Here is a 72,089-nt window from a genome sequence, read left to right as displayed (position 1 = left end):
TCATTAGGAGGGGGATTGGAGGAAATGTTCGGTGGGATTAGGATTAGACTAGGAGAGAGAATGAGTGGAGGGAATAAAAAATTAGAAGAATAATGTTAAGTGAGTTTAGGGAGTTTCTAGAAGAATTTATTAGGTTAATGATGAATTAAGAAGATGATTTGTAGGAATCATGTAGGTTAACTAATTAATTGAAATTAATTAGCTAAGAGGAAGATTTGTGAGGATTTGATTTTTTAGAAGAATAAAAAAAGGGATTGATTTATTAAATAAATCAATCACATGCTATAGTGACAATATTAATTATATTTAATTAATATTGAGGAGAATTTGAATTAACATAATTAATTAATTAATTATGTGAGGCATTAAAAATAATTAAAATAATTATTTTTAAGTGTACAATTATTAAAATTTAATTTTGTATATATGTGTGTGTGTGTGCCTAGTTAATAGAAAACACACATATACATACCTATATAGCTATATGCATATTATATACTTATATATATAAGTAAAGGCTATTTTTAATATTTTTCTCACATTAACAATATGTGTGGCTTAATAGACCATGCCATGATTAAGTGAGCTATGCTCCACGAATAAATCCTTATTATAGCATAACTACACCTTGGAACAAGATTATTAAGGCTCATATTGTGAGCCAATTGACTCATAGTTGATGTAAAGGATTTAAATCTCTTACCTGAACTTTGATTTAGATTTGATCACCGCCTTCAAGAAGAAAGAATAGAAATAAAGCATCGTGGGTAGAATTCAATGAAATAAAACTCAAATTACCTTGAAATAAATTGAAATGCATAGGCAAAACATTCAGGCCCTTCGTACTAAGAAATATTTTGTTCACTTTCTTGTACGAAGAGGCCATATCAGTAGGTCCAAAGGCAAAAAGGGCATTGATGATTCTGCCTTTTACAACCCCTCTTCCACTCCTCTCACTTGGTTATTTGATCTATATGTGCAAGAACTATCAAGGGCCAAGAGGAGGGTGGAGGTTTTAGAACACAAAGGTAAGGAAAGAAACCTCAAAATAAATTCTTTATCAATTGCAAACCAAACGCTGGCAGAAAGTAATAAGTTTTTAAAAGATCAATTAGCTTTGTTTTTAAAAGAGCAATTAGCATTGTTGCAAGAGGCTCTTTTGGTTGGTAAGAGTTAATGGCAAGACATGAAGGCTGCTTGGCAAGCCATGAAAGAATATGTATCGAAAAGTAAATATGTGTTGAGTTGTGAATCACCTCGGGATGCATGAAAATTAGTTGACCAAACTAACACTCATGAAGTGGAAGAAAGTGTAGGTAAGGCAGTAAAAGGAGGTAAGGAGGGAGGTGCTACCAATAAAAATACCAAATCTTGGTCACACGTTATTAGCAATTCCGATAGTAAAGTAGTAGAGGCAAACACTTGGGTTGACAACGTGCAAGACAAAGAAGCCAAAGAAAGGCAAGTTAGAGCAACAAACTTAATCATTCAAGGGGTGAAGGACTATGGGAGAAATGAACGCACCCTTGAGCTGGTTAGTGATTTATTAAAAGACAAGTTGAGTTGGTAAGGGTGATTATGCTAGGCATGGAGAGTGGGTAAGTTTAGTGTTGAAAGAGAAAGACCCATTAGAATCATCTTGTCAAACCTACGAGACAAGCAAGTCCTTCTAAGTAAGAAACAACTTCTAAGGGGCTCTCGCTTTTCTTTAGATGAAGATTTAACTAGCAGGCAACTAGAAGAGAGGAGGGTGGAAATGTCAATAGTTAGACCAACTAGAGATGAGGGCAAAAAAGCTTGGCTATACAAAGGCAAAGCAATTATTCCCTCTTTTGGGCCTCATTTCAAAGTAGAACAAGTTTGTAATAAGGAAGTGGCATCAAATTCTTTAGTAGAAAGCATACCAACAAATTCAATATGGGCTAATGAGGAGCTAGACTCATCTTTGAGCCTTACATGTCAACACAAATAGCAATCAAGTCCTACCCGGGGTTCCCTAAGTTTAGTTTGTTGGAATTGTAGAGGTTACCCGTGGAGACGTGGACCTGGGTTAGGGCCTATTGTGGAAGATCGTGACATTATTTGTCTCATTGAAACTCATGAGCATGAAGGGTGAAAGACATCTATGTTTGAGGGGTATTTGAAGATGTCAATGTGGAACAAGGTAGCAGGGGATGGTAAAGGTCATGGGGTATCATGATTTTAGTGAAGGAAAAAGAAGGTCGTTTGATTTAGCTAGAAAGAGAAGACACAAATAAGCAATTCATTTGGTTCAAAATTGCAGAAAATGGTAATCTCATGCGTATTGCAACATGCTACTTTGCTCCGCAAGTTTCAAAAACTTACAAGAATAGTGGCCTTGACCACAAGGATCCTTTTGCAACTTTAAAAAAGGATATAGCAGAATATTCTCAACTTGGCGAAGTTCTTTTGGTGGGGGATTTTAATGCTAGGACAACAAGTGAACAAGCCAACATTCCCTGTTTTGAAGAAGATTGCAATCCCATGTGGCTCATAGAAGAAAGTTTGCATCAGTGGACAAAGGTCTCAGAAGACAATAAAGGTTGGAATATTTTTGAGGACCAGTTGCTTACTTTATGTGGGTCTTTCAATTTAGTCATTTGCAATAGTTTGGCTAGATGGGAGAGGTCTGGCAATTTCACTTGTAATACCTATAATGGTGCAAGTGTAGTGGATTATACCATTTGCTCACATGGCTTGTGTGACAAAATGGAAGAAGTTTTGATTGGTGAAAAACTCTGGGGTTTAAATTCTGATCATAAACCAATTTATTTAAGCTTCTCTTGGACTGAAAAGGTGTAGCTTGGGAAGAATTTCACGTATATTCCACAATCTCCTCTAAAGGGTAGAATTTTGTTAACTCAAGAAAATTGTAACACCTTCCAAATAGCGCTTGAAAGACTTTTCAAGAAGGAGAACATTCCTATTCATGGGCCTCATAGTCATGAGCTTATAAATATAATCCATTGAGCACTTGCAGAATGTAAAAGAGATAAGAATATAAAAGCGCAAACAAATTTCTTTCTGGTCAATGCTTGGTTTGGTGAAGAATGCAAAAAGGAAAGGATAACTTTGAAGGAGACAAATAATAAACGTATTAATCTCAAAGTTTATAAGCAGATTTTAAGAAAGAAAAAAGTTGATTTCATGGTCATAAGGAGAGAAGAGTTAATCTTCGTTGGAAAAAGGAACCCCAAGATTTTTTGGAAGGAGCTTCAGTCGAAGAAGAAGCAAGTTGAAAACACTATTACTTCATCTCAGTGGCTCAATTATGCAAAGCAACTTTTTGAGCAGGATTCTTAGGTTGCCTCCCCCCCTTTGGTCAGCACCACCATTAAGCTTTTCATTGTTCAAGAGATCAAAATGGGTATCAAGAAGTTAGGTGTTGGTAAAGCAAAAGACTTAGTTGAACTTCAAGCGGAGTATCAAAAGTGGGGTACGAATATTCTTGCGCCTCACATCACAAAAAATTTCAATAGCACCATTCAACAAGGGTTCCCTTCTGATTGGACAACCAACTTAGCAATACCTTTTTTCAAGAGTGGTGATGTCAATAATCCCTCCAATTATAGAACCATTATGATAAATCCTTTGTTTGCAAAGTTATTTGGTAGCATGATAGAAAACATAATCAACAAGTGGGCAGAAAAAAGTGATAAACGAGCTAAAGGGCAAGCAGGTTTTAGACCTAAGCATTCCACAATCGATCATGGTATTACTCTAAGGCACATCATTGAAAAAGTTTGGGAGCAAAATGAGGAAGCTTTTTGTTGCTTTGTGGATTTCGAAAAAGCTTTTGACACAGTCCCTAGAGATAAACTTTGGCAAAGAATGGAGGAAATAGGCATTCCTATACATCTTAGGACAGTTGTTCATAGATTGTATGAGGAGGTTAAAGTCAAAATTTGTACTTCAGCCAACATCTTCGAAAGTTTTAGAAGTGATATAGGGGTCAAGCAAGGGTGCCCTTTGTCCCCTACACTCTTTCGTATATACATTGACAAATTTGAAGAATGGTTAAACCTTCAAGATGGGGATGGTGTTCAGTTGGGTGAGTTCGTGATAAGGCTCCTTTTGTATGCTAATGACATTATTTTGATTGCTAGGTCTGCTCTTGGCTTACAAGATAACTTACACTCTCTTGAGCAGTTCTATACAACAGTTGGTATGCAGGTCAACATTAGCAAGACGAAAGTGATGGTTTTCTCCAACAAAAGAAAAAATAACTAGTATAAGTTCTTCTTTGAAGGCAGTGTTTTGGAAGAAGTGGCAGACTAGAAGTACCTCAGAATTGATTTCAACAAAAATCTAAGTTGGAAAGGTTGCAGAAAGAAGAGAATGATGGGAGGTTGGAAAGAATTATATGCTTTCCAAATTAGGTGTAGAGAGGTAGATTTATGGGATTGGAAGACTACCTAAACTCTCTTTGGGCTTTTAGTGCTCCCAGTTGCACTTTATGGCTATGAAGTGTGGGCCAGCAACAGCTCTGATTTACAGTGGAAACAAATTGAGCAGATCCAAAAGCGGTTGATTACAAACAAGTTCAAACTCAAAAGCTCGGTCTCGTATGATATCATGTTGAGTGAAGTGGGGGTTGTGCCGATGGAGGCAATTGCTTTGGTGAGTCTCATTTGTTATTTGAAAAGAATTGAGCAAATGGATGAGGGTAGATGGCCTAAGGTCATCTTCAATGACACATTATACAAAAGAAAGAAGACTTGGATGCGACAAAATAGCAAATGGCTTAGAAAATGGGATATATACTTGAACATGTGCCCCACGAATAGCAAGGAGATAAAGGTGTGTGTTATAGATGAGTTCCACAAGCGCACTTGGGGTAAGGAGCTAGGGAGAAAGAAAAAGTATTATATTGAAGAGTTTAATCCCTTGTGTAACTATCATCAAAAAGTGTACATAGGGGCAAATTTATCGTGGAAAGCCAAAATCCTCATTGCTCAATTAAGAACTAAATCCCATCAGCTCTGATGCGAAACTGGGTGTTGGAAATGACCAAAAGGAAATTGGGAGGAAAGAGTGTGCATTTTTTGCACTTCGAGTAAGGTTGAAACAGAAAAACACTTCATTCTAGAATGTGACACTTTCAAGGACAGCATGGACAGTTATGAAACCACTCTTGGGTTAATTTATTCAATGAGACGTGTGTGGAGAGACTAGGGGCTCTCATCATTACATTGCACAAGAAAAGAGGTGTAATGCAGAAGTTGATTTCTGAAGGGGTCTATCCCATAGGCTATTCTTAGCCTCGTGGACATCTAAATAATTTCTTCTTCTTCTACAACTGTTTGATTAAAAATCAATAAGAAGGGAGTTTTGAAATCCACAGGGAGATACGGAGAACAAAGTCATTTTGCTAACCACATACTTTCTTTTAAAAAAAAGAATTTTCATTTTGGAATACCATATGCTCTGACAGTAATTAGAAGTTTATGCATTGTGGTCTTCAGTCTGGCAAGCTTAAGTCGTAACTGTCTGTTGTTCAACTAGTGGGCCACTCTAGGTTATGTACTTGTTAATCTTAATCTATGTTAAAGAGTTTTAAATATCATGCATTCAATTAAGAAAGAAAAGAAATAAGTTTCATTCTATAATATGAAAGCTTACATCTATGTTAGTCGGAAGCTGAAAGAGTAGGTTTGAAATAAAGGAATGGAAAATGTACTAAGCCATATGACATGCACACTAATTTATTGTTTATTAATGGAATGTAATTACGTCTATTAAAACCTTATAAGAATTTTAGAGTATTACTATCGTTGTCCTCATAAGAATAACACCAAAAATACTATGAAGTGAATTGAAATCTTTCCTTCCAACAAGAACATTATAGCTAACTAAGGACCTCGTATTTTAAGACACGAGTTGCCATTGTTAATGAAACTTAAGAATCTGAGATGATACCTGTGTTTATTATGGCTTGGTTTATAGTTCGACAATTAATGTTAGATATTAAGGGCCAATTATACCTGCTACTTTCCATGAGCAACAGTAACGAGACTGTTGTAAAACGTGAATTATTACATCTACTTCAATTTAAGATTGTTATAATTAGATAAGGAATGTGACACATTAAAATGAGGAATAGTGAATTTTGCATTACTATCAAACAAAGGAATTCATTCTTGTACTCATGGGTGAGCATGTTGCTAAGTCAAGAGCACAAGTATGAACTTAAAATTATAATAACCTAAGAAATTGTTAAATAGAAGTTATTCCATAAGAGTTACTTTCACCACAAGTTTGTTGTCCAACATGTGGAAGTTGAGTCTAAACATGAATGCCAACCAACTTGAGCCTCTTTAGAGTCAAAATGCAACTGTCACATGAGATATGCATGATGGCTTGGAAAACCTCCTTAGGTTTAAGTCTCACTGAGTAGGGTGATGAACAATGACTACATGCATTGGTGTGTTGCAACTATTAAATCCTTTGGCCAAGGTGATGCTACAAATTGTAAGCGTCAGTCAATTCTTTGATCAAGATATATAAACCAATCATAGGTCATACTAGTTAGGAGTAGCCTATGGTGTGTGATTGACTAGGGATTATGTAGGGTCAAGCACCAATCTCAGATGGCATTAGAACCAACATCTCTTACTTCCCTGCGAAGGGTTGAGCCTTTCCCATAGGAAATGAAACAGGGGACTAATAAGTCTATGGTTGGGAAAAAAAGTGCCCTAATGATATTTTCCCTCTCAACAATGTAAAGCTCATTTAAAGTTTAGAATGAGAATCAAGAAAATTGTAAACACTAAACCTCTCTTGAATACATGCTTATGTTGTACTTTGTTAAATCTTTGAAATTATGATAATGCAATTGCTTTACATCTTTTCTAGCGTACTATCTTTCTTTCAATTTAAAATAAAAAAAAAGTTAACTAGATTTTCATGCCTTTAAATTTTAGTTCAATATTTCATATTATTGCAAATGTTTAGTTGCTAGGTGATGCTTGTTACACTCAATGATGTGTGCCTTTGCTGATCTTGATTGATAATAGGGTAAGTATATTGTGAGCTACAAGTGACATGGATAGTGGATGAAGGGCTGTAAAGACCTAAGATGGATGGAAGGAATGAAGGCTTTGGTTGTGGGATATGAGGACCCAAAATGGATTTGGAGAATGGGGAATGTGCATGTTTGGACTTAGATGGATGGATGTGGGATTTTGTAGGGATGCCAACATCTTGAATTTGTGAGTTATGTAGCCAAGGCCATGATAATTTGAACTTTGTTTTTATATGAAGAGGTTCTAATATACCTTGTTCATGGATGCCTAACCCTTTGCCTTAATAATGCATGCTTTCAAAGATCTTTTTAGCAATGGAATAGGTATTTTTAAAACAATACATGAGTCCATTTCAAGGGGGATATGGTATGGAAGGAATGACAAGATCATGAAGTAGACCAAATCAGATAAAAGTGGATGAACCCATTTGATAAGGGGTTTGTGACTAGCTTGGGTAGGGGTGAAGGGATCTTGAGGAGGATTAGGGTCATGACATGGAGATGAAGGGATAATTTGATCTTGACTTGGAAGAGAATCATTAGATTTGATTTTAAGGGTGCTTTTCTCTTGATTTTGAATGGGATCATTGGATGAGATGGAAGGGATATTGTGATCTTGATTAGGAGGTGGATTATGAATGGGACTTCGAAGGACAATTTTCTCTTGAGATTGAAGGGGATCATCGAGTGGATGGAATAAAAAGGAATGAGAGGATCATCATAAGACTATTGAGAGATGGTAGCTTGGTCAAAAATTGGATGGGATGGAAGGGTTTGTTCTTGATCTTGATTTATGCTAAGACTTGTTTATTCTATCTTTGTATTACCCTCTTGACATGGGATATGAGTTTGTGTATGAATAGAGGATTCTTGGAAGGAGTCAACACTTTGGCTTGATAAGAATAGATTTTGAATGTGTTACTCTAGAGTAGGTTTGATTGGGAATGGAGCATAAGGTTCATTGGATCTAGGATTTCTGAATCGCATAACAGATTTGAATAAAGAAATGGACTAGCTTGGATTTCTATTGTAGATAGCCCTTGGGGGTAAACTTGAAAGATGTCATCATTGGATGTATTGCTTAATGGAGATGGTGTTTGTGAAAATTTAAGGGATGAAGGAATGGTATGAGATAAGGAGGCCACTTGAAAATTATTTTTTTTGTGGGAGGATGAGCCATTGCTAGACATAGGTATATGATTTTGATCTTGCTTAGAAAACATGTCTTGATCAACGTGTTTTTGTTCTGATGCTCTGAGAGCCTTTGTGAAAAGGTTTAATATGCGATTATTCTTTGGAGGAGCATGCGAATAGTTTTGAGGCTTTGACATTATTGTGTTTTGGTTTTGGGATTGGTTGAAATGGATTTGGTTTTGATTTGGGATTTGGTTTTGGTTTGGAGTTTGGTTGAATGGGGTTTGATTTAGGATTCAGTTGAAGTCGGTACTTGTTTGTGACATGTGAGGTGTAATGTTGGGTTGTTGGTGGAAAGGATCTTGAATTGCAAGTTTTGTGATTAGGATTGGGGTGATGAAAATGTGGAGATGGAATTATTTTGGGCCATGTGTAGGTTAGATTGATATGAAGGATAGGTTACTTGTGATAATAGGGTCTCATAAGAGAATGAAAATTGGCATGATTTTGATTCTCTTTCAATTGAAGGGATAGTTTCTCTAACTTCTCTCAACATTTTCTCTAACCAGTCTAAATATGGGTTAGGAGTAGACAAATTTTGGACAAAGATGATGATGCTTTGGATGTGACCTTGATACTTGGTTTTGACTGATTGTTTTGATTTTTGGGATTTTGTGGATTTTTTATTTTTTGAAAAGGTTGGGAATGAGCCTATGGTAATGCAACTATACTAACTTTTTGAAGATTTTTGAATTTTGGATGAAAATGCAACTAAGGAAACAACAATACAATCCTATGCTTTTGGAGATTTTTGGATTTTAAGAATGAAACCTATGTTTTTGGGACTTTCTAATGTAAGAAAACAATTGAATGCAACCCTAAGAGACTAAAAGGACCACCTAGACCTCAAAAGAAAAAAGGATGATAATGATGGGATTGATAAAGTCTTGCACCTCACTAGATAGATGAGCTTAAGGGTTTGACTACTAGTGGAAAATATAAAAGATGATTGATAAGGTCCAAAATGCCCTACCAATGACTATTGTATTGATCCAAAATTTACTTCTTAGGTCTCCAAAATTGGTTTAAGCTAATGTGCAACGGTAGGATTAAGATATGCAAGATTGATTTGGATAAAGTCGACTAAATGACCAATGACAACCTATGTTCATGACAAAAAGATTAAGGATGCAAATTGGATTGAAATATAACTTATGGGAAAAGGCTTGACTAATGCAAATCCTAGAAGACGTAAACTTAAAGAGTGTGATGCAAGAGCATCTAGGGTGTAAAAGCAATCTTGCATCACTCGATTTTATTTTATTTTTTTGTTAATAAGGGTTATTTTTGGTAAATTGGAGCTAATGGTGAAGGAATCGTCCCAATATCTTGTAGCGTTTGGGAGTTATTCAAATTTTCTAGAAAATTTCTCTAATAAAACTTCAAATGCATTTTTGAGGGTCTTAGAGGCCCCGGACCGGGTCAAAAAATATGAATTTTATAGATATGACAAAAGTATGGAGTAGATATCTCTGCAATCTTTCTGACAATATATGATAATTGAAAATCCAATGGTTGGATCAAATGATATGGCCTCCAAACGTTGTGCTACTTAAGGAGAAAAATAAAATAAAAATTCTCACAATATCCCAATGCACACCAAAACCCATTCTGGGCATATTCTTGGCATATTCCAATATAGGGAAATGGAATACAAAAGTGGTCGACCTCAAAAGGGTTACACTTTCCAGAACATTCTAGGCGGTTAAACTACACAATTTAAAGAAGGCCAATGGGGGTTACAGGGGGACGGTTCCTATAGTGCAGATCGTGGCTCTAGCTTGCAGATTATTGTAATGAGAATGCCCATGTGGTTGTTGCATGCTATTTTTTGAATGTTCTAATTTCTTTTCATTGAGATAATTGAAAGTAAGTATTTCTTTCTTGCATTTTCCTGTCTAGTTTCTTTGTTTATGTTGTGTGTTTGGTTTTATAAGGGGAGTGTCTTTCATCAAATGGTATCAGAGTAGAAGTTCTCGAGTGTGTACACCGATCACCGAACATGAGGCAGTTTGCACCTAGACTGTGGTTGTCGGTTTGTGAGAAAAGTGAGATAAATGCCTCCACGAAGGAACTGTGGTGGAAGAAATATCAGTGTAACAAAAGAGGGTTTTAGAGCCTTCCAGAGACAAGTTCAAGCATTGCGAGAGGATCTGCGTAGAGGAATCGATATCAGGGCAAGAGATGAAAGTGAGGATGAAGAAGAAGACCCGTTTGAAGAAGAATGGGAAGTAGTTAGAGATCCTAATGAGGGTAGGTTTTCGAGGGTTGTTTCTAAGACTGGACAAAGGCCAAAGATTGAAGTTTCCACATGTTTTGGAAAGAGTTGATCGATTAGATCAATGACATGGAGGAATATTTGAGTATGAAGTGGGCAATCCTAAAAGGGTCAAGTTTGCAAACACCAAATTGAAAGGTCATGCGAATATTTGGTGGAAAGAAGTTCAGTTAAAAAGAAATAGAAGAGGAAAATAGAAAATAACAAGATGGGATCAGATGGTGGACAAACTGAAGAGACAATTAATTCTTGTTGACTATGAGCATGATTTTCTGAAAAAGATGCAAGGGTTGAAGCAAGTAGGAAAATCTGTTAAAGAGTATATAGAAAGTTATATTGAGTTCTAATTAGAATAGGCCATTCTGAGACCAACAAGGAGAAAGTTATCTATTACATAAATTGGTTGAAGTCAAGTAATCAAGAAGAGTGAGTTTGGTAAGAATATATACCATTGAAGATGCATATCAATTTGATTTGAAGGTAGAAGAGAAACTAAATAAGATATTTGAGAGCAAGAAAAATGGAAGAGATTGTGGAGGAAATACAGGTGGACTGTCTTATGGAGGCCGAAATGAAGACCAGAAGAAGAATGATGACTCTAGTAGCAATTAGAATCAGAGGAGAAATAATTCCTACCATCTTTGCAATCAAAATAATGGAGATCAAAGAGGAAGAGGGAGAGGATGAGGACCAGGAAGAGGGGGCTTTTGTGGAACATGTTTTCAATGTGGAGAAGAAAGTCATAGAGTCTATGAGTGTCCCCAACATCAAGGGAGGACAAATAGAAGACCTAAGGGTAATGCACGAGTTCCCCATGTAGATGAATATGTTGAGTCTTCACATTATGAAGATGCAAAGAGAGGAGAGGTTCTTGTTACTAGAAGAGCCTTGTTGAATGATGAGAAGGAGCCAACCCAAAGAAAGAATCGGTTTCACACAAGATGTAAATGTAATGGTAAAGTTTGCAACGTCACTATAGATGGTGGTAGTACTGATAACATTGTTTATGAGGAAATGGTTAGTAAATTGAAGTTAGAAAGAAAAAGACACTTGAATGCCTATCAGATTGCTTGGTTGCAAAAGGACCATAAGGATTTGGCCAATGAACAATGTTTCGTAAAATTCAAGATTGGACACTATCATGATGAGATATTATGTGATATTATACCTATGGATGTTTGTCATATGTTATTAGGTAGACCATGGCAATTTGATTGTCATGCAGTACATGATGGGTATGCAAATACCTATTCTTTGACAAAGGATGGTGTCCAACACAAGTTGAACCCATTGAAGGAGACTGAGGAAAAGGTATGCGGTAATGCAAGAATATGTTTAATTGATGGAAGAAAGTTTCTAGAAGGCATGAAGCATGAGCATATGTGTTTTCCTTCAATTCTAAAAGTTGATAAAGAAGAAGTAGAAGATGTACCTATGGAAATTGTAGATTTGTTGGATGAGTTTCAGGATATTACATTTGATAATGTACTTGATGGACTACCTCCAGTGAGAAAGATTAGTCATGAGATGAACCTGATTCCTAGAGCAACTTTGTCAAATAAGGCAACACATGTAATGAATCCAGTAGAGAGTGAAGAGTTGAATAGACAAGTTGAAGAGTTGAATAGACAAGTGCAAGAGTTGTTATAGAAAGGGTTGATAGGAGAGAATTTGAGTCCATGTGCAGTACCTATAGTACTAGCGCCAAAGAAAAATGGAGAATGGAGGATGTGTACAAACTCTCAAGCCATTAATAAGATCACTATCAAGTATAGATTTCCCTTGCCAAAGATAGATGACATCATGGATTGTTTGAGTGGAATTGACTACTTCGCAAAGATAGATATGAAGAGTGGATATCACCAAATCCGCATTAGAGAAGGAGATGAATGGAAGACATCCTTAAAAAAAAGGAGGTCTTTTATGTGTGGTTAGTCATTCCTTTTGGGCCAACCAATTGGTGCAAAGGCACCTAAACACACAAGCATACCAGGAGGTCAAAAGTCATAATATGAGCAATTTTATTGTATTTGAGTCATTCATAATGTATTAAGGTTATTTGAGTCCATTGAATCATAATATGTAAGGCTAAATGAGCCATTTTTTCCAAAAATGTCATATTTGATCCATCTTGAAGTGTTAAAAGTGTCCATGTAAGGGTTAGAGTCATTTATGTCAAAAATGCAAAAATTGTAAAAATTGCAAAGTTGCAACATTGCCAAAAAGTGCAACAAAAGTGTAAGAATGAAATCCATTTGTCATGAGGTGGCTAGAGTAGTTAGGAAGGAGTTGTAAATGGTTTATAAAACCATGTTTGGTCAAATCAAGAGGGTAGAGCAGTTTGGAGGGGATTTGACAAAGATTATCCATCAAACCCTCAAACTGTCATAAGGTTTTAAGGAATCTGTGACTGTCATAGATCCATGGAGGATCACATTTGGTGTAATTTTTATATGTAGATGTTTTTGAATGATAGATTTATGAAACATATTTCAGATTAATCCTTTATTTTTCATTTTTGTGGAGTATTTGGCAAGGTATGTTTGTTTTTACAATAATTGTCAAAACTCTGCCAAGGGTTACCCGTTTTTGGGAGAATTCTCATAACTTTTGATTTAACTGTTGGATCTAGCTGAAATTTGGAGATAACTTGTGTAACTCAATAATCTAAAGTCTTACCAAAGAGATTTGCTTTAGGATCAATATTTAAAAAGTTATTGATGACATTTTGTTACAGTTCATGGTGAAAGGCGGATTGGTGAAGGCAGTAGCAGTCCGGTTGCAACATTTGGTGTGGTCACATGAGGAATAATAATGAAGAAAGGTTATATGTGTTGGAAAGGTCTCTGAATCCTCTTTCCAGTTCTTTTTGTCTTCCTTAATTTGGTTAAGAATTGAATAATTTGTGATATTTTTGGTGAAAACAGTTTTAAAGGGATGAAACCTTGAACTAGGGTATTCCATGACATATAAGAATTTGTTTTCTCATGTCATGGTGAATGTTATGATCTGAAATATTGAATGAAGGTCTGTAGGGATGTAATATAACCTTTGAAATTGGTTTGGAGTTGAGAAGAGTGGTTGATCTTTTTATATGCCTCTTGATTCAAGTTTAAAGTCTACCCTTGAATGAAGGTTTTATGGCTTGTGATAGATGCTCTGCATCACCAATGCACCGAGAATATTCATGCGGCTCACGAACGACATATTGAAAGAATTTTCGATAAGTTTGTTATTGTTTACTTGGATGATATTCTGATTTTCAATGAGACATTGGAAGAGCATATAATGCATATTCATAGGGTCTTTGAGAAGTTAAGAGAAGAAAAGTTATTGATTAACTTGAAGAGGTGTAGTTTTGTGAAGTAGGAATTAGTATGCCTAGGATTTGTTGTCTCAGCAGATGGTCTTAAATTGGACCCAGAGAAAGTGTAGGCTATCCTTGAATGACCTACTCCAAGGAGTGCAACTGAGGTGAGATCTTTTCATTTTTTGGATAGTTTTTACAGAAAGTTCATCAAAAACTTTAGTAGTATTTGTGGACCCCTAACTGAAACAATGAGATGAGATAAAAAAGAGTTTAAGTTGATTGCAAGAGCGGCAAAGAGTTTTGATCTATTGAAAAGAAAAGTTACAAAGCAGCATGTTTTAGCACTTCTAGATTTTAACAAGGTATTTTAGGTAGATTGTGATGCTAGTGGCAATGCCATTGGAGTTGTTTTGAGCTAGGAAGGAAAACCCATTGCTTATTTTAGTGAAAATTTGAATGATGCCAAAAGAAAATATTATGTTTATGATTAGGAATTTTATGCTATAGTTCAGGCATTAGGAAAGTGGAGATATTATCTTTTTCCTAAAAAGTGTTTTATTTGTTGATCATCAAGCTTTACAATATTTGAATAGTCAGAGCAAGTTGAATCAAAGACATTTGAAATGGGTCGAGTTTTTGCAGAGCTACACTTTTGTTTTGAAGAATGGGAGTGGAAAGTCTAATAGGATTGCAGATGCCTTAAGTATAAGGCAAAATTTGTTGACAAAGATGCAGATCAAAGTTGTTGGGTTCCATGAACTGAAGAGTTTGTATCCAGAAGATCTTAATTTTGGTGAGGCTTGGAGAGCTTGCATGGAGCATGTTACTTTAGAAAAGACCAAGTGGTTGGATTTTATAATCCAAGATGGGATGTTATTCAAAGGAATCCAGTTGTGCATTCCAAAGAGTTCCATGAGGGAGAACCTGATCAAAGAGAAGCATAGTGGAGGATTGGATGGACACTTTGATCGAGGTGAGACCATTGCTCTTGTTAGTGAGCATTATTATTGGCCATAATTGTAACAAGATGTTAAGAAGTTTGTGCAAAGTTGTAGAGTATGTTAGATGGCAAAAGGCACCAGACAGAATACAGGGTTGTATCAACCATTACCTGTACCACAAAGGCCATGGGAGGATATTAGTATGGATTTTGTTATTGGTTTACAAAGGACTCAAAGAGGACATGATTCCATTTTTGTGGTCATGGACAAATTCTTGTAAGAAGACTAATTATGTTTTTCATGTGGTAGAGTTATTTTTCAGATAGGTGGTGAGATTACATGGACTGCCAAAGAGTATAGTTTCAGATCGAGACACCAAGTTTGTTGGGTAGTTTTGGAGGACATGGTGGAAAAAGTTGAAGACAAATTTCAAGTTTAGTTCAGCACACCATCCACAGTCCGATGGGCAGACCGAAGACGTGAATAGGAGTTTGGGTAACCTACTAAGATTCTTAGTAGGAGATAAGCCTAAGGGATGGGATTTGATTTGATCATAGGCAAAGTTTGCATACAATAATGTTGTCAATATGAGTGTTGGTAAATCACCATTCCATATTGTATATGGGAGTAGTCCTGGAAATGCTTTAGAATTAAGGAAGATGGACAGAGGAGAAAAGAGTAGTGTTGAAGCTCAAGACTTTGTCAAGCATCTAAAGAATTTGCATGAAGAAGTAAGAAAGCATATTAATAAGATGAATATTCAATACAAAGCTAAGGCAGATCAAAAAAGGAGATATAAGAATTTCATATTGGAGAAGAAGTCATGGCTCATTTGAGAAAATAGAGGTTTCCAATGGGAACATTAATAAGTTGAAGATGAAGAAATTTGGACCATGTAAAATCTTAAAGAAGCATGATCTAGGAAATGCTTATGAGGTAGAGTTGCCAAGTGGACTTAATATTTCACATGTCTTTAATATTTCAGATTTGACAAAGTATCATGAGTGCGATATTGAAGATGAAAAACAGAAACATAGTGGAATGTTCCAACAACTACTTCAAAGAAGGAGATAGAATGTTGAACACTAGATGTCACTGAGAGGGGGGGTGTATCAGTGGTTTCCAAATCTTCTTCTTCTTCTATCCTATATGTATATGCCAGTTAACTGAGCTAACATAAAGAAAACATACTGGTTAGATGGGAAGATAACACAAATGCCACCACACATAAAAGGGACATCACAAAACATCAGATGTATGAGGAAAACCCAAGATGGGAAAAACATCGGTGAGAAGTGTTGTTGGAGTCTACTGCTTCAATCCAACCTCACAATGAAAACCCCGGTTACAACATTTAGGCCACCAACCCAAGGAGTACCACTCATGCTTTAGGGCACCCACCCAAGGAGCACCAACCCCTCCACCAAGCTCCAACTTAGTGATTACAAAATCATATATTAAAACAAAAGTAATATCCTTGTTACAAATGAACTTTGTCACTCTCACACATGTCTCTCCACCGGTTCACCTCTATACAAATCTCTGTCGGTTCTCTGCTCACCTTCTCTCTGCTGCAAGCTTACTGGTTCTACCTCTTCTTCTTCTCTATTGGTACACCGCTCTCTACTCACCACTGGTTATTAGCTTGACGGTTTAACTCTCTACCATTCTTTGGATTTCCGGATCTTCTCAACTGCTTGCACTGCACTGCAACTCCTTCCCTGCCTTTTTGCAAGTACAAGCATTACCGATTTTCCCCACTGCAACTCACTTTGTAGTATATTGGTTACTCTGACCTTGTCGGTTAAGCCTCTGCTAAACCCTCTCACCGGTTATACCTCCAACACACAGTCTATATGATCTTCGATGAAGTCTCTAACTGGTTGGCTCTCTACTGCTCTTTCACACTCCACTCTTCAACATCTGACATTTAATCTTCTAGCAGCATCATCAATCATCTTCAGTCATGAGTCAACATATTTATACTTGAGTTTTCCCACCATGACCGACATTTAAACTTCTGGCTCGCTAGGGTTTCTTCAACAACCTCGAGGCAAACCAAATCCAATCAGATCTCCTTCCAGAGATAGACCACCTGCAACAGATCAAGAAAAATCTGCCAATCACGTTGCGTTCAGAACATGTTTGCCCTATTTGGCAAACACGACACCTTCTTCAATCTGCACTTATCAAACACCTATGAATCGATCACGCAGATAGCTTCACCTACCCTGATCAGCACCTGGACACTCAACCTTGATCATGAAGTCATCAAATCAAATCTTTGGCCTCTGATCAGCCTCGAGTTGGACTCTTCTTCTCTCAACTCGTGAAACACACTATCGACATTAATGTCAACCAGTCACCACCTACCTTAGCAACAACACTTCACAGACCACCATATGCATGATACCTATCTCCTAAGTGTCATCATAGTCGACATCCACCTCTGCTAAGTCTTCTATGTCGGTCCAGACAAGATCACCAACCAACCACACAACCGGGTTCATCTACTGATTCACAAACCCTGTCCATTATACCCTAACCGGTATGTCTTCACCCTTGCACTTTGCTTCTCTTTGGGTGGAACACCTAAACCGGTCAGCACTCTTGCCAATCTACCTTATGCACATCTTCAATAGATGGGGAGCCTTCTACATCTACACTTTGTCAGCTTACTGGTTGTCATCTATACCGGTAGTATCTTTGCACGTATACTGGTAAGATACCATGCACATCGATGGCACCAAACTTCATCAACATTCTAGCAACATCATCTATCTGTAGTCGCTTCAACTTTGCCTTCTTCACCACTGGACTCGTTCTGCTATTAACATGTTTGTCAAAGTGAAAAACATATCCTTCCTTCTTTGTACCGGCAACTCATCATGTCTACCCGACTGATCCGGTGCATATCTCTGATCTCATGCACCTAAGGCAACTTAGTGTTTCACCAGTTGATATGGTGTGTGCCTTCAAACACCTCCCTTTAACTCTTCTATCTGACTTCTCTTAATCCAATGGGAGTCTTGTTGTTTGACATCCAATAGCATACCAATAGCCTGCACATACTTCACCTCTAATCTTGGTGTGTTTGTAACATTCTACCTCTTCATCACAATCAACAGCCCAACATCTTGCTCTCTTGTGGGTTGGCAACAATGCACTGCCAACATGTCACTTATCGGTCTTATACCATACCGATATCTAGTCCAGGTCTTCAACACAAGTCAACACTAACTTGTGTATCGGTGACTCCAATGACCATTATGCTAGATGACCTTATCTTCCTTACCAATGACCTGCTATGCTAGTTGACATCAATGACACCATTTCTGGTATTCATCAATGACAACATTGCTCATCAATCTCCCATACCAGTTGCCAACCTATACTGGTTGACATCAATGATAACACAATGGCAACAATCTCCCCCTTTGGCATTGATGTCAACACATGTAGTATCCAGCATACTACAAATTATCTCTCCCCCTTTGTAAGATTCATGGGTTTTCACACATGTAGTATGCGACATACTACAAAATCTATCTCCCCCTTTGACAACAATGGCAAAGGGCACTAACAGGATTTCTCTCCTCCTTGTCTACCGGGCACTAACACTTTTCTCTACCGGATGCTTCTCCTCCTTTGACTATCATACACTTCATCCTCTCAATTCACAGCACTTGAGATGGAGGGCTCAACCACCAACTGACACCAATTTCCTAGCAACCAAGTGTATATGCAAACCGAAAACACATGCATATACAAGTCTGAAACCAATTGAAGGCACATGTGTCAGTGAATACAACATACCTGTCGATCAGACTGCATCATCTCCCCTTTGATATGTAGAAGCCATTGTGACCCCAAATTGTTGATACCAAGTGTTGAAGCTAACATTGATACCAATTGTATCTTCTCTGATACCAACTGTATGTTCTCTTGTGCAGGTAACTCTCCCTCTTTGCAAGCAACACTCTCGGTGGTCCAGTTGTGATTTCAATTGGATAGACATTGAAATATCTCACAACCCCAAACACTTCCAAAAACACAATCACATCGGTACAACCATAGACACTTGCACTCCCCATGTGTCCATCGTGTCTAATAACAATCAGAAGATATGGCTGTCAACACCCCCTGAGTCATAGATCTCAGGTCCTCATTGCCTGTCAGGCTCTAAACCAGAGCTTAGCTACCCCTTATACTAGTTGAGTTGTGCATATGTGATCAATTGATGATCTTTCAGCTCCATTATACTAACCACAACTTATGAAATGATCCTTGATATACACAATGCCATACAATATCACTATCACGCCATATATCAAACCGATTAGCCCAAAAAGATGCAAATATACATGATCAACTACCGGGCCATCATATGTCATTCAGGTCTTTTCCAATACCCCCTGAGACATAATTACTTCTTCATATCACACCGTCAGAGTTATTGCAATGATCCTGGACCTCATTAACTTACATAACCTGCAATATCGGTTAGTATACATACAGGTAACATACTGCACACATCGGTTTCCTGCACGGGTCCATCATCTCTATCAGAGCATCTTCCTCTAACTCCTATCTTCTTGTGTCAATTTGCTTCTGATCCCAATTGCAAATTTTTCATCTATTGACACATGCAGTAGTGATCCATCTTTCGTCTGTAGGTGTGTAGCCAAGGCAGCCACTACACACACCTGTCATCTCATTTTCTTCTTTCTTACCAGTAGCAACTTGTCTTCTCCTTTTATCTTCCCATTTTCACTAAGGGGGTGAATAATGTGATCAATGAGTAACTCCCCCTAAGGTCCTATATCTCCTTTAATCCTTAGGAGATATCACATGTGCATTGAATGCACAGTGTCGGTCCATGGTTGCATCGTCTTGCTTCTTCTTCCATAACTACTTGACTTCATTTTTCTTCCCATTTTCAATCTTGGGAGTAGGTCTTACCTTATTTTGTCGATTGGTCCTTGCTCTACCGGATGTTGCATCATGACCGGAGACGACGTTGTAAAAGAAAACAATATTCATGTCATACGCATAAATGGGGGACCTTCTGTCAAACCGGTTTGACCATATTCTTCGGGTCATACCATTGTAACCGGCTACCGGAACCAGTGGACCTCTTGATCTTGTAGGAACAAAACCTCTTCTCCTTTTGTTCCATGCAACATTTTGTCTCTCATATGCTCTATATCCATTTCCATGTTGAGCATAGCTACTATACCAACTGTCATATGATTGCAATCCCATCTTTCTGCAATCAAGGCTTCTATGGCCAAAACCATTATATCTTTGGCAGATAACATTATTATTTCTAGGAAGAATATTATGTCTATTGCTAGACCACTTTTTGCATTCAACTGTCCTATGGCCATAATCCTTGCATGAGAAGCAGTAATCGATAAAGGATGGCATATGACTTACAAATTTATTCTCCCATGCATGAGGAGATCTTACCTGCTTAGTATCTCCATGTCTTCTTCTCCAGGGATGGATCTTGGATTGTCCATGCTCTGCAACTCTTTCATCCATTCTCTTATTTTCCCACACTTGCTTTGTCTTGTGGGCGGTAGCATTTCCTTGTCTTCTACCGATAGTAGGTCTTCTTTGTTGTCTTCTCATGTTCTTGCTTCCAGTGAAGCTTCCTTCTCCCATCTTCCCTTTTCCTTTGGGATCTGCATTGTTCCTCCTTCTTGCAGCACCAATCTTCATCCTTAGCTTCATGTCCTCACCGGTTGTAGTTAGATCAACCTTCTGCCGAGGAGAATTCCGAACAGAATGTCATTGTGGGGGACATTCTTGTTGGTGGAGCATTCACCAACACCACTTCCTAATCCTCTGGTGTCCTTGGAGTGCTTTTGCTTCTTAAACATTTTGTCCAAGGCATCATTGTTGCCATCAAATCAGATTCTTACCTTGAGTTCATCTTGACATTTCTCAAGGTCATTTTGGAGATTCTCCATATCTCCTTCTAGCTGCTGAAATTCTTTATTCTTGGCCTCTAGCTCAGATGCTAGATCATTGCACTGCACACCTTGGTATCTTCTTGTTGAGTCTTCAACTCTGAGATACATTTCTCAGATTCTTCAAGGCATCTGATCAACCAGTTTTGTTCCACAACTGCATAATTCTTGAACAACTTGTATTCATTTCTCACTCTGATGAGTTCTTCGAGTGCACTTGCAAGTTCTCCTTCAAGACCTACTTATGCTTCATCTTCTTCTTCACTTTCACTATCATTGCCAAACACATCTTGTTGGTAGGAATGATCTGCATGATCACTCACATATGTGTGCTTCTCATCATCTGACTCTTGAGCCATGAAGAGGTGGGTTCCTTCTTCATAATTGTTGTTGCTTCTCACTGATCTATCTTCATCTGCAGACCTATGTGATCCATTTCTTTTCTTTCTCTCACAAACCGGTTTTGCAGTACAAGTTTCATTGCCATAAAGTTTCTTCAATCTGTCCCATAGGCTTTTTGTCAATCTGCATTTGTCCACCTGTAGGAGACATCACCAAATAACCCACTGAGTATAGCCTTCATTGCTATATCATTACACCGATATCTTCTTTCTTCTTCTGAATCGGTGGGACGACTCACTTTACTAGGGCAGTCATTAACAACCGACATCCACACATCAAACCCTAGGGAGGACAGGTAGACTTCCATCCTACAACTCCAAATAGAACAATTTGAACCATGGAATATAGGGGTAGGGATTGATACTAAACAAACAATTGTGTTCAAATACGAGAATCTACCCAAGTTGGAAAAATCTTATCAATTGGGAACCTACACTTTGATACCAATTGTTGAACACTAGATGTCACTGAGAGGGGGGGTGAATTAGTGGTTTCCAAATATTTTTCTTCTTCTATCCTATGTGTATATATCGGTTAACTAATCTAACATAAAGCACAAATATCAGTTAGATGGGAAGATAACACAAATTCCACCACACATGAAAGGGACATCACATAACACCAGATGTACGAGGAAAACCCAAGATGGGAGAAACCTCGTTGAGAAGTGTTGCTGGAGTCTACTGCTCCAATCCAACCTCATAATGAAAACCTCGGTTATAACATTTAGGGAACCAACCCGAGGAGTACCACTCCTTTTTTAGGGAACCAACCCAAGGAGAACCAACCCCTAATTTTAGGGCACCACCCCAAGGAGCACCAACCCCTAATTTTAGGGCAACAACCCAAGGAGCACCGAGCTCCAACTTAGTGATTACAAAATCATATATTAAAAAAAAAAGTAATATCCTTGTTACAAATGAACTTTGTAACTCGCACACATGTCTCTCCACCGGTTCACCTCTATACAGATCTTTGTCAGTTCTCTGCTCACCTTCTCTCTGATGCAACCTTACTGGTTCTGCCTCTTCTTCTTCTCTGTCGGTACATTGCTCTTTGCTCACCACCGATTATCATCTTGTCGGTTTAACTCTGCAACATTCTCTGGATTTCCCGATCTTCTCAACTACTTGCATTGCATTGCAACTCCTTCTTTGCCTTTTTGCAGGTATAAGCACTACCGGTTTGCCCCACTGCAACTCACTTTGAAGTATATCGGTTACTCTGACTTTGTCGGTTAAGCCTCTGCTAAACCTTCTCACCAGTTATACCTCCAACACATAGTCTATATGATCTTCGATGAAGTCTCTGATCGGTTGGCTCTCTGCTGCTCTTTCACACTCCACTCTTCAACATTTGACACTTAATCTTCTAGCAACATCATCAATTATCTTTAGTCATGAGTCAACATATTTATACTTGATTTTTCCCGCCATGACCGATATTCAAACTTTTGGCTCGCTAGGGTTTCTTCATCGACCTTGAGGCAAACCAAATCCAATTAGATCTCCTTCCAGAGATTGACCACCTGCAACAAATCAATCAGACTCTGCCAATCACGCTACACTCAGAACACGTTTGCCCTATTTGGCAAACACGACACCTTCTTCATTCTGCACTTGTCAAACACCTATGACGCGATCATGTAGATAGCTTCACCTGCCCTAATAAGCACCTGGACACTCGACCTCGATCATGAAGACATCAAATCAGATCTTTGTCCTCTGATCAGCCTCTAACCACACTATTCTTCTCTCGACCCGTGAAACATGCTATCGACATTAATGTTGACCAGTCACCACCTACCTCACTGACCACCGTATGCATGACACTTATCTCCTACATGTCATCATAGTCGACATCCACCTCTGCTAAGTCTTCTATGTCAGTCCAGATAAGATCACCGACCAACCATACAATCGGGTTCATCTACCGGTTCACAGACCCTGTCGGTTATACCCTAACCAATATGTCTTCACCCTTGCACTTTGCTTCTCTTCTAGTGGAACACCTAAACCGGTCAACACTCTTGCCAACCTACCTTATGCACATCTTCAATAGATGGAGAGCCTTCTGCATCTACACTTTGTTAGCTTACCGGTTGTCATCTATACCGGTAGCATCTTCTGCATGTATACTGGTAAGATACCCTGCACACTAGTGGCACCAAACTTCATCTACATTCCAACAACATCCTCTGTCTGCAATTGCTTCAACTTTGTCTTCTTCATGACTGGACCGGTTCTGCTATTAACATGTTTGTCAAAGTGACAAACATATCCTTCCTTCTCTGTACCGGCAACTCATCATGTCTACCTGGCCGATCTGGTGCATATCTTTGATCTCATGTACCTAAGGCAACTTAGTGTTTCACCAGTTGATCCGGTGTGTGCCTTCAAACACTTTCCTTTAACTCTTGACTTCTCTTAATCCGGTGGGAGTCTTGATGTTTGACATCCAACAGCATACCGGTGGCCTGCACATACTTCACCTCCGGTGTTGATGTGATTTTTGTAACATTCCGCCTCTTCATCACAATCAACAACCCAACATCTTGCTCTCTTGTTGGTTGGAAACAATGCACCGCCAACATGTCACTAACCGGTCTTATAAGTTATACCATACTGGTATCCAATCCATGTCTTTAACACAAGTCAACACTAACTTGTGTACCGGTGACTCCAACGACCATTATGCTAGATGACCTTCTCTTCCTTACCGGTGACTTGCTATGCTAGTTGACATCAATGGCACCATTTCTAGTATTTATCAATGACAACATTGCTCATCAATCTCCCATACCAGTCGCCATCCTATACCGGTTGACATCAATGACAACACAATGCCAACATAGAAGACATCTTGGATAATCGAGTGAGTAGAAGCACAAGAAACAACCAGTATGAGGAGTATTTGGTCAAATGGAAAGGAAGGCATATTGAAGATTCATCATGGTTGTCTAAAGCAAAGGTTGTCTGCCTTGGTTTTCCTTTGAACACCTGAGATGTGACAAGGTCACTTCTCAAATTACCTCAAGTGTCTGATGCAGGAGCATCCAAGGTGTAAGAGAAATCTTGCATCACCCGAAAATATTGTTTTTTTTTTGTTAATAAGGGCTATTTTTGGTAAATTGGAGCTAATGGTGAAGGAATCATCCAAATATCTTGTGGCGTTTGGGAGCTATTCAATTTTTCTGGAAAATTTCTCCAATAAAACTTCAAATGCATTTTTGAGGGTCTTAGAGGCCCCATATTGTGTAAAAAATTATAAATCTTATTGATTTAATGAAAGAATGGTGGAGAACTCTCTACAAGCTTTCCGACTATATATGATAATTGAAAATCCAACGATTTGATTAAAAGATATGGCCTCCGAAAGTTGTGCTACTCAAGGAGAAAAATAAAATAAAAATTCTCAAAATATCCCAATGCACGCCAAAACCCATTTTGGGCATATTCTTGGCATATTCCAATATAGGGAAATGAGATACAAAAGTGGTCGGCTTCAAAAAGGGGAGTTACACTTTCCAAAACATTCTAGGTGGTTAAACTACACAATATAAAGAAGGCCAATGGGGATTATAGGGTGACGGTTCCTGTAGTGTAGATCGTAGCTCTAACTTGAAAATTATTGTAATGAGAATGCCCATGTGGCTATCGCATGTTATTTTTTGAAGAATGTAATTTCATTTCATTGAGATAATAGAAAGCAAGTATTTCTTTCTTGCAGTTTCTTGTCTATTTTCTTTGTTTCTATTGTGTGTTTGGGTTTATAAGAGGAGTGTCCTTCATTAGAGGGTAATTCCTAAATGAGATGCGGAAGCAAGTCATAGAGGTCACAAAATTTTTACACAGATCCAGATTGAAGGTTTCGTTGTGAATTATGGACTCCCTAATATTGATAGTCAAATGTGTCACAATCACTAGCAAATGTGTACCAGATTAATTTGAATGTGGCATAGTGACATACATATGTAGTACTAATTTGGACAAATGCGACAAAGATTAGAATATATGTGGCACTAATTTAGAGCATGCAACAAATATTTCATGTATGTGTAACTCTGGCTTTTCCTAAGTTTTGTCTCAATTTTTGATCAATTTGATTTTCATAGACAATCAGAAAACACAAAATACAGTTGGTTGTTGACTCTGACACTTTGAAATTTAGAGTTTGACTGGGGGGGCTAGATTAGCCCGGATTTGTTAAAAAAAACATTGGTATTCACATTGAAAATAGTCATCGACATGTACAACCTAATACTCAAAGGGCAATATTATTTGATCCCCCTGCAATAAAATACCTATCCACAGTCAACAGATAGAGGTCCAATGGCACGAGCCTGTCAGCATAAGATCAACTAACACTAGCTCACCTTTCCTCTCACCTAGAAGGTCTTGAGAGCTTATAAACCGAGGAATTTCTATCTTACTATGGCAGATACATGGAGAGTATCTATGGGGTACAATCCACACTCCCTAAATTGATCAAGTAATTATAGAGGCTTGACTTCTAAGTAACAAAGGTTCATGGTATGGGCTTCAAGAACTCCTTGGCCTGAACTTTTATACACATGGAGACCCAATATATGTTTGATTGCCATAACCAAACCTAGGTCCTCACCCCAATGTGTCTTGCATCACCAGGGAACACATGGACACGTACGTCAAGTACATGCTAAGTTTGGACTCAATCTTTCGCTTTCGTCCCTTGATATAGCCCATTAGAATTGTGTGCTTGAGGTTGAACCCTGGGGTGATGAAATCTCTAGACATGCCTCCTACTTAAAAAAGAAAAATTGGGTTTCGTTACACATTTCTCTTGTACCTAAGACCTGAGAGTGCAAGGGGAGAGGATACACGTGCAACAATTCAGGACCACCCTACGAAAGTGCAAGCGCACAATACACATAAAACAATCGTAAATCAACCTTAAGAAATCAAAATGTTATTTACTCTAGAAATCAAAGCACAAAAGCTACAATGACAAATATGTTAGTAGTTTCAACCTCCAAGCCTTGAACACATGATAAACAAGCTACACCACTTAGTTCCAACAAGGGTTAGCTAAAAATAAATCTGAAAACAAACTAATAAATTTTTGGATTTTTGAAATGATTTTCTATTTTTTTTTGGATTTTTGGAAATTAAAAATCAATAATAGAAAAATAGAAAGCAAAATCCTCATTTAAAAATTAAGCTATTTTTTTAATTTTTTAATTTTTAATAAAAGAATTTCTAAAAATGGAAACTTTTAAAAAAATGAAAACTTTATGAAAACAAAACCTTTCCAAAAATGAAAAACTTTTCATAAACATAACTTTCCAAAAAATGAAAAGTTTCTAGAAATGGAAACTTTCCAAAAATGTAAACTTTCTAGAAACGAAATTTTTTCAAAATAAAAAAATTTCAAAAAATGAAAACTTTCCAAAACTAAAAATTTTTCAAAAAGGGAAACTTTCCAAAAACAAAAACTTTCTAGAAAAGGAAACTTTTCAAAAATGGAAACAAAAAATAGGTATTTTTTTAAAGACAAAAAGAACAAAAATGAAAGAAAAAGCACATGTATACTTGACGGACACATGGATAGAGAATTCACCCGTGCAACAAAAGAATCGGTTATTTATGCAATTAGAGACTTTTGATTAAAAAAAATTGATCTCTAATACCACCGTCAAAGAAGCCTTCAACCTTCAAGATCAAATTCACAAAAACTCACCAGAACAAGTGTTAAGTAGATCGATTCACGTCAGGTTCACCAAAAATATGCACATTGAAAATTGGAAAATATAGTAATAGGCCATAAGAGTAACCACAAACCCAGATCTATTACGAAATTCTCAGATGCAAATAATAACGAAAGAAATCAAATTCAACAAAAGCAATAATTGAAATAACCATATGCAAACCAATAATGTTGAATCCATGCAAGTACCTCCATTTCTCCTCTTTCCTGTGTTGTAGATGATGGTGGTTCTCATAATCATAGCACCTTTCCTACAACGTGATAGCACAAGAATTCAAAGATTGTGGTTTTTGATGATAGGAGATCGGGTTCATTTTATAAATTTTTGGAATTTTGATAAATGGTTGAGATTGAAAGATCAACAAAATGATCAAAAGCGGAGGATTGTTGAGACGAGTTGATTGAGAGATGATCATTCATGTGACTAGAATTGATTGATTAGTCAACTAGGTTGATTGATCAATCAAGTTAAATGACTAAGCTATTAACTAGAATTGATTGGGAGTTAGGTGGATTGATAGACAACTGAAAAAGGTGATTGGGAGTTGATGTAGAAGTCACTGGTAGTTAGCAAGAGAGAATAATAAGCCACTTTAAACATGTGTTGTAGGAGAATAAATAAAATAAACATTTTATTTATTTTAGAAGTTGATTTTCGAAAAGGACGAATAATTAAATAATTTATTTAATTGTAAAGACAATCAATAAATTAAATAATTTAGAATAATTAATTAATTGTGCGAAGGGGAATAGAAATTGATATTTAATTGTATTAAAAAGATTATTTAATTAAAGTGGATAAGAGAGGATTAATTAAATAATGATAAAATTATTTAATTAAGATTTAGACGAAAATAAGATAATTAAGAGTATAGAAGAAAATTTTGATTTTTGAATTTGAATTAGAAGAATAAAGTTAGATTAATAAAATAATTAAATATTACTTAATTAATTAAGAGGATAATCAGTAAAATTACCATTCACAGGCATTAGGTCAATTTTAGGTGTCTACATTTTGCTCATCTCTAAGATAATTTCTTTTCCTAGTATACCTTGAGATGGAGGTACGATGTTTTTGCCCCTTTTTGAGACAATGCAATTTTGAGCATTGTTTCAAAGAAAATTGTTAATTTTTTTGCCCCAATAAATTATACCCTGAGATGGAAGTATGATGCCCCCCGAGAGATTGTTTATACATGAAAGGCATGAATGATCTTTCAAAAGAAGAAGTAGAATGTTAGTAACAAGTGAAGAATATTAGTTGATGATAGACAAGAGTTGATTGATATCAGATGAAGATAAGTTTGATTGATCAGATAGAATAGATAGTATGGGATTGATCAAGATTGGATTAGATTGATCGAATTGACTAATTGATTGATAGGAAACAGTCTTTTGAGTTTGTAAAATTAGCAAATTAGCATTCGCAAGTGTTAGGTCTATTTTTGTCTTCAGGAGGTCTAGGAAAAAACCCCATTTTTTGGTAGGCATTTATTACTCCACATTAGGTGCGTAGGGCAATTTTGTTTCTTTATTGTTTTCTTTTTTAAACAAAAGTGGCAAGCCACTGATATATATAAGAAAACTGATTCAAGAGCTCAATAGGGAAAGAACCAGGAAGAAAACCCTATATCCTTGCTTAGATATAGTGACGAAGAAGGAAGGAGGCTATGAGAAGAAGCCACCCGATCCGAAGAGATAAATAGGGACTGCCCATAGAATGAGTCTCTTAGGGGCCAAAAAGAGGGTAACCGGTTGGGACGAGACTGAAGGAAACCAAAAATAACCAAACCCCTTAACCGATTACCGTGGCGACTGAGGAGAGTGAATCTGAATGTCTGAGCATTGATGAGCTGCGCCAACTGGTTTCCCATTTTATTGTATCGGTGATTTGATACTGGTATGATGTTCTTATGGCCGGTTCATAAAAAGAGAAGCCTCCAATACCAATGCTAGTCGACAAGCAAAGAAGATGACTCCTCTACCGGTTCAGTCGCCATTAGATTTTCCATCCGACAAAAAAGAGCATACTCTGGGTAGCAAAAAACAAAACTGGAATAACTTTACTCGTTCATGGCGGTGTCTTCCTGTGGCTGAATTGGAGGGGCATCGAAAACGAGCAAAAAGGAAGTAGTCCATCCCATGACTTCATCTTGCATCGGTATGTTGAGGTCTGGAACCCTATCTGTAGTCTGACCCCTTTCCACGGATTGCGATGTTTGCAAACAGGGATCAACATTTTCTAATTTATTGTTGCTTCCTTTAATTTATTTCTAATTTTTACATTGTAACTTTTGGACTTGGATCTGCACAACTTAATCTCATCCTTACCCTTCAAAATCACCACTCTTCTAGTTGCTAGCTCCTTCTACTATTCCATTTTTTTAATCTTTCAAGGCGTTTATGCCTTGGAGGGATTTCGACTTTCATTTCTCAATATCGTCGTCCACTGAACTCTCCATATAGTCTTTCACATCTCTCCCCATTGATTAGTTAGAGTTTCTCTTATTAAATCTAGCTTTTGATTATTCGTTAGATCCACATGAGCATCCCACGAATCCAAAATGATGCACTGCAACTATCCTCAATGTCCCATGTCAAATACCTAGTGATAATACATCTCTACATGATACTATGAAGTTCCAAATGGTCAAAGCCCTTGCAGAATCACTTATCGTAAAAATTATTGTCAAATTGGGAAAGTCAAGATATTTTTGAAGCTCCCTAATCCATTTTTGCTTATTCCTCCTATACATGTTCTATATCAATTTGACATCACCAAATATTAATTGTCTTAGACCAACTTTGCCAGCCTCTTTGAAACCACATAATTTATTTAATTTTATTATATAGCTATCAAATTTAAATCTATTTCTTCATATATAAATAAATAAATATTTTGAAAACATGTATTAAAACGACCCCACGCAACAAACTTTAGAGGAAAAAACAGAAAGATCGCCTCCTTAATAAATTCAAAAAGGCCCCACCCAATTTGCCCCCTTACTAGATAAGGTCTTTTTTTATTTTAAGGTGTTATACTTTTTAAAATAATGATTGTGACAGAAAATGTCTATGTTCATTGCTAACCGATGAATCGTCCTAAATAAAAAACTCCATTAAGATATTCTAACACCTGTTTTATTTGTTCTCGTAAGGGAAGATTTTGTCGGCTTGCATGGCAAGAGTAATGCGTTATGGAGCTGCATGGCAAGCAATACCTAAGCGATATCCAAAACGTTTCAATATAAAGAAAAATTCAAACAGGTTTTGGAATATTTCCACATATTCTTATGGTCAGGGAACACATTCATTGAGTAGCAATGAACGTGGACATATCCCTTCACCATAAATTTGCACTTAGTCATTGAAAATATTGGAGTTTTTTCCTGGTTAGTTGAAAGACAAACATGGAGAGAATGAAGAGATATGGAATAATAGGAGTGGGAATGATGGGCAGAGAACACATGCTAAACTTGGCACAGTTGGATGGAGCATCGGTTGTCGGTATTGCTGATCCTCATTTGCCATCCCAACAAGCTGCCATAAGCATAGCTTCTGCAAATAATTGGCCTCTCAAGGTAGTTTTTGCTCCCTTCTAGAGCTCTCATCAGGATGGTTGTCTGATACTCAGTGGCATCCACAAATCTTACCCCTCTTTTTATATATTTAGTTTTAGTCTCATATTCTCATGGAATCCGAATCACTTGATGGATATCTGTGGAATCCAAATCAAATCAAGATTTTATACTGTCTATTAGGAATTTGGCTTCCACAGTTTTCTTAAAATTCAATGCAAAGTGTAACAAAATTTATGTGAATGACCATCTCATATTTGGATAATGAAAAAAATATTTTTGTAACAAATACACATGTCATTTATATATATGCACATATACATATATATTATATATAATATATACATATATATTTATATGTATGTACATATATATAGATTACGAAATTCCTGAAACATAATTTAATTGAGATAATTTCAAAGAAGACCTTAGAAAAGTTTGAGAGATTCATATGAGGAAGGTTGACATAAAGCATTAAAAATGTTTTTTCCAAAAAAAACACATTTTCTTAAGCCAACATGTCATCTTTGTTGACACAAAGTCAGAACATAGCTAGATAACTGAATATGAGATCACACGAGTGACTCGTATCTTCAACTATTGGTCCTGTTGATGGGGCAGTGGTATCCACCATTTTGCCCCCATCCTATGGAGGATCCATCACCCTGGCCTCCTTGGAACATATTCCACTGGTTAGTAGGCTTGCAGGGTCACTGAATGAGATTTCTTGGTACTTGGTGGGCTTTTGAATGGGATTTTGCTGAAATTGCTGATTGGTCACCAATAGCTCCACCTCAGCCTCTCTATGCTTAAAATCCTTTCTTTTGCTTCAATTATATTAAGGATAATTTGGCAGCAATGCCTTAGGATGGTAATCCCTTCTTCCTTTTTATTAAGACAGTTGATTATGTCACTCGAGTGGTCCTTGCATCTTTAGAGGTTGCTTGGCAGCAGATTCTCTCTTTCACACACATGTACACACTGGATTTATAATTTGAAGTTTGATTATGTCTCTCTGGTCGTCCTTGCATCTTTGGAGGTTGCTTAGCAGCAGATTCTCACACACAGACATATGCACGCTAGTTTTTGTAGACATCTAATTCTATTCATACGTGAATGCAATTCATTGTTTTCATAAGTATTCACTTATCAAACTAATGCTGAGTTTCTTTTAATCAAAGTCCATTTGGTAAGCTTGCTTGAGGAATGAGAATGTCTTACTGGTATCTATATAATGCTTGCAGGTATTTTCGAGTCACTATGAACTTCTGGACAGTGAGTTATGTGACATACTGGTGGTTTCAACACCCAATATGACACATTATGAAATACTCATGGACATTCTAAGACACCCAAAGCCTCATCACATTCTTGTAGAAAAGCCTCTGTGCACTAAGGTGGAGCATTGCAAAAATGTAAGGATTTTTTTTGCAATATTTTATACCAGGAACTGAATTTTATTTATAACTTCAGGAACAATATCATTAGGGATCAAACGTTGCTTTATTCTAAATTAAGAAGGTGAAATTTAAAAAGAGTTTCTCTTCATTTTTAGGTCAGTTTTCTTATCTGAATCTATTGTGCAGTCTTTATGCCAAACATGATTTGGATTGAAAATGTTAATTCAGAGCAAACTAAAACAAATTGTTGCCTTGTTTTGGTCATTTATAGACATTAATTAATAATTTCTTTCAAGTTGCCCTCTATGTATTGTGCACAATTGTTGCAAGTTTTTGAAATTAATTGCATTTGTAGATTATTTTCTGACGTCTCCCACAAGATGGATCAAAGATAAAGATCCACATTGTCAGCAAACATTTTACATATTTTTTCTACATATTTTTTCTTTGTTGATGCCTTCACGCCATATACTCCTTTTTTTTTAAAATAGTTTTATAGGGATTTATTAAAGGGCCCTAGCTTGAAACAGAAAAAAACTATAAAGCTAAAGGACGAGATGAGCAAAAGCTCGTGTGAACTACCATGCACAGGGGCATAGGACACAAGAACATTAACTACTACACAAAGACATGACTAGGAACTAACCACTGAAGGAAACAACTAACAGACACAAAATGTCAAGGGAGAGTAGAGATCCCCCATCGGCCTACACTAGAAACCTCAAACTCCTTAGAAATTTGATTGAAATGTCCATTTGTCTGCAGAAACCACAGGCTTCAGCTTGACATTACCATTACTCAAGGGATCATCAAGCCCTTCAAGCTGAACATTGAACAAGCTTTGTGTGTTTGATAGCTCCTGTAATCTTGCCCCCAGCCAGCCTCGGGGATACCATATACACTAGACAGCCTAGGGAGATTATGTACATTATATAATTCCTTTTGCATGAGAAACCAACAAAATGCTTCGCTACAATTCACAGATCCAAATAGAAGGTGTAAAGCATGTCCAAGTTGAGGGATACTTCCTTGATCTCCTCAATGCCTTCAACTTGATACTTTCTAGTCCTGAGTCAACATCATTGCTACCACTTGTGATAGCTATTGCTACATCCTCATCCACATCATCCTTTGTCACTGAGGCATTATTTGGCAGGAGGAGAAGTAATTCCAACCAGCCATAGATCTCCTTTCATGGGATCTCTCTTTCTAGTTTCACAGAGAAAATTGCTAGGATCATGACAAGTCCACAGCAAACCGTTGCTGGCAAGACCCTCTTCACCAATTATGCCCTTCACAAGATTCGACAAAGTTTAATTTAGGGCATCAAAAAATCTTTCTCTACCAATGATAAGACACATAGTTGTTTTGCATGGGATCCTTAACAATACCGACCCACTTATGTGCCACAAGCCCAAGAGGAGCAAAAAACCAAAATCCTTGTAGGCATGACACCATAAAGCAGCAAACAAGATGCCAAGCAACATACACCAAGAAAAACTTACAAAACAACTAGGGTATAACATGAAGAAGCCTCCCATGAAGAAAAAGGCTCCACATGACAGCAACAACCATAGAAAATTGTCATTACATCGCATCACTTGCATGAGCAAACACATCTCCCCTTAACCGAAGGAAAAGATTGGTCATTATGTTAAGAAGAGGCACTAAAAAGTTAACAAATCAAGGAGGCTTTTCAAATAGAACAATTTCTTTCAATCCCTCCCACTCATCCTCATTTGTACTAATTAATGAAGTCTATGGGTTAAGATCAATGCCTTTCTTGGCCAGCAAATCTGTCACCCTGTTATGTTCTTGGAAGAAATGGGTGAAGCAAATCTAATCAAACCTACTATAAACAACAATAGACTCATCCAACAGATTATGCAATTTCTGATTGGAGCAGCTTTCTTTAAGTAGTCCTTTAGTAACTACTATAGAGTCCTCTTCAACCATTAAATTTTTGCAACCTTCCAAATTGGCCAATGAGATACTTGCAATCACTCCTTCCCACTCCACTTCATTGTTCGTCTTCTAAACTAATAGGAGAGAATTGCCTTTAACCAAATCTCCAAGAGAATTGCATAAGATAAAGCTAGTGCAAATAGGTCCAAGGTTACCATGAGAAGCTCCCTTGAAGTTTAGTTTCTACCATCTATCTAAGGGAAAACACCATTTAGAATCACTACCAATATTCCTTTTAACTATCAACCCATTAACAGGTTCATGCCAAATGCTTTTAAAAATATGTTTCTTTGGAAATAAAACTCATAGTTAATGCTCATATCTTCTTGTTCTAGGACCCAAAAGAAACGCTTTGATTTTTAAGGAACGCTTTTCACAGCCTTACTTGGTGTAATGTGTTCTGCAAAACTTAATTGAAATCTCCAAGTTTATTTTCTGAATCTAACATGAAATTCCTTTGTTAGTTTGTTTTTGTGCTTTCAACTTTTTTTTAAAAATCCCATTCTAGGTAGTCAAAACCTTAAGATTGCATGTGTATGTACATATGCAACAAACATGTATGAGCACACACATAAACAAATCTCCCCGCACACATTAAGACAAGTATTAACCATTCCAAAAAGCTGCTACAATAGAATTTTACATTTTTATTGTCATGCAAGTTTGTATGGACAATGTACTACTCTTATATAAGTATCCATAAATTTTTATGCCAACATGTGATTTGAGAGAGTCCCCTCAAAATGGCTTTGTTTTGGAGTTGATATTAGCATAGTTGCCATCCATTTCTCTTGTATTGTGTATATTTGTTTTATTATTCTCTTTATTTGTAAAATATTATTGTTATTTTGTTTGTAAATTGAAGGAATTCCATACATGTGGCATAAGAACTATTATTTGGGCAGTGATTTTGCAGCACAAGTTGACAACAAAGGTGACTCATAAACTGTAATGTCCCCACTTTGAAATAGAATTTAATAATTAAAAATAATAATAAAATTAAAATACAAAAGAATTAAAAATAAAAATATAAAAGAATATAATTAAATATAATTAAAATTTTCTTAAATTAACGAATGGTCAAAAGACATGAAATGAAAAATCATGACTCCCTTAAAATGAATTAATTATCAAGTCGGTTCATTAAAGAAATGAATTAATCAAGGAGAAGGCAGCAGTAAGACAAGCCACCATTCAAAGAAAGATGTCCACCAAATGACATGACCCCCAGCCCAACAGGAGGGTATAAGAATAGAGGACGGGATGTTGGAAGCATCATCATGACAGCATCAATAAATAATAATTTCACAGCAGCAGCAATATCAAATCAGACAATAGCATCAGATCGAACCAGAGCAAGGTTGTAAAACAGCAGATTGGTAAACAGCCCTTGGAAGTAAGAGACTTCAGATTGAACTAGATTGCAACAGTCCTCTAACTCCATCAGATTATCGTTATCTCCCTATATTCTTGGGTATAAATAACGACTATATATATTTGTCAATTAATTACATATATATCTGCTATACATGTTGCTTTGCTTAATAAGTAATGTTTAATTATATATTCCTATGAAAGAATATTGGATAGATATACTTGTCTGAAACCCCTCTTGTGGGAGTGTAATGTCCCCACTTTGAAATATAATTTAATAATAAATAATAATAATAAAATTAAAATACAAAAGAATAAAAAATAAAAATTAAATTAAAATATAATTAAATTTCGATTAAAATTAATGAATGGTCAAAAGGCATGAATTGATAAGTTGTGACTCCCCCAAATATGATGTATAAAAGGGAGGAGAACTCATTTAAAGGGGGGATAATTTTGGGAATCAGAAGTGCAGATCTGATTGTGAAAGGTTGTGTCCCTTTCAAAGAGCAGAAATAATGAAGAGTTGCACTCTTTCAAGAGGTGCTAATGGTAAAAGGGTGTGTCTCTTGCCAAAGAGCATACATGATGAAGAGGTGTGACCTCTCCCTCACATTGAGAGATATAAAGGAAAGAAATCAAAAGCATCCAGTGACATCACCACGGATCAGATCAGATCAGAACTGCTATTAAGTTACAGGCAGTAACATCCTTGTTCTTGATGGTATGCATGGGGATGTGCTTAATATGTATGCTTAACATATGAAACCTGATAACGTTCTTATGCAGAATTTAATAGTAATATTAATATAGATAATAGACTACAATATGTATGACAGTCATACTTAATTTCATATACATTCATAGTATATGAAAGACTATTAGATTAATGGCCTAGACTTTTATTCATTTGCTAATGCCTATGAGAGGATAGGTTGGCGTGTGTAGGGAGGGGCAAGTGAATCCTCACAAGTGATGGTGAGGCCAAGATGGGATAGGGACGGAGTCCTAAAACCTTGAGTGAGCCTCCTTGTAGATTGGTGTCAGCTCTCTATAACAGTAAATCCCCACCCCTCATTAGGGTTAGGAAAGAAGTTAAGATGGGTTTAAATATGAATAATAAGTCATTCATTAGTTTAGTAATATGAATTAAAACATAATAATGCATAGTAATGTATGTCAACCTTTGGGAAATAGGCAGACTACTAGTAGGGGACATTACAGGGAGAAGGCCTGAGGAGTAAGAGATGGGTGATGAGTGGGATCGTAAGTAGGTCAACCTAGGATGACCTTAGTGGCCCCTAGGACAAGAGGGCATGTGTCTTCAGGAAGATGAGAATAGGTATGCATACTCTCTGAAATCCACCTTGCAAGACAGGGTTGAGGTGTAAGAGGAGGGTGGGGAGCGGGCTTGTAAGTAGGTCGTCCTAGAGGGACCATTGTGGCCTAGGACAAAGAGGGTATGTACAGAGTCAAGTGACCCCCCTTACAACCTTCCCCCCAACTCCACAAGATGGCAATTGTTTGTCGGGAGATGAGACGTGGTTGGGGAAAGCCGGTACAAGCTGCTAAGCAAGCAAGACGACTCTAGAGGGCTCTAGAAGACATCCAATCTTGGGCTTAGTGTAGAAATGGTTTCGGGTGGACCAATCATGTCTCTTCCTCCAAACCCTAATATGCTTTTATAATATTATTGATAGTATATGAATATGATGTGGTTTATCAAACCATAACGATTGAACATATGTGTATATTTGCATTGGTTGTTCATGTTGTGATTGTAGGAATCCAATCCAAGATCACATCATTAAAGAGATATTTATTTGGTAAGATGTAATCCTAACCCTAATTTGTTGCAATTGTGATTTTAGGGCAAATTCTAGGGCAAATTAGGAAGGGGACATTACATAAACATAGATCCACAGAGTTTCCTGATGGGGAACAGCGGGATGCAAGGACGGGTTTCGGGGACTGGGGGACCAAGGGCCTAAATGTGGGGACAGTGAGAGGATGACGGCAAAGTGGTGGTGCTGATATAAAAATAGAGGTGAATTGAAATCTTCAAAGCAAAATCTGCAATATAACATCTTAGTGAGTGCCCATGAAAGGCCAACAAGTTTTCACGAAGTTGAGGTTGCAATCAGTATGTAATAGCATGCACCATATAGCAAGCGACTCGACAATGTCTGCGGTAGAGGTGGTGGAGGTACTGAAGTAGTGGTGTTGTGGGGGGACGTTTCCCCAAGTCCCCAAGCGACTCGACGATGCCTGCGGTAGAGGTGGTGGAGGTGCTGAAGTAGTGGTGTTGTGGGGGGACGTTTCCCCAAGTCCCCAAGTCTCGAAAATGCCCCCTTATAGGGGATGAGAGATTTTTGGGGGGGGGATGCATCCCCATGGAACATCGAGTCATAAATCAACACTATTTGGTAAAACAATGCTTTTGAATTAATTTTCTTCCTTTCTTAGATTTTTTGTAGTTTGATCAGAAATTGCTATAGTGTGATAAACTATTGTTTTGTATCTTCTAGCTAAAACCATAGGATCACAATGCCAACTTTTAATCCAAGGAGATAATTTCTAAATTCAATAATTATAGGAGTGGTTGGTCCATTTGGGAATGAGAATTATCCTAAATTAATTAACTATAAATAGGAGGTACAAGTATACTAATTGGCATCATATGCAAATTCTATGCTTATTATATTGCTTTGAGAGGGAACCCTTTAAAGTGGTGTTGTTTTGGAGTTGATATTTGTCATAATTCTCATTCATTTCTCTAATATTATGTGGATCTGTTCTACTTTGATCTTTATTTGTGAAGTATAGTTGTTATTTTTTTGTACATAGAAGAAATTCCATTACAAGAGGTATTAGAGATATGATTTGGCTACTGAATATGCGGAGTAGAGGGACAACAAAGGTGAGCTCAACATTGTATTATCACTGTATTTGAAACCGTAATAATTCATTTGGTATTGTTTTCTTTGTGAGCAAAACAAAAATTATTTTATCAATTGGTCCACTTCTATGGAGGAGCTTTTGGGATGCTATGGTAGCAATATGGTTGATAACTTCTTTATTTAACTAGCCAACCTTTGGGAAACTAGAATAATCAAGGATTATATTTAGGGTGAAGGATATTTTAGATCACAAGCATGCTAACCTATTTTTAAGAGGATCGAAGGATCATATTTAATATGAGGTAAGATTTTTGACCCTTCATTTTTGTCCCATGCTTTCATTTATGTTTTAGTTTGATTTTTGGGTTTGACAATGTTAGAAGTCTGTATATTTGTCATTGATGTCAAGTGATTCTGAAACTTTAGATTGATAATGAATTTGAGGTGGGTAGAGTTTGGATGTTACAGATAAAGTAGATCAATCTATATTAAATTTGTCAATTGGATCAGATTTTACCAATCCTTGTTCTGTATTCAGAAATGAATGAGCTGTAGGGTCACAGACTGCTGATGAATGGAAAATATGTCAAGTTCAAAATTGTTTCTTGTTGCAAGATAGATTTAAGTTCATTTGGTAATTGAACAAAGCTCTGAATGCATATTGATCAGTTATACTAGTGAGAAATTGGTTGTGAACAGGTTCATGAATCAATTGTACCCATGAGACAGTTTGAGGAGTTGAAAGTTGAAACCATCTTCAAAGCAGTTTTGAAACAGTTAAAACAGTGATGAGAACAATTGTATTTGTAATCTGATTTGTTTCTATGACTCTTGGTCTATCATTGATGTGTAGAGAATGATCCTCCAAGTTGGTTAGACAAGTTGCAACTAACTTCCACCTGTCCTGATCGGTTGTGATTAGTTGAGGGAACTATCAACTGTTTGAAACGGTCCTTTCTCTATTTATATGGATGCACATTTGAGGTATGTTTGATATGCATATTGCTATCAAAAAGAAAGAGAGAACTTAAGAATAAAGAACCCGTAATGGAAGTGCTGTAAATACAAAATTGGTAATGAAAGTGTACAAAGTGCTGTGATTATATCGTCAACTTGGAATGAAAGATTAAGACTATGCTGTGATTCAGATCAGGTATAACAGTATATTGTGATTCTTTTAATGAGTTAGTACTTTGAGTATGCAATTCATAATGGAGATTTAAAAGGGTGATATGTGTGACAAGTTGAACCAGATTAAAATGTGAACAGAACCAGTTATGTAAAAGCAGAAACATATCATAATCTTTTTGATAAGTTTGTTCCGAGTCTGTGTAGACAAGATTCCTGAATGGTGCTGACAGTACACATATTCTAGAAGTCTCTTTGCAGATTTATATTGCTATAACAGTTTGGTAGTATCCAGATTACGGAAGTATATTTGCAGAATTCTAATGATTGCAATAATACTGAAAAGAATATCTGAAAGTTGTCTATAGTATATTCCATATGTAAAAGTCCGTTTGTATATCTCTTATGTTGTAAAGGTGCTGAGTTGGTGTTCATATTGAAAAGTTGGTGATTGTAAGAGTCGTTGCTCTCAAGCAAGGAATTTGGTGATTCCTTAGGGTTGGTGCCCTTAAAGCATTGCATACATTTATTTGTGAGGCTAGATTAGGACAGTAGAGCCTAGCAACATTTCTCACCGTGGTTTTTCCCATTCCAGGTTTTCCATATATTTCATGTGTTGGATCGCATTCTTTTCAGTTTTGGTTTTAAGTTTTTGAGTTTATCAAAGATAATTAATTGAGGAATTGAAAAATTTTGATCTACTACTAATTTAGAGGCTTGCAATAGGACCTTTGGAAAATATAGCTTACACCTAGACCAAGATCAAAATTGGTTCAAGTTCAACCAAGGTTCTTGTAGAACCACATAACATAGGCTTTCATTAAAGAAAAAAGAGTAGAGAGGAATCCAGAATATTGAAAATTACCTATTTCAAAATTAAAATTGGATAGGGTGGAAGGGGCAGATTGGAATGTTTAGTAGGATATGTATAGTTGGAATCTCATTTAGGAATTATAGAAAGACCTAGTACCTTTGACAAAGTTGTGTGGAAATTTTACTCCCTTTTCTATAAGGATAGGCCATATCTATGCAAGAATCAAGTCCTTATGAACCAGATCTTTTCAAAAATTCATACATCTTGCATTGGTGGGTACTCGGGCTTCCTTAAGACATTTCATAAGATCAAGCAAGATTGTTTTAGGAAGTTTTCAAAGGAGATGTACAAAAATTTGCGGCAGAATGTGTGGTGTGTTAGGAAAAACAACGATGAGACAATCAAGACTTTGAGTCTTCTAACTCCTATCCACACCTAGTCAATGATAGGAGGGTGTTGTTGGAGTTATTTGTTCAACCCCACAAGCCCATGAATCCCCTGCAAGCAAAACACCTATCACATCTGAAGAGAAGAAGCCATGATTAATGCTATAGAACCATGAGAGAGAATTGATCTAAAGAGGAATATGATAAGTAGATTAACTTGTAATTAAATTGGATAGATTACAAAAAATGAATATCTTGCTTTATAGAAAGCAAGAGAATCCTAATCTAAAATTAGAAAACTAAACTTAGCTCAAAGAACTAAAGGTTAGCTCAACTAAGTGAAGCTATTATTAGCCTAAACTAAGAAAAGATGAAAAGCACCTAAGTTTAGCTAAGTGAATAAAGTAATTAAAGGATCTAACTATAGAATTAATTAGATAATGTCCTAAGTACCCCAAGAGGTGTTTCAATGAATTTTGTGATTAAGCTACTGAATTTTGAAAGGAAAAATAGAAATGTCATTGTGGTTGCCCATCGCAGTGGATATGCTAACATAATATGCCCATTTTTTTTATTTACTTCATCCTATTGTAGCAATTATGGTGACAGTGTCATTCATGGAAATAGTTCAAAAGCTAAATGGCAATCCCAGAGTAATTCTGAGCGACCATGTCCTATGTTCACTAGTAATTTTTGGATTTACTTGTTATCTTGAGTGGGGAATCAATTGGCTCATAGCTTCTCTTGTTATCTTTGCTGCTTTGCTTTTCATAAACAATCACAATCAGTTAAATGGATGTGATTGGCATTATGGTATCCTTCCATACTTCTAAAATGTCCCCCTTTAAAGAGCTTTATAAGTATCAATCACCATCCATCAGTTCATCTTTGAACATGCAACCAATGGTTCTTTCTGTTGAGGATCACATTCAATGCCAATAAGAAGTGCTCTAGAGGCTCATGTGGAGCTTGGGTATGGCATAAAACAGTAGACTGAACATCATTGAAGTGAAAGGAACTCTGGAGTAGGAGATTGGGTCTTTAAAGGTTACAAGCAATACACATGGATGTCTTTAAAGCAACAAAAGGAAGACAATAAATTGATACCCAAGTATTACGGCTCTCATAAGGTTTTGTATGTGCTAGACAATGTGATTTACAAATTGAAATTACCTCCATCCAGAAGATACGTCTAGTCTTTATTGTATCATGTTTTATGGAATTGATTGGAAAGAAGATTCTAATTTAGACTTAAGATAGGACTGTATCGAAACCTGAAGCAATTTTTTAGACAAAGATTGAATTGCAAAGGACCGGAAATTAAAGGAATGCCTCATCTGATGGAAGAACCTACCAAAGTAAGATGCTACATGGGAGGATGAAAGCTTCATGGAGGAGCACCCATGGCTGGTTTGCATTGAGGAGAATGATTTTTTGAAGTTGGGGGAATGTATGTCCTTAGTCCATTGTGTGGATCAGAATCACCAGATTATAGAATGGCCAAATTGTGGGGTAAATAACCTTTGACTTGGTCATTTGATAATAACTGGTTTTAGTAGTTGTTATTCAACTTACTTGGGAATATGAGTATCACTTTGACATAATTAGCTATAAATAGAAGGCAATGGTTTACTAATTGGCATCATATTTGTGGATTATATTATCATTATATTGCTTTGAGAGGTAGCCTTCTCAAATTTGCTCTGTTTTGGACTTAATTTATCATGATTGTCATTCATTTCTCTTATATTATATATTTCTGCTATTTATTTGCAAATTAGTGCTGTAATTCTGTTATCATGGCAATCCCAGAGTAATTCTGAGCGATCATGTACTATATTCACTAGTATTTTTTGGATTTACTTGTTATCTTGAGTGGGGAATCAATTGGCTTATAGCTTCTCTTGTTATCTTTGCTGCTTTGCTTTTAATTTCTCTTGTTATCTTTACTGATTTGCTTTTCATGATTGTCATTCATTTCTCTTATATTATGTGTATCTGTTATATTTCTACTATTTATTTGCAAATCAGTGCTGGCACAAACTTAGACAGGTGGGGGAAGACACACTTAGACAAATGTGCAGGCAAACACATGTACACACACACATAGAAGCACACTTAAACATACACATACTACCTGTTTGCATGTGCTCGCACATTCACACTTTTACACTCTTGACTCTTGAGCATGCATGTGAACGCACGCGCACACACACACACATCACAAGCACAAGCTTAAACATAACATGCATATGAATAAGCATTGACATATGTGCACACACATGCACACATGCAACATGCTTAAACATAACATGCATATGAATAAGCATTGACATATGTGCACACATGCACACATGCATATGCTTAAACGTAACAGTTAACAAATATATGAATAAGCATTGACATTTGTGTGCACACACACGCAGACACTTTGTGGGCACACCAAAGTTCCATTGAAGTTTGAGCACGTGCTAACCTTTAATTTTGAAAGGCAGTTTCTTAATTGCCTATATATGATATAGACAGTTCCTTTCAAGTTTGAGAAATTTTAGTTCTTTTGAGGGATTCTGTCTAGTGCCCAAGTCGGTAATTTGTTTGTCCCAATGGTATACTTACACAGGTCATAATAGCAGCCATGGAAAGGCCAGATATACTAGTACAAGTTGGATTGGAATATAGGTACATGCCGCCTGTAGCTAAGTTGATCAAGGAAGTCCAAAGTGGGGTGCTTGGGCGAGTTTGGATGGTTGCAATCAGAGAGCATCGATTTCCTTTTCTTGTCAAGGTAACAACAATTGTCAAGTTCAAACACCGAAGTCTAACTTATTTTAGGTTGGGGATTCAAGAAATTTTTAATTATGATGGCATACAAATATATAGTATTGTGATGGTATTGAACATTAAATTGCATAAAGTGGAACATGTTTAAAAAGAATATTGTTTGGAGTTTTCTTCAAATATATTGAACATCTTAGCTGCTGTGTTTTATCCCTTTTGTACAGGTTCACAATTGGAACAGGTTCAATGTAAATACAGGGGGCACCTTAGTAGAGAAGTGCTGCCACTTCTTTGACCTTATGAATCTGATTATTGCAGCAAATCCTGTACGAGTAATGGCCTCTGGTTCACATGATGTTAATCATAAGGATGAAGAATATGATGGCAAGGTTCTCATTTTCTACCTTTTATTTTCTGTTGAAACAAAAAATATCGTGTTTTTCTTTACAAGTAAACTTTACTATAGAGGAAGTTAACAGTCTTATCAGTTGGAGTTTTGAATCAATATGAGTGGCTATATTCAACGCTCAATTTAGATCTTTCTATGCTTTGTACCTTATTAATTTATGAAGTTTTGAGGTTTTTGGTATTTGTATAGTTTCTTTTGAGGGAGTGGTTCATGCTTGAAGAGGTCTGTAAACTGCAAACTGTTGCGTGTGGTTTCACTTACTATATTGTCAACAAAACAATTATGAAGATATCTTTGTCTGTTAACATTGAGGGTATTGGTTCCTCATATTGCAACTTTAAGCTTGGTAACTTTGACATTCAGCTGCTTAAGTTGAGGTAGCAAGTTTTTAGCCAGTTGTCACAGGTCTCCAGAAAATACTTTGTGGGATGAAATCAAATCCTTCCCCGTGAATTCAATGGTAGAAAACTTGTCCCCAAGCCAGATTAAAGTGGAAATGCCATGCAGCATTTTATATGAGTTAATTTGGTGTTGAGTCTTGACTGCAGGCTTTTGAAGGTAAAAGTCAGAAGACACTTCGCTTCTATATGTTGAAGTTTGATTTCTTAAACTTCAGTATTTGTCAATTATCTGAAGCCATATCAAACAATATAGGATATCTATAAATATGTAATATAATCCAACTTGCTACTAAGTTTCTTAAAACTCTCAGAAGTGGGTACTGAGAAAATTTATAAGCCCCCTAGTTTAAGCACATTGATTTGACCATTTGGTTGCAACTCTCTCTTTTCTTTCACTCTAGATAATTATATTAAATGAAACAAACAATATAACAGTACTTCATTCACTCATGTATCATTTATTTGGGTCAACAAATTTACTATTTATAGGTTTGCATCTATTATGTACTAGTAATAGTGAGGAAATCAGCTGCATCAAGAAGAACAGCATCACAGTCTTATACCTAATGGGATCATAAGATATAAGAACTGAGAGCGAGCTGAGTGCAAGGTAAAGTCTCTTTGATTGTTTTTTCACATTTAAAACTTTTGTAGCCCACGTATAGCTTTTATTCTATTTTACTATTCTTGTGTTCTTAAAGAAAACAAACTTTATCGATATGTGTGGAGTCTTTAAAAGGATGATGTTTTATCCCCCTCAAATTTTATTCATGCTCATCTTTCACATTAACTTGTTATGTGTGTTGTCAAGGATGATGCTTTGATAGCTGATAATTTTATCTGGTAACAAGTCTGTGCCTCTGTATGTGAGTGTATTTCATCTTCATACCAGATGGCTTGGGTTCTAGACTTACAGGCAATCTCCATTGCAACAATTTGAGATGCTTGCCACTGTGATGAACTTTGATAATTATCCCAATGATGATCTGTACAGGCAGCAAGGAACCAAACAGACAAACTATTGGATGGCAGAAAGATATAATGTAAAAGTCGATAAATTTGTAAAACAAATGGACATAAAAGACAAACAATGTATTTTAAGAGTTTTCCCATTGCTTCTTTTGCATGTGGCAGTGAAAAAAAGGTTTTGCAAACAAAAGCAATCCTCTTTGCTGTCCTTTGGGAGTGCAATGTATTTTCAGAGGCAAGAAACACATTATTTCTGTTTATCATATTACATTTTATGCATATTTATGCTGAGAAGTGTAATGGGTGGATTGTAATGGCATGAGCATGTTCACAAAAATCTCTAATTAAATTTGATAGCCATTTACACATCAAGTTAATATTTAGAAATTAAATGTCGATAAAGGCACAGTACAGTGGTCAAGTCATAACATTGTTGTATCAGCCACCAAATTCAAACCCCCGTTAGGCCATTACCTTTGCTTGGCTAATGCACTCGTAGGATGTGTGTCTTTGCTATGCTGTTGTGCTTGTAGTCTGTGGGCCGCTGGGCTGTTGAGCTCACAGGTCTGAACAAGGTGATAATGCCATGGGGAATAAGGCCCCTCAATAGTGATCTTGGCGATAAGCCATTGGGAAGAGATCCCTCCATAATTGGTCTTAGTAGGCTCGAACCAGGCTAAAAACCCAAATAACCCACAACAAAAAAAAAAAAAAAAAGTAATTAAATATAATATTTATACATATAGAGTATTTAAATATTTAAATTTATCTTCTATGCTATGTTTTAAAATACAACATAATGTAAGAGATACTTCAAATAAAATATTTATATATATATTTTTTTATCGGTAAATAGGATATTTATATTAATTATACCAAAAAACATATATCAGCTGGTTTTCCAAAAAATAACATATGGAGTATCATTAACAAACATGTCCATCAGCCTAAACCCTTAACCCTGTGCAATCTCCTCAAACGAGCTACCCTCCCATAGCAGATATACAAATTTACATTCATAATTCAAAAGATAATAAAAAATATAAACAACTCCCTATCATGGAGCAGGTATGATCTCCTTGCCTTTCCCGCTAGGAATCCCCATCGAGTCCCACTCCGCTTCCTCATCGATGACGTCATTGTCCTGCTCCATAGGTGGGAATCCAATCCACAGTGCCTGCTTTAACTGGCTCGTCCTCTCCTTCCTTGGTCGGTCTCGTTTCCATTTGGTTGGAGTGGAGCTCTTTGATTGGGAAGGCTTGGCATCCACGATACCCCACTTCGCCACTTCTATCCTCACTTCCTGTCTTTCCCAGGCCCTTAGAAACTCCTTTACACCATGCATGCCAACTTGTGTCGCTGCCCACCTAGCCTCCTTGTTGCAGTTGGCACTCCAGAAAAAATATGGGTGCAGCGGGGGGTTGAAGTCACTCGCGTGGAGCCAAACACCATTCGGGCATACAAAGCCCGTGCCATCTCTTGTCATGTGGAGGAAGCTGTCTAAACCACCGCACCACTCCTCCCTCACACACCCCCAAATCAGCCACTCTGCATCCTCCTTGCTCTCCAGTTCCAAGCACCACGCGGCAAACATGGACACAACATCAGCGTTCATCCGATACTTGAACTCTCCCTTCAGGTATTCGTCACTGAAAACAAGCTTCACCTGCGTGGGGAAAGTATGTTCCTCGAACAAGAAGATGTTCGACAATCTCTCATTCGTAATCGAACCCCAGAAGGCCATCATAGGTCGCAAAGCTTTGAGGGAGAAATTCGGTTCCATCTCCACTTCTCAATTTTGCCCTGTTCCATTCCTGCTGTGTGTAGTAAGAAACTTGTGTTGTCGAGGCCTTTTGGCTCTTGACAAAGGCGTGAACAAGAAATTAAGTTTGCCAACTTTGCGCACCCTTCAAGGATAATAACTGCAGTGTCTGATTTGAGGTGTGCTGAATCAGAGAGAAGATACAATTGCCTCCTCCACAAGTGCGTGTAGGTGAAGGACGTCGCCACCTTTGCTCCTCTATTCTAGATGAGGCCACGTCCTATCATGCCGTAGAGGGACACTTGCGTAACTTCCCACGCCTGAAATGTCCATCCTCCGTCCTTCACATTTACTCGCTCCCCCCATCTCTCCTGACCACTTACTATTACAACATCTATCCGTTGGGATGGAAGACTTCCCATTTCATTTCGCCAACTTGGAGTTCAAAAGCTTGGTTGGCGCCTTTATCAGCTTCTTGGTTTCCGATTCTCAATATATGTGATATCTTGAAATTTTGGAATTTGCTGAGGATATTCCTGACCCACTTCACCTCCCTGTCAATCTTCCAGTTTGGGGTTTCACCACGACTTAGAGCCTATGTTAGTATTTGCGAGTCGCCCTCCAAATGTAATTTCGTCACCCGAAGTTTTCTACCAAGTTGGACTACCAACGAGGCCGCCTTAATCTTTGCTTCATTATTGGTGCCCGGGTTTCCCCGAGATGCTCCGTCGATGTTTATCTTGATCCATCCCGACTTCGGTGGAAGCCAAGCAATAGGCAACATTGCAGAAAGAGTAGGATTATCCCTTGAAGACCCATTAACGAGGACGAATTTAATAAGGGGCCAATTGGCTTGAATAAAACTATCCCAATTACCATATACAAAATTGCTTCCCTTTGATCTTCTTATTGTCATGCTAACCAATGCTGAGATAGATCTTTCAATTCTGATCCATAAGCGATCATCACTCTCCTCAGTTTCTTGGAAAATCCTGCGATTGCATTCTTTCCAAACATCCCATAGAAGTGCTGACGGAGCAATTGACCAAATACTAGAATAAATTGATTTATGGTCCGGAAATCTCCACCCATGGAGCCATGATTTAAGGTCAGCATTTATAGGAGTTGACCATCCTAACCATTTCATCAGCTTCATCCAGCACTCACGTGCAATTGGGCAGTGCAATAACAAGTGCTCGCAGGTTTCCTCCTCCTTCTTACACATGACACACCTGAACGATTCCTTTGAAGCCCATTTTGTTCAAACGTTCCCCCATCAGAATCCTGCCTCTTGTGGCAAGCCATGTGAAAGTTCCAACCTTCGGTAAAAATTTTGAATTCCAACATAGATGGGTTGGCCAACTTTTACCTTTCAGGTCCACATCCACTAGGCTATATCCTAATTTGACAAAGTAGTTTCTACTTTTCGAACCACACCAAAGTAGCTTATCATCTTCCTCTATCAGTTTGATGTGTCTATTGTCTAAGATGCTCTTGAATCGGTTCGTGGCTTCCTCATCCATCTCTAATTCCACCAAGTTCCGCCAAGTCCAGGTTGTGTATTCTTGTTCCTCGTTCAATACCACGTAGTCTGCCACTTTAGATCCCCACTTCTGAATTGCCACATTCTTAAATACTTGAAGAGATTCGTCATTGCATAGTACTAGATAGCCCTCCCATGAATCCTCCCAAAAATTTGCTCACAATCCATTGCCAATTCTCCAGGACACATGATTTGTTATAATAGAACAACACTCCAAAAGGAAGTTCAATATGGAAGATCCTTTGCAAGGATTTATGATTGTGAGGATTCGATTAGTTTCCTAGCTGTCAAGATACTTATGAACAAGTATCTTAACCCATTTTTGGTTTGGCTTAGTGTACATCAGCCATATTAATTTTGCTCCCATTGCTAGATTTATGAGATTCCATTTCCTAATTCCAGCACCTCCTGCTTGTTTATCCCTGCAAATTTTGTTCCATGCTAAGAGTGGAATCTTTTCCTGTTCCTCTGTGCCACTCCAAAAGAACTTGCGCATTCCCTTCTCGATTAACTAGATTATCTTAGCTGGAATCTTCCAACATGACATTGAATACAAAGGGATTGCCGAAATCACTGCTTTCAGCATAATTATTCGACTAGCTAACGATAACCATTTCCCTTTCCAACTCTCCATTTTATGCGAACAGTTTTCTACTAAGCTGTTCCAAAATGAGGACTTATTAGCTCCTTCAAACAGAGGCATTCGAAGGAATTTCCCTAGTAATCTCCCCAATCCGATTCCTAATGTTCTTGAGATGTCCCTCTGAACTTCTCTGGGAGTGTTGAAGCAATAGATATCAAATTTATGCCAGTTCACCACTTGGCCTGAAACATGACAGTACTTACTCAACATTGCTTTGATGATGTTTGCCCCTCGCACTGATGCTTCACCTAATAGTAGGGTATCATCCGCGAATTGAGTGTGAGTGATCGCTTCAGTCCCCCTTGCTATGCATATTCCCTTCCATCGGTCGTCCAGCCTGTTTTTGGTTATCATTATGCCTAGAGCTTCCGCCATCATGATAAAGAGAGATGGTGAAAGTGGGTCACCCTGTCTAATGCCTCTTGAGGATGAGAAAAAACCTTGTGGGGAACCATTGACTAGAATTGAGAAACGGGGGGTCTCCATACAGCTTCCAACCCATCTAATCCAGTCTGGATGAAAACCAAGTTTCATCATTACTTTTAGGAGAAAATGTCTTTGCACATGATCATAAGCCTTCTTGATATCTATTTTGATAAGCATCCTATTTGTCTTTGCTTGGCGAACTGAATGGATGGCTTCATGGGCTATTATAATTCCTTCAACTATAGATCTACCAAGTATGAATGGGTTTAAGTCTATTTGCCATCCCCTTTGCAATAATTTTCTACACGGTGTTACATAAAGAGATTGGCCTTCAGTCATCAAAGGTCCGCACATCTTCCCTCTTAGGGATAAGAGTAATCATAGTGTTATTTTTCTCTTTGGAGTTATACTTTCCCACTCTCGCCTCCTCCACCATTTCCCACAGATCCATTTTAACAATTTCCCAAAAGTGTTAAAAGAAAAAGGGTGGGAATCCATCTGGACCTCGTGCTTTATCACCTTCCATTAACACCGCCTTCTTGACTTCTTCCAAAGAAACCTTACTCATTAGAAATTCATTTTGCTGAGCACTCACCAGGTTTGGGATGACCTCCAATTTTGCCTCTGCGTCCACTGGTTCCACACCCCTGTTATCTGATAACAAGTCCTTGAAGAAGTTGACTGCCTCCTCATTGATTTCTTCACTCCTTGTCAAAGTTCTACCATCTGTGCCTTGAATTGCCAAAATTTTGTTGAAGCTTCTCTTCATTTTAATTGGCTTCTGAAAGAAACTTGTGTTGCGGTCCCCATCCTTAAGCCAACATTCCTTGGATTTCTGCCTCCAGTATATTTCCTCTCTAGCTAGAATCTCCGAAAGTTTTTTATGTAACTCCTTTTCCCATTGGAACTCAATCGCCGACATTCCCTTCTTCATTATTTGGTCATTTAGCTTTGTCAACTCCTCCTCTAACTTCTTCTCTGCAAATATATTGCCAAACTGCCCTCTATTCCATTCTATGAGTTTCTCTTTGACCAACCTCAGTTTTCTAGATACTCTAATGGCAGTAGTTTCCCTCTCGCTTGGAGCCTCACTCCACCATTTCTTAATTAGATCGTGGACGCTCTCATCTCTGAGCCACATTTTCTCAAACTTGAAAGGACGTTTGATTGGGATCAAGTCACATTGAAAGATGGGGGCAATAGGGAAGTGATCCAACCCAGGAGTTGGCATAATAGACACTTCCCATGAAGTTTGCATGTTATTCCAATTCTCAGAGAGGAGGAATCTGACCAATTTCTGAGAAACGCAATGAGCTCCACTCTGTTTATTTGTCCATGTGAACACCCCATTTCTAAACCCAGGGTCTATAACATGATTTCTTATGATGAAGTTATGGAAATCCCCCTTTGATTTACTGTATCCCCCAACTCCTCCCATTTTCTATGTTGGGTTTTTGATTGCATTAAAATCACCGCCTACAACCACCAGATCATTACTTGAGCCATTTAGGAAAGCAGAGATTTGAGACCAAACCTCCTCTTTTGCCTTGGCTCCCTTAGGTCCATAGACATTAATCAAAATGAATGAGTATCTTTCAGACATTGTTGTAATCTTGACACCTAGCTAGTGCTTGTGCTGCTCCAACAATTCACCTTTCACCAATTGTGATTTCCACAGGGTGAGGAGACCACCCAACGCTCCTTCTGCCTCCACCAACACCCCCTCCCATCCTAGCCATGGGATTCTCAAACTTCTGAGATCATTATCTTTTAGTTTGGTTTCTTGAAGAATAACTATGTCTGGTTTCGCATGGTCAACACCCCGTTTGACCATGCGTCTTTTGTCAGGAGCAATAAGGCCCCTGACATTCCAGGATAGGACCTTCACGGCTCTCTAGGAAGGGGGCCTCCCTTCCCGGATCTTAATTTCCTTTGTCCTATTGCACTGCCAGCTATGATAAGAAGCTCTCGCTTAGTCCTTTTCCCTCTTTTCTTCTCCCCATTTCTTGGTTTATCAGTCCTAGAGTCGAACTGTTCAATTGTTTGCCTTTCTCTAATATCTTCCTCCTCTTCAACATCAAATGGATCTTCTACCTCCCTCTCTGAGTGGTGGGGAGACTCAAAACATAGTCATCTTGGTGATCCCCCTCTTACCGTCGTTTTGAAGTTCTCCTCTGTTGTAGAATCATTGATCCTTGATTTCCTTTTTCCTGAAGTTGTTATCTCTTTCCTGTCTTGCTTTTGGGTTGATCTCCTCCGATAGAACTTACCTAGAGTTATTATCTGAGCGCTTTCTTGTGCGTCTTCCATTGTACATATTTGTGGACTTGGGTCTTCTTCCCTAGTATTGGCTATGATCATCCCCATGTTATTCATTTGTTCCAAACTTGCCAAGATTTCTTCAAGAAATGGTTGTGGCGATTTCGGGTTTTCCTCCACCACTCATGCTACCTTCTTGTTACTAGTCGAACTACCCTTAGTGTATCCCTCCTCCACTCCTATCTTGTCCTTGTGAACACTGTTACTCATCTCCTCATTCTTCTCAGATTCTCTCTCGACCCAATCCTCTCTCAAAGGATGGGTTGTCTCTGGCTCATGGTGGGTAGGCTCTTTGTCATTGTGAGGGCCATCCCTCCATAGAACTTTTGAAGGAGCATCTAATGATTCCCCCTCAACACTAGCCTTTTGTTTACCCTTTTCTCTTATCCTTCATTCATCCATTCTATGGCCTTCTTTTCTACATGCCTTGCAGAATTCCAGGTTAGCTTCTATCTTCACCTTTTGCAACCAAATGCCCTCATTAGAGATTAGTTCTAACTCTTGTGGGAGTGGGGATACTGGTCTCCATAGGATACAAATTCTAGTGTAGACACTAGAGTCAAGTTCCTCCACCGCTTCATCTGATTTTAAGAACTTTCCCAATTTATCACCAATTTTTTGCAGCGTTTCGTCCTCCCAATACTCTCTTGGCAGGTTATGGAGGCAAATCCATACTAGTACTTCTTCTAATTTTGCTTTTAGGGGGTTGAAGTTTGGTTCCCAATTTTTTAGGCAGGCCCCTACGCCTCCCATCATGTACAGGCCTCTGTTTAGAATGGATTCCTTGGAAGATCCGTCTCTGCAGACAACTAAGAAAAAGCCATTTGGTAGGGACTTTACCACGACTCCTTGGCTCCATGTTTCCTCACACCATCTCATTACCTTGGGCAAGGCTGGCCATTTTCCAATCCACTTAATAAAGAAGGCTCTTTCTCTGAAAAAGCGGACCGCATGTCGCCAATCCTCATCATCAATGTGTAAGGATATGCGTTTCCCTGTTTTTGTCAGCAAGCCGTTTGCTTTGGGGGAAGTTGTACGATTATCCTCCTTAGAACGCCAGATCCTCCACCTATTCCAATCCTCATATATGCCCTTTCGATCCTTCCTTTTTGTCTTCCCCTCTGTCCGCTTATGCCACAACCCACTCCTAAGAATTTCCGGCTGCTCCGAGCTCCTCTCAGCATAGCTAGAGGGTGGAAACTGATCCTCCCAAACCTTTTGCGGGGGCCTCCATGGAAGAGATCTGCCCTTCTGCAATCCCCTACCTCACCCCTAAAAATACGACCATTGCTCTCTTCGGCTCTCCATCCAGTTAACTCCAGAAATCTGCACATACCCATTGTTAAAACTATACATTTCAAAATATTTATATATAAAAATAATAATTTAATAGAATAGAATAATTAATTATTATATAAATAAAAGTTTGTCTATAAACCCATAATCAATTTAATGACTGGAGAAGTAATATATTATATTGATATCTAGGCACCTTTTAGATGGATGTATTTAAGATGTCTATACTAGATATCATTCTTATATGTTTGTAGAAAGGTTTAGGAATACCCCACAATGTTGGTTAGCATTAGTTTATTCTACTTTGGATTGCCTTTGAGGCATTTACAAAAACTTACTTAGATCTCACTAGACAATAGTGCAAGACATCTAGCATTTCGGTTGTCCATTTTGTAATCTATATAAAATTCAAAACTAAATGAGGTGCAAGGTGTTTTTATGGGCATCATCATTTCTATGGTAGATTGGTAAAGACTAAAGGGAATGAAACATTTGCTGAATCTAGTAGCAAGAGGAAAAGAAAATTATAAAACCTGCATAGACATAAGTGCAGAAGATATGGGGATGGCCTCTAGGTAGGGTTTTAAGGTTCTAGAGAATAATTTTAGGAAAATTTATGGGCCAGGATCAAAGGCCCAACTTTTTTGAAATGATTCTTAGACTTTCTGAACTGTGGGCTTCAACTAGATAGGTGTCGAGGCAGAAATTATGTGGGAACATGGATGTTTTATTCGATAATACAGCCTTATAAGAATGATAATTATGTATAAAATGGAATATGGTAATATGATAGTTTGTTCTTATCATATATGGGCTAAGATCAGAGGCCTGACTTTTTAAAAATATTTCTTAGATTCTGTGAGTTGTGGGCTTTAATTGGATAGGTGTTGAGGGAGCAGTTTTAGGGAACATGGAGTTTTATACCATAATGTAGCCATGCAAGAATGATAACTATGCATAAAATAGAATATGATAATATGGTGATTTAACCTTGTCATATTCCTTTATAGAAGTCATGGAAGTACTTGTGGTTTCAAAGGTTTTGATTTGGACTTGGTGGCGAGGACTCCGGCCATCATCCCAACCTCTATCACAACAAAGAATACACCAAGGGTGCTAACCCCAAATCTTGTGAGACGCCTCAATCCCATTGGAGATTGTTACCACAAGACCTTTGATTTTATATTAGAAAGAAAAAAATAAGAACTGTTTTGGACTATGAGATGGAAAATTGGTACTTTGTCCCTTTATTTGGAATCTTGGATTAAAAAGCATTTTCCCCCATTTTTTTTTGAGTATTTTAGTATTTTTTCTTTCTCAACTTTTTTGATTAAATCTTGAGTAATTGAAGACAATTGAAACAGGAATAGTTTGTGTGGAAATCCTCTCTTTAATGCAAGGGAAGCTCCTTAACTTCTATTCTACTTCTAAAATCTAAAACAATAAACAAGCTTTCTACTTATGCACAATGTATAATTCTATCATTTGGAGTTTTTCATAAAACCAAAATACTTGAAAGCAAACTGGACTCATCTTTTTAATCTTGGAGGTTAAAACACATAAATTGAAAGTTCGTGTATCTCATCACAAGGATTTTTTGTTTATACAGTTATTGGGGTTTTAATTTATCACTTTCATGACAACACAAAACAGAATAGTGGATGAGAAAATCCTCCCTCCAAATTCATAGGGGAAGCTCCTTGATTTAATGATAATCTATTCTAAAACCTTAAAATAAAAAACAAGCCTGCTAATATGAATAGCATACAATCTATTCTTTGGAATTTTGGAAAAGAGAAAATAACCAGTGTTCCACGGCCGTTGGGGATGCGGGGACGTGGATACAGGTTTCGGGGACGAGGGTACAAAGGGCCTAAGTTTGGGGACGGCAGGGGGAGGGCGGTGGGGGGTTGGCAGGGTGGTGGTGCTGATATAATTATACATATACTTATAGTACTTGAAAAACTAGTTGTGAAAAGAAGTATAATAGTATAAGAATTACGTTTCAATCTAAATACAAAGATTTCTTAAATGCTAATTGCTAAATAAAATTTGACAAATGAAATTTTCAAATTGGAGAATTCTATTATTAAAATATCATATTAATATATGATATCACAAAGTCTATAATGATGATTACATGATAAATCATTACAATGAGTAGCAAATAGCAATAGCATTACAAAAGACAAAATGGCAAAATGCTCAAATCGCTCAAAATTAAAAAAAAATAAGGGTTTCAATTGCTTTTTGAGGGAGCTTGTCCCTCAAGAGACGTCTGGGAGTCTCCCAAGGAGTCTTGGAGACGTCGAATGGGAGATTCCTGCAAGTCTCCTCACCCCTCAAGAGACGCCTGGGAGTCTCCCAAGGAAACTTGGAGACGCCTGGGAGTTTCCCAAGGAGACTTGGAGATGCCTGGGAGTCTCCCAAGGAGACTTGGAGACGCTTGGGAGTTTCCCAAGGAAACTTAGAGTAGTCAAGACGTTTCCACATCTCCGGCGGAGCTCCGATGGCGGGATGGCGAGAGACATCGCGTCCCCGTCTCTGAGACGCTGCCCAAAAGGGGGGGGAAATGTGTCCCCATGGAACACTGAAAATAACACAAGAAAAAGCAACAATCTATAGAAGAAAGATGAAGACAATTAATTATCACAAAACATTCAAAGATTCTTCATAGATTTGAACACCAATGTCACACAAAAGTTAACAAAGATCTTAATGATTGAATTCTTTCTTCAATGATTACAACACTTGGGTTTGAACTTGACTTGACATCTTGGCAGCACAAGCAAGTTTAAACTTCATATTCTTTTACACAAAGACACTAGCAATTTAATTGGCTTCAAACTTGAATGACAATTCTTGTAGCATAAGTTTGGCATCAACTCCCATGCTTTTTACACAAAAGGCACTTAACAATTTCATTGGCCTTGAACTTGAATCACAATTTCTACAACATGAATTGACATCAACTTGCATACATTGCATATTTAATTGACACATTTATAGCCTTCTAGTTGCAGCTTCTAGAAATTTCAAAAATAATAAAAATAATTGCTTTGAAAGAAATACTATCCTCATCTTCTAATAATATAATAAACATTACTTCCTTTCCATTTTTGCTTCTCATCTTGAGTGTCCTTTTGAATCAAAGGCAATATGATCTTGTGATTTTGCCTTTCATTCGCTTTAATTGATCCTCATCTTGGTTTCCACATCACTTTGAATAAGTGAATTAGATCCATTGCTTTCTCTCCTTTATTTTGCTTTATTTTCCTTCCAATCTTCACTTGCATGCAGATAGTAACTTGGGTGCCACTTTTCTTTGTTTCTATCTTTATTTTAGCAAGAAAAACATGTTATTTTTGTGTCCAAAAGAACTTAGAAATTAAAAAAACAAAAACTTTTAGCCTCGCAATCAATCCTACTACACTATGCTTGCAAGTGGCTTCCGTTTTGCCACTTGCGTATCTCATTGGATACAAAGTAAACACTATCGTTGAAAAATAGGGAAAACAAATTTAATTGATGCAAGCCCTACATTGGAAGAAATTATAGAATCTTGGCTTTGACAAAAAAAAAAGGATGTAGAAGCCCTAGATTAATTTGGATATATGTGAAATATGATTAAACTTGAAAAGGACAAATTTAAAAACTTGAAACTTTGAAAATTTCCAAAATCTCACTTTGGGGTGAATTAGTATAATAAAAAAATTCACTTATTAAAACTTTAGCAATCACAGAGCAATAATCAAAAGTACGATTAGAGAACACAAGATGCACACATAATTTACATGGAAACCCTTGCGGGAAAACCATGGCAAAATATTGCTTATATTTGAATCTTCTTACAATTTTGTAGGCACCAACTCACATGAGACATCAATCTCCTCCACTAAGCACCAACTCAGCAAGAGACACTAATCTCTTTGAATTAGAGGTATCAACCTCCCAATCTCTCAAAATAGACACCAACTTTTGAAATGCAATATAATAATTTGTTTGTGACTTCTTCTTGGATCTGCCTTAAATCACCTTCAAAAATCTGTTCACAACTCCACAAAAATCTGCCTTAAAACTCTGCTCTCGAATTTGCAAAATACCTCCACTCAGATCTGCAAAATGATCTTCAATAAGCGCTCATGAATTTGAAATAAATCTTTACACAAATCCACTCTATATCTGCTCCAAGAATGTCTGATTTTCACTCATAAATCTACTCTTTTAATGTCTTATTTTTACTCATCAATCTGCTCTTTTTTCTACTCTAGATCTGCTCTTAAAGTGGGAAAGATATTCAATAAATTCTCATTTAATAAGTCTCCAACAAACCTTTATTTATACACCCTCAACTACCTTTTCACCAACGGTTACACCCCCTCAAGGTAGGTTGGTCAAGGTGAGATACATTATATATGTTTTTTGAAGTTTAACTATCCTTGCCCAAAGCCGGGTGCTTAACTCCATATGGTTGTCCCCCTTTGGTACACATTAATAAATGCAATAAAAATATTTTAATCTCCTTTTAATAAATGCAATAAAAATATTTTAATCTCCTTTTAATAAATGCATCCCTATTAGGGTCGTCCCATTTGGGGAGGGCTCCAAAAATATTTAATTTAATTTAAATATTCCCTTGAATGAGGTGATCAATAAGGGAAGGGTTTTAACCTTCAATAATTCTGCCATCACTTGCCTTCAACATCAATGACAATCCAACAATTAGATGTGGTGCAAATGAGACGTGAGGTCATGCAGGGTTTAAAAAGACAAATTTCAATATTGTTTGGTTTTTGGTATGTTCCCCATGGCCTGCATTATAGATGTAGTGGTGAGTCCCAAGCATGGACTCCTTGATTGCTTGCGAATACTCATGGTGAGTTCATGTTTGCGACTCACATTGACCAACAACAAGTTTGTGGGCAAGTTTCACGAGCTACATGTTGCCTTGCAAATACTTGTGCTTTTTATAGGTACTTAGTGAGTATTTGAGCTATCGAAAAGCTCTTGGAAGAAACAAGCTTGTCCAACAAAAAATTATTAGAGGCCCCGAGTGAGAGGTAGGGCCATCAATCCACTTCACATTATCCCAAATCTTTGAGTTAAATGAAGGTCAATCTGAAGAGGATCCTTAGAAGAGACTTTCCTAGAGAAGAATAAGCTCTACTATGGAATCCAAGAATCTTGAATTCATTCTTAAGCTCCTCCCAAGAAAGGAGATGGCCTTGTTTAAACACATTTGAAAAGCATTGAAAACTAGTATCAAATTACAATCTAGCTAAACAACATCCAATAAGAGATAATGGAGAATTCTTCTAGGTAAGATTCCACCAAAGAGATCTTAAACCCTAACACTTCTTTCTTCTTTTGAGAGGACTTCATGCCCAACCAAAAGATGCCTGGCTGACTTCCAAGCCTTCTAAACTCACAAAGAAGGAGAACAAACAGGATTAATAAGAAAGTATCCAAAGGACAGATCAAGGGGATGAAGCCCCTTCCAATCTCTTCTTGCTACGAACCCCCACACACCCTCTCGTCCCCCGCCCTCCCCTTGATGTTATTTCTAGCTAATACGGTAACACCTTCCAAGGTTTCTCCCCCACAAAATCTCTAAGAATCCGCTTGACTTTGAAGACAATTCCCTAAAGTTTAAAATTCTTGAGACATGTACCACCCAGCTTTTGTGGAACATCACCAATTCTAGGCCACACCATTCTTTTTTTCAATCCCTTTGACCACAAAAAAGTTTGCATCTTATGTATCTTCTCAACATGATAATTACAAAACAACCAAGTAGAGGCATACTAAATAGTTTATCAAGAAAATGCTTTGGGACAAACTTGAACTTCTTAACAAAGGATAACAGGCAACCCTGCCATTTGGTTACCTTGGGGAAACCATCTTCGGTAATCTATGCATTTTTTTACCTCATGCCTTTACACAATATGAGAGATGAGAGTAAGTCAGGCTACCACCAATAATGGAATATTCTTCCCACGTTACCTTAGATTCCCCTCTTAAATTCAGCCACAAGATTAGAACCTATCAAGTACATGCAAAAGTTGACTGTTAGATGCCGTTATTATCAGAGGTTCAAGACACCAATTTTTGAATCCCACTCAAACTGCTAGCATGAGGTAACACGGGAAAGTAAATATATGGAAGAAAGGATGAAGCACAAAATGATATTACACAACCAGAGTGCATATAGGTAGGAAACAATTGTACCACAGAAAGTAAAAATAAAGCAAAAAGAAAAGAAGAAAGAAGACTGCTGTTAGAAGCCAAGGTACCAGGCAGAGTGAGCATTTCCTGCATTATGAGGAAAGTGAAGCAGTGACTCAGAAAATGTGAGGTAAGGGAAGGCTTGTCAAAAACATTACATTGCAAATAAAGAAATTTAGAGGTAAACACCAGAAGGAAGCATAATTATACATCAGATTTTACCAGTGTTCCACGGGGACGCGTCCCCCCCCCTTTTGGGCACGTCCCCCCGTCAGAAACGTCTCGGGGATGGGGGGACGGGGACGCGACGTCCCCCGCCGTCCCGCCACTGCCACCCAAGCACTGCCGGGACGCGGAGACGTCCCCGCGTCCCCACGTCTCCCAAGGAGACGTGGAGACGTGGAGACGTCTCCTTGGGAGACGTCTGGGCGTCTCCCAGAGAGACATGGAGACGCCTCCACGTCTCCTTGGGAGACATTTGGGCGTCTCCCCGTCCTTCAAGAGACGTGCAGACGTCTCTCCAAAGACGGGGAGACGCCCAGACGTCTCTTGTCGCCCCCACTTATATGCAATGTTTAAAATTAAAATTAAAAAAAAAAAGTGAGTTTTTAAGTTTTTTGAGGGTTAAGGGGTAACTCTAATTGGACGTGGGCCAATAGAAAAATAACACCCGACGCCTTTAGAAAATAATAAAAGTATTTTTGGCCTCGCGGGGCGCTGCCCCTCGACCCCGCCCTGTATCGCGACAGGGAACGCGCAAGGGGCGCTGCCCCTTGACCCGGCAAGGGGCGATGCCCCTTGACTCCAACTTGGGGGCACTGCCCCCAAACCCCCGTTGAAAAATATAGGGAGAAACTGCGCCGATAGAAGTAGGAAAAATCTAACCTCCGAGTTTGATTAGGCTCCATATAACAACACAACTTAGAAATCTTGGTATTTAGATTTAGTATTTCAAATTTCCTTATAGTCTCATTTGAAATGTAATTCTTACACTGTAATACTGTCATACATCTTTTCAAAACTAGTTTTTCAAGTACTACATGTATATGTATAAGTATATGAGCACCACCACCCTGCCACCCCCCCGCCGCCGTCCCCCCCGCCGTCCCCCCGCCATCCCCAAATTTAGGCCCTTGGTCCCCCCGTCCCCCCGTCCCCAACGCCCGTGGAACACTGGATTTTACATGCATATTGTTAACCTTTTTAGTACAGCTAGTTGGGATATGTAAATTCAAACCAGCAACACTACTTTGTCAGAATGTTGTAATGAGTTGCCAAGAAATTCTGAAACTCTTGTTAGAGCTTTGTGAAAAATGAAAGATCAAGGATTTTGAGTTATGGGGGATAAGGATTCCCTGTGCTTTGCTTATGTGAGTTGAAAATGCAATTATTAGTTTATTGCAAGTAGTCTTAATGATGTTGATATATATACAAGGCGTGAATTTCAAACCAGACACTCACAAATAAAAATATTTCTCCTCTGTTAACGAAACATATAATTGAAAGTTAAAATCAAAATAAAATCAGTTGAAATGCATGATAAGTATCTTTAATACATCATAGATATTATCGTGTCAAAGACAATGGGAGTAGATTTTCTTCAACATTAACATCTAAGATGGCTTAGAGTGTGTCTTATTCTGGCAGTGGATAATTTCATAACTTCTATGAGAAAATGTAATCATAGTTTAAAAATAAGACCGAGGATAGACTACAATCCAAATATTTTCAAGTATCGTATTGCTTGCTTTTGTTGGTAACATGGTAGTTTTAGAGGTTACCAAGCCAGAGGTGATGGTCCATGCATGCAAAAAACATGATGGTGAGATCCAACAGTCTTCATATACCTCTGATGGAGCTGCCATTCCTCACGACTGACTAAATGTCATATTTCATAAGGCCCCTTAAAATATTTTGACTTCTTATGATGATTGATGCTCTTGAAATCTTGATTACTAATTTAGCCTTCTGGCTGGAATCAACATCCTTATTGGTTTATACAGCTTGGTACCTGAATTTTTAACCCACTTAAAGATGACTGAATCAAAATATGTTCAAAAACAAAAAACTTGACTTATTCTGGTCTTCAACAGCCAGTTGTTCATATTTATTCAGTCTTCTAGACAAAATGATATTCTTAAAATCAGCCTTCAAAATAAGGTAGAAAGGATTTGCTTTAGATTGTTAGTTTGATAGCCAACAAGGTACCTATCCCTCTGACAATATTGTTCAAATTACTTTCCAAGGTGTGGAACGTGATTGAGAAGGTTCCCATATGATCTCATATACTCTAAACATGCTCTGAGGCTGGATTCCCTCTAGAAACATTGCATAAAGTTGAACTTAAGAATTTTATGAAACAATCCTTTTGTGACATGCACTAGCCACTGGCTGATCATACCTAAACAAGGCCTGCTGCCAGACTCGCCAAGTTTGGTCAAATCTAGATCAAATTTTTCATGTTTTTGTAAAATGTTTTTATATTATACTTCCCTAAAAGATCCTTGTTAAGTTTTTAGTGAGTTTTTGTGCAGAGTCCAAGCCAAAAATCTGCTTCCTGAGTGTGTGTGGAGTCTAAGTCTGGTAACTATGTTCCCACCAGAAGCACTTTACCTTTGTCTTATTTTACTTAATGTTAGCATTTCCATTAATAAGAGTCATTCGTTCAATGGAACTTTTTTTATGCTTTAGTTATTAATGCAATTTTTAATCTTTGCCCATTCTTATTCTTGAGGAGGGCAATCTTGGCCTATATCATTAGTAAAATCTATCTCTTTTGGCTGTCCGGGCAATCATTTAAATGCCCATTCTGAAAGTTGGTCAGCTTTTGTATATACTGAGTCCTTAAGTCTTTGGCTTTGCTATCCTTTGCATCTCTTTAAGTTCTCTTGGTCTTTGTTTTGGAGCTGTTAATATGAATTGAACATGATATTTATGAGACTCATTGATATATCCCTATGTCTTGTCCAAACTAGGGCTTGGGTTGTTGCAAATTATTTGTTCTTCAAATACGCATTTCTCTATTCTATGATTTATCAAAAAAAAAAAATTATGCAGGTTTTGTCTGAATTTTCCCTGAAAGACAATGCTAAAGGAGCTTTGCAAGTTTGATAATCTTGTGCTTTTTAACCTTTTCCTAAGGCCAATTGTGTGGAATCTTCCATTTTCTCCCTTCATTGATGAGAGGTTTGATATATAAATAAATTTATTAAGTAGGCTTCCTTTAAATGTCACTGCCATTACAAATTTGTAAGATAAATGTTCTGATTTATTATTTATATCATGAATTGTAAACCAGGTTCCAGATATTCTCGACAATGCATATGTAATAGTCGAATACGACAATGGATCCCGTGCAATGCTTGACCTTTGTATGTTTGCTGAGGGTGGTAAAAATGAACAGGAGATTTGTGCAGTCGGTGACATTGGGAAGGTATTAATGGTTTTTGAATCCTCTGAATTCTTTGGATATAACATGATACCACAACAATGTTTGCTTTAATGGTGTTCCTTTTGAAAAGTCGTTCATAAGGATGTTATGTTGATGTTTCAAATTACAATGCAATTGCCTTGTCTTTTCTGTGCAAGATGTTTTGGTAACATTGCAAGTATCTTATTTTCAATTTGCAGGCTGAGGCTTTTGTGCCAGAGAGTATTGTGCGTATTGGTACCCGGAATGGTGGACGAGCAGGAATCAAAACTATGGAGGTCCATGACGACAGAGTAAAGTAAGCATATCAAGAAAAGAAAAAAAAAAATTATAGCTTGATCAGATGAAAGCGAACAGATGTTAAAAGTAAATATATAAAGCAATGACATAAGATACACCTTTCAAAGTATCATATCCTGTTCCCAATTCACATAAGCACTCCAACACATCCCTTTCTATCATACGAGCCCAGGATTAAAATATTATATCATATAAAAACACAGTGAGGAAACACATGGTCAACAATCCAGCTTTGATAGCTGGTTCTGGTCTAAGTGCTTGTGGCAATGGACCCTAATTGTTCACTTAATATTATTAACAAACATGGTTGTTTTGATGGGCTTCATTTACTATTTAGCTAATCCTGCAAAACTTATAGCTGTATTTACTTATCATAGTATCTTTTGGGTTTTTTCAGGTACATGGGACTTCATCATGGTTCCAGTTATTTGGAACACCTTGAATTTCTAGCTGCTGTTAGGAAAAAAGGCAACAAAGTATCTACTCTCAGCTTGCAAGAAGGTCTGCTATCTGTAGCTATTGGTGTGGCGGCTCAGCTATCCATCGAAACAGGCAGATTTGTCACAATAAAGGAAATTCTTGAAGAAAAAGGCCATTGATTTCTTCTGAAGAAGTGCATCTTATATTACAGCATGTAACAAATGAATAAGGAAAACCTGTCCTTTCGAAACCACTCAATATTAGCTTGCGTAATAAAAGCCAGGCATTGTTTAAAAAATACAACTTCACTAAAATAAGTGTATAGGATAATACCGAAAGGTACTTGTCTGAAAGGTCACAATTCCTGATATTGATTAGGGAGATCTTCCTGAAAAGTAGCTTTGCATCAAAGGGAATTAATCACTCTCAACAGAATTGTATGCCACCATCCAAGAATCCCCTAGAAGAGGCCCTAAACAAGAGAACAGGCCAGTAAAGAGAAAATTGAACAAAGCTTATAACCATTCCCAAAACGCTCTAGCTGGCTAATACTTCTAGGAGATATGAAGAGGCACTGCTAGAACATTTATGATATTCTCTGTCTTGCTTCATTATGGTTAAATATAAAAATCAATCATTTTAATCCCAGCAATTACACTCTGTAGAACATTTTTCCTTTTATTATTCCACAGAAATTGACAGTTCCAGTTATATTTGCAAGCAACAAATTTCCTCAATGAAACAAACTAATTTTCAGTATATCATAAGTGGATGTCATCTTTGAACACACCTATAGTGGTTGACAAGTTGTACCAAATACATTGCTGGTGAATACGGTACGAAATTGAATTTTACATTGCAGCTAAAATCTAGATCACCATTGTCGGATGAAAAACATCGGAGACAGTCGAACGGAGCCATGAACCACCTCGATGATGGCAAGACTGAAATAAATTGCTTTGGAGCCTTATTTACCTACACGTCAAGAAATAAGTTTAGACGAAAGATTTTTCCATCTTCCACAGTCCAGTCCATAAATATCGTCTTTTGGTTAGGGCAAGAAACCATTAAGTTTACTTTGGTTTTAGTGCAAATACAATTTTTTTTAATTATTGGAAACTTTTAAAATATATTATATTGAAGTTTTAGTTTTAAAAAGAATATATAAAGGATTAATATTAAAAAGGTAATTGGTTTAATGGCCAAGTTCATGTTGTAGGTACTTTGACGGTGTTGAGTTCAAATTTTCTACAATATAAAATATAATAATAATAATTTTTAAAAAGTAGTCAATTGATATACATAATCCAAAGTATCAAATAAGGTTAAAATACAAAAAATAACCATTTAAGCACAAGCAATAACTTCACAAAGTAGAGTTGGGACCATCAAATGAGAAAGTTAATTAGATAACTTAGGTGTATCAAATGAGGTTAAAATACAAAAAATAAACATTTAAGCATAAGTATTTACCTCACAAAGTGGAGTTGGGACCATCAAATGGGAAAATTCATTAGATAACTTGGGTGCCTCACAACCATCATATTGATCTTCCATGGTCAAGGAGAGGACACTTCACCTTGATAGTAGAGTAATAACTTTGGTATTAGTGCCACGATATCTTAACCTAAGAGTTTTCCCATGTGGAGATGCAAAGCAACCTCCCTAATGCATAAGAGGCAAAGATAATAGCATTAATTGTAAGAGGGGCTCCACCTATGCAAAGCAAGATGAATAGTGATTTCAATCACACTATTGGGAGGAACTTTGATCATAATACAAGGGGTGCTCCCTCTAATGATGAAGCAAATCATGTAAATGTTATAATTCCAAAGCAACTTTACAATATAGGCTTTTACCTAGAAGTACACAAGGGAAACCACATTCACTTTTTAAGTAAGGAGAAAATATAATTAACCTTATCACGAAAAAATAACTTTGTTACCTCCAAAGTTGAAAAAGAAAAACAAATTTGAAGAAGATCCAAAGTTTAGTGATATAAGTAGGGCAAGGGGCTCTACCCCCAAAAGAACAATCCTCCAAGATTAAAAAAAATCAAATGAAACAAAGAAAATGTGGTGTGGATCTATTATTAGGACAAGTCCAAAAATTGTGTTTGAAAGTCTCAATTTGTTGACATGCTAGACACAACATCTAGGTGTACGTACTTTTCTCCTAATGGAAACCCTTGATAAAATAGGCATAAAAGAAGATTAGCAATTTTGAGATCTTGTATTGCTTGTTATATTATTTGAAGTCTAAACAACCAAGTGTAGGGAGAGGAAGAGGAATGGAGGCCCCAGCACTGTTTCAACTTATTAAGAGTTAAGAAGAAAGGATTGAGACCTCTTTATAGAAAACCCAACATATAATTCTTAACAACAATACTATTGAAGTTTAAATTTACACTCAAGTGCAAACTTGCTATCATATAAAAATCATAATGGGAAGCCTACAAATGCAAGATTTGGTTTGTAGGACAACCTTTGAGATTTTAGAAGTCAACTCTTTGTGAGATTTCCTATGAGCTCTTTCAACCCACCTTCAAAGGAAAAGGGAGAAAAAAAATGTTATATGCAAGAATTAAAGTTAATCTAAATGAATAGTTGGAGACTATCCATTGTGCAAGGTTTAATGTTCATTATTTATAAAATTTTGCACAACAATATTGAATTGAGTTATAATTTAAGCATCTAAAAAACAAGTAGAAAGTTACCAAATGAACAAAGAAAAGAGGGATAGATATGATCACAACTTCACATATTAATCATATGACAGTGCATAGTTGCAAAATTTGCATATCATTGAAATAAGCCTAAGCATATGAAGGCTATAGTGATTAACAAGTTTTCGAAAAATATTTAGTCTATAGAGCTCCCATAGCATGAGCGAATGTGGTGTATTGTAACAATAACTAAGCATAAATTTGTTATATGAAACAAGTGCATAAAAAAAAATACAAGAAAGAACACTATGTGGGAAAAGAGGAATGTTCACCATTTTTGTATGCATAATGGCTACATGAATTTGTTTTGACCAGATTTTAAATGAGTAGACTCCTAAGATGTTGGAAAAATGGTGCCTCAACCTTGCATTTACATGAGGTTACTATTTATAGTAAGTTTTTGTTTAAGCACGAAATGGTGTGAAATTCTTCCCGAAGCTTTTGGTTGGCTAGATAAGCATTCTGATAAAGTTACGTCGCAAGATCACAACTAGTTTTGAAGATATTAAAGTTTTTCATTTTGGAGGGGTGCAATGAAAGGTTTAAATTTAATTTTGAGGGCTTTAGAGGCCCCGAAACGCCCTAAAAAATGAGCGTAAACGGCGTAGCAATTTATGCGGCAATAGAGCACTTTGCGAACTGTCCAACACTTCAAACAGTTCGTCAATAGGACACATGGTTCTCAAGTTATGGCCTCTGAAAGTTTGTACTCTTGAAATAGGAAATATAAAATGTATCAAACACATAAATGAGTTGTAAAAGGGAGGGACGCATAATGATGTGTGTTTTAACACGTCATAGGGCATCTAGAAGGGAGATAAGGTAAACTCTACTTTATTGGGTGGTTTTAGCTTGTGGTTTTGTAATACTATTTGATGGTTTCTTGTATTGTATCTCCTATATATGAGGTGCGTGAGATATAGATTGTATATAAGATTCTTATGGCGATTGAGTTACCTTTGAGTCTCTGATTAGTGGTACTCCTGCAAAGAACTTGTTTTGCAAGTATATTGTAATTTGTTATTGACTGCTGAATAATATATTGAGCTGCTTTTGGAGAGTGGGTTTTTTCTTCTTAAGGGTTTTCCCCACGTAAATCACTATGTTGTTGTGTTGTGGTATGCATGATATTTTGATTAATTCTATTAAGGATTTGTAACTACTATAACAATCTGTAAAAGTTTTTGCATTATCCTCCTCTTAAGGTTAGTGTAGGAAGTTGTTTTGCTACTTAACTTCCTCACAAGTGGTATCAGAGCCTGATCACCTTTGGTTTCAGTTGTGGGTTGTTGGGTTTTTTTTAACTAATCCAAATTTGAGTGGGAGCTTGTGTAGAAGACACTTTTTTGATCTTGTTGCATGAATTTTCAGATGGCAAATTCGTCGGGAAGAATAGAGGTGGAGAAATTTAATGGTAGTAATTTTGAGATGTGGAAGTTGAAGATGGAAGATCTGCTAATAGATCGAGATCTATGGGATGTTGTTGATGCGAATGTCTCAAGACCTGCAGATCCTACTACGACTGCTCAGTATGATGTTATGGACTGAAAATATAAGGGTCTAATCAAATTGTGCCGGACAAACTATGTTCTAATCAATGTCCACAAAGAGAACACTACAAAGAAGTTACATGGACTAAGCTTGGTGAAATGTATCAAGCGAAATCCTTATTGAATCAAATTTTCTTGAGGAAGAAATTATATTCCTTGAAGATGGAAGAGGGTGGATGAATTGCAGACCAACTGGAAGAATTTAATATGTTGGTGTCTCAATTAGTATATGTTGGTGTTAAAATGGACGAAGAGGAGAAATGCCAGATCTTGCTTTGTTCTTTGCTTGATTTGTGGGATTCTCTTGTTATGGCTATTGGTAGTACTTCTATTGTTTTGAAGTCTAAAGATGTGGTGGGTGTCCTACTTGGTGAAGAGATGCAAAGGAAGGTATCCATCAGTTTGAAGGAAGCCCTAACTATTCATGGAAGACCTAAGGAAAAAGACAAGAAGAATGAGAAGCGCAATAAGTCCAAATCCAAAGGGAGATCCAAATCTCTTGGAAAGTCCAAAGTCATATGATGGAATTGCGGTAAACCAGATCACATCTGTAAGGACTGCAAAGAAGAAAAGAAGAAGAAAAAGAAGAATTTTGATCTTGATTCTAAGTTCAAGAAGGAAGATGGTGATGCATTGATTGCAGCTATGGCTACTCATACAAGTAATGATGCATGGTTAATTGACTTAGGTGCATCTTTTCATATGACTTCCAATAAAGATTGGTTTTCTGAATATAAAGAATTTAATGGAGGCAAGGTGTACTTCGGTGATTATTCACATTTAGACATTGTTGGTCGAGGTAAAGTTAGGATCAGGTTACCTGATGGTAGAATAAAAAGGATTAGCGGTGTGTTGCATATCCCTGGTTTAAAATGAAATTTATTATGTAGTGTCCCTCCTAGACTCACATTTTGATTTATGCTTTGATATACTTGTTTAGACTTATGGTTGATGTTTTTATGTTATTTGATTGACAATTATGATCTTATTTAAACTCTAGATGCTTATTGATTGATGATGATGGATATTTGATATGACACGTGGTGTTGGGTGACTTATATGATTGATGATACATTCTGGATTACTTGATGGATGGATTTACATTGGATGGATTATATGCACTTTTTTTTTGGCAAAAGTGGCAAGCCACTAGAATATATTAATATAATATAATATAATAGATTTCAAAAACTGGTTTAAAGAGCATACCGAGAGGAAAGAACTAGAAAGAAAACCTCAGGTTGTAGCTCGAGTTGATACCTAATCTAAAATTCCCTATTGCTAATCCTATACAATTTTGTTTTGCATACATGACCAAAATCTTTCAATTGGCCAAAATCATATAGTGATTCTATACAAAACGAAATGGCCAGTATATCAAATGGCTAAAGTTGATATAAATGTAGAGGATACATTTGCAAAATAGTCTTCACATACTACCCACACAAAAAAATAGATATCACAATTATGCTCATTCTTCCATGGCTTGCATGTCAATATCATTTTCACCTCGTTGTTCATGAGGGAACCTAACTTCTTGTGTAGGCGACATTTCAGAATTGTTGGTTGTTTGTAGATCATCGATAATGCCCGTTCTTGGAGGGTTATTCAGGTCCAAGATTGGAGGCTGAATGTTGTCATGAGCAAGAGGGCCTTGAGAACCATGGGATGGAGAAACATTAACCCGAGCAAGAGGATTGTGAGCAGCTGGATTGCACTAAGCAAGGGCAGAGTCTGCATTATCATGGCGTAATAGGAATAAGAGAGAATTGACTTTTTTTATAAACTCTTTCTATTATATCTTGCCCAATGACCCTGCTACGTCTATCGAATGCTTGTTGAATGAACCTAGTACTATACATTTCCAAAGTATGTTTAATATTGTCATACACTGAAATATAAGCATGACCATTGAGGAGAAAATGACGAGGAAAAAGACCCCCAATATGTGCTTTCCCTCTCCAGAGATCATAATGTTGGATCGCGTGCAATAATTTGTTACCGGGGATGAATTCTTCTCTTACAACCCTACTTGCAACTAGCTCAAGGGACTCGAATGATTGAAGAAAATCTAGTGCATTTGATAAAAAGATAGAGAGCAACTGAAAAGGGAAAATAATTCTTCTTTCCTATGGGAATAGGATTTCTTCCCTAATTAGTCGCTTCACACATTTTATGACCTGATAATTATGAACTTTAAACACTTGCCCTAAGATTCCATCTGAAATATGCTCTATGAGGGGCATTTACCAGTGTTGAACTGAAACATTCACCCTGTAGTTGTGCGACATATATAGTCCATATGTGCCAAACGACATCCTGAGCACCAATGAGTTGTCTGAATTTCGCCTTCGTCTGAAGAAGATGAAATTTATTACATTTGAAACAAGGCGTATAAAACAAAGTAATTCACACCCTTTTTCTCCTCTTTACAACTGAATGCAGGAAGCAAAGTAAAGCTGGATGTATTTATTAAGCACTTGTTGCGGCAAAAAATACCACCTGTTACTTGAACCTTGAGAAAATATGATATCTTACAGAGGCAAAAAAGACATCACAAGTGGCAATCTCGCACGCATCGTAGGCTTTGAAGTGGTATGGAGTACGATTTAATACTCGTGATATCATTTCACACATTACATCCTTTACACAAGAAAAGGCCTTTCACACATGTAATCTTAGAACTTCGATGGATAGAAGTACATATACATCCTTTTCCCCTACCGACTATAAATTGTTATTATTGTCAATAAAAAGGATGCAAGATTTAAATCTTGCAAAATAATGATGATCATCCTTGATAATTGCCATTCCCATGAGAGCAACATTTATGAAAATTTTTTCTAACTTTCATAAGATATATCATATGTTAGTTTCTCGTCTTTGCTAAACATAATTCCTCCTTCACAATGTCTTCCAGGTGAGGAAATGGTTTTAAGTCAATGCCATCAATTGTCAAGTCTAGTTCTATGTTATTGCACCCCATATTTGCTAGGTTGTCAGCTAACCTATTGCCTTCTTTGTATGTGTGTGAGATACTGTATGATTCAAAGGAATCCAAGAGAACCCAAACTTGTGTCCAAATATATTGAATGTGCCAATTAAAAACTTTTCTGTTTTTACAAGCATTAATAATTATTGAAGAATCCCCTTCAATATGTATTCTCAAGAATCCAAAAGATTTTGCAAGAATCAAACCACTTATAGTGCTTAGGCTTCAGCCATGTTATTAGTACCTGGGGGTAATGCAGCAGATTTGAAAGCTTTCAACACACCTAAATGGTCCCTAATACAAACACCAATTCCTAATTCGCCTGGGTTACCTCGAGAAAATCCATCAAAGTTTACCTTTACAAAGTTTAGGTGTGGGGGGTGCCAGATAACATTAGATCTATCAACCTTTGATTTAGAGGATGATGACAAATTAGACATAGGTGGTAAGCAAATTAGTTTCCACTTCTTCATAATGTTGCCATCCCATGAAGTGAAAAGCAAAGTACCATTGTGATGCTTCTGAATGCATGAATTAACTAATTCTGAGATGGTCTTTTCAATTACTTCTTGAACTCTCTAAACAGAGGATATAATTGTTCTGAAAATTCTTTTATTTTGGTCCCACCAAATGGACCAAATAACTATGGTTGGGATAACCTTCCAAATGCAGGAAAAAAAGGATAAATGATAAAGAATGGGCCATGATTGAAATAAGTCCCAAACTGTGTTGGGTAAAGGTAGATTAAGGTTCAATTTATCCATAAGGAAGTACCAACATTGTTGAACGAATGAGCATTGTAAAAATAAATGATTAACAAATTCATTGATGTTATCACATAAGACACAACAAAAGGGTTGTGCAATTTGCAACTTTGCTAGCTTGTCACTGGTTAAAATTTTCTTTTGAAGGGCCAACCAAGAAAAACATCTTGCCTTTGGTAGAACTATGCTATTCCAACAAAAAAAATATGCTCTTTGCACTTTCTGTTGATCCATCATGTGTTGTAAGGTTGAATACCCAGTTTTGATAGAGTAGTTACCATCCTTTGCTGGTGCCCATATGACTTTATCTTCTTTGTTTGAAATGAACACTACTCTTTTTGATAGTATATGCTGGATCAAACTTATTTGCCTGTCTTCAATGAGTAACTTTGTAGGATCCTTCCAAATAACCTTTCATGAGTGTAATTCAATCCCATTTACATAATCAATTAATTTGGAACCCCATGAATGAATGAAGATCAAGATTACATCTTGCACCTGTTGCAAACTGAGTAATGGGGGGTAACCTTTCCATGAATCATTCCATAAATGAATTGATTCACCATTATACACTTGCCAAGATACATATATGTCGTTACCACTATCCTAGAAGACATCATGAAATTCCACATAGATGATCCATCAAGAGGATTGGAAATAGTTAGAACTTTGAGAGGGTTGAATGAGTCTAGATACTTT

General features: G+C 37.2%; 1 protein-coding gene and 1 long non-coding RNA gene across 3 annotated transcripts; one reads left to right on the top strand and one right to left on the bottom strand.

Annotated features, from left to right (window-relative positions):
• The first annotated feature begins 30,095 nt into the window (after positions 1-30,095).
• LOC131063495 (uncharacterized) lies at positions 30,096-64,011 on the top strand. Its single transcript, XM_057997336.2, has 7 exons — positions 30,096-30,474; positions 31,716-31,886; positions 43,059-43,223; positions 43,441-43,605; positions 62,508-62,642; positions 62,840-62,937; positions 63,337-64,011. Exons 1-7 carry the CDS (start codon positions 30,304-30,306, stop codon positions 63,536-63,538), a joined length of 1,107 nt encoding a protein of 368 aa, XP_057853319.2. The 5' UTR covers positions 30,096-30,303; the 3' UTR covers positions 63,539-64,011.
• LOC131063496 (uncharacterized) lies at positions 62,986-64,409 on the bottom strand. 2 transcript variants are annotated; one of them, XR_009111077.2, is made up of 3 exons: positions 64,150-64,409; positions 63,693-63,831; positions 62,986-63,595 (listed from the first exon to the last, which is right to left on the bottom strand). It is a non-coding gene; the product is annotated as an uncharacterized LOC131063496 (long non-coding RNA). The 2 variants fall into 2 exon arrangements; XR_009111078.2 differs by having other exon boundaries at positions 62,986-63,831.
• Positions 64,410-72,089: the final 7,680 nt, after the last annotated feature.

The sequence above is a fragment of the Cryptomeria japonica genome, chromosome 6 (genome assembly GCF_030272615.1).
Source record: "Cryptomeria japonica chromosome 6, Sugi_1.0, whole genome shotgun sequence".
NCBI lineage: Eukaryota > Viridiplantae > Streptophyta > Pinopsida > Cupressales > Cupressaceae > Cryptomeria > Cryptomeria japonica.
Note: the sequence above shows the minus strand (reverse complement) of the source record. Positions and strands in the feature narration are given on the sequence as shown.

Excerpts from the sequence above, each read along its gene's own strand:
- LOC131063495 (XM_057997336.2), top strand. The coding sequence starts at position 30,304 with ATGGAGAGAATGAAGAGATATGGAATAATAGGAGTGGGAATGATGGGC. Across the intron at positions 30,475-31,715 it reads CAAATAATTGGCCTCTCAAG|GTATTTTCGAGTCACTATGA; the intron begins GTAGTTTTTGCT and ends TAATGCTTGCAG. Across the intron at positions 62,643-62,839 it reads CAGTCGGTGACATTGGGAAG|GCTGAGGCTTTTGTGCCAGA; the intron begins GTATTAATGGTT and ends TTCAATTTGCAG.